General features: G+C 35.8%; 4 protein-coding genes across 10 annotated transcripts; 3 read left to right on the top strand and 1 right to left on the bottom strand.

Moving 5' to 3' along the window:
* Nucleotides 1–6,878: 6,878 nt before the first annotated feature.
* LOC124304980 (28S ribosomal protein S5, mitochondrial) lies at nucleotides 6,879–11,181 on the bottom strand. The gene is made up of 6 exons (XM_046763851.1): nucleotides 10,896–11,181; nucleotides 10,643–10,750; nucleotides 9,408–9,755; nucleotides 8,876–9,106; nucleotides 8,565–8,764; nucleotides 6,879–8,099 (listed from the first exon to the last, which is right to left on the bottom strand). The coding sequence occupies exons 1-6, from the start codon at nucleotides 10,966–10,968 to the stop codon at nucleotides 7,719–7,721; spliced, it is 1,341 nt and encodes a 446-aa protein (XP_046619807.1). The 5' UTR covers nucleotides 10,969–11,181; the 3' UTR covers nucleotides 6,879–7,718.
* A 2,264-nt stretch (nucleotides 11,182–13,445) lies between these two features.
* LOC124304943 (polyribonucleotide nucleotidyltransferase 1, mitochondrial) lies at nucleotides 13,446–19,729 on the top strand. The gene is made up of 7 exons (XM_046763754.1): nucleotides 13,446–13,707; nucleotides 14,090–15,004; nucleotides 17,126–17,299; nucleotides 17,783–17,976; nucleotides 18,291–18,448; nucleotides 18,625–18,936; nucleotides 19,076–19,729. Exons 1-7 carry the CDS (start codon nucleotides 13,553–13,555, stop codon nucleotides 19,460–19,462), a joined length of 2,295 nt encoding a protein of 764 aa, XP_046619710.1. The 5' UTR covers nucleotides 13,446–13,552; the 3' UTR covers nucleotides 19,463–19,729.
* Nucleotides 19,730–20,589: 860 nt separating this feature from the next.
* Nucleotides 20,590–23,630, top strand: LOC124304944 (probable DNA replication complex GINS protein PSF2). Of its 2 annotated transcripts, none has more exons than XM_046763755.1 (4): nucleotides 20,590–20,963; nucleotides 22,235–22,343; nucleotides 22,522–22,683; nucleotides 23,513–23,630. In XM_046763755.1, the coding sequence occupies exons 1-4, from the start codon at nucleotides 20,719–20,721 to the stop codon at nucleotides 23,555–23,557; spliced, it is 561 nt and encodes a 186-aa protein (XP_046619711.1). In that variant the 5' UTR covers nucleotides 20,590–20,718; the 3' UTR covers nucleotides 23,558–23,630. The 2 variants fall into 2 exon arrangements, with proteins under 2 accessions (XP_046619711.1, XP_046619712.1); XM_046763756.1 differs by having other exon boundaries at nucleotides 20,950–21,081.
* A 3,383-nt stretch (nucleotides 23,631–27,013) lies between these two features.
* Nucleotides 27,014–42,730, top strand: LOC124306080 (uncharacterized). Of its 6 annotated transcripts, none has more exons than XR_006908519.1 (10): nucleotides 27,015–27,240; nucleotides 28,837–28,979; nucleotides 29,128–29,193; nucleotides 29,908–30,079; nucleotides 31,633–31,865; nucleotides 34,106–34,434; nucleotides 35,656–35,700; nucleotides 35,787–35,849; nucleotides 37,016–37,130; nucleotides 41,043–41,204. XR_006908519.1 is itself a non-coding variant. In XM_046766235.1 (10 exons), the coding sequence occupies exons 1-10, from the start codon at nucleotides 27,151–27,153 to the stop codon at nucleotides 41,163–41,165; spliced, it is 1,410 nt and encodes a 469-aa protein (XP_046622191.1). In that variant the 5' UTR covers nucleotides 27,016–27,150; the 3' UTR covers nucleotides 41,166–42,730. The 6 variants fall into 6 exon arrangements, 4 of the variants coding, with proteins under 4 accessions (XP_046622193.1, XP_046622192.1, XP_046622191.1 ...); XM_046766235.1 differs by having other exon boundaries at nucleotides 27,016–27,240; nucleotides 34,106–34,465; nucleotides 41,043–42,730; XM_046766238.1 differs by lacking the exon at nucleotides 27,015–27,240 and adding an exon at nucleotides 27,334–27,428 and having other exon boundaries at nucleotides 34,106–34,465; nucleotides 41,043–42,730.
* The last annotated feature ends 24,197 nt before the right edge of the window (nucleotides 42,731–66,927 follow it).

Below are 66,927 nucleotides of genomic sequence, written 5' to 3'. Positions count from 1 at the left end.
TCAGCGACCCAAAGAACATGAATTTTTCAATTTTTATCAAACTCCGAATGTTTTAATTTTTTTCGAGCATATTTACTACGTGAAATCTTTATTTTGCAAATGTGATCAGCGACCCCAAACACCTTTGGATACCAATTTTCATGCAAATCCGTTCATCCGTTGCGAAGATAACACCATTTTTATTTTATTTTTGTGAATTTAGTTTTTTAAATTATTCAAAAACTGCTAAACCAATCACAGCCAAAATCTAATCAGGCCTAAGTCTGAAAGAGGTGCGTCGATTAAGACCAAGTTCATCAAAATCTAACTACTCCTTCTCGAGATATCGTCGGACAAAAAATTGATCACGCACGTACATACATACATGCATACATACATACATACATACATACACATACATAAAAGTCCATTTGAAAATGATTTCAGGTGATTCTCCAGACCTCAAAATGTGGAGATCTAGTGAGAACTCAACTTTTCATTTTCGGGGTGATTACAATAACTTCCTATTTTCTCTGAAATCAGAGAAACGGGAAGTTAATAAAAAAAAAATTGATGAAATGAATAAAATAAGAAAGTTTTGTCTTTTATTCCTTCCTCAAATTTTATAAATCTACGGAGTGATCGACCTACATGTCAGACACTATGGTGTGGTCAACTTGGATGCGGAAATCCACGGTCTAATCGACCTAGACGCTAAAAACTACAGACCGATCGACCTGGTTGGTTTATAGTGTGCATTCATGTAGATTATCAACTATTTTATATGCCTGTGTTGGAAAATTGATTTTACGGCAGCTTTCAATCCTGAGCTGAGTCGAAACTGAAAATTAAAGCAAATATATCCATTTTGTAGTATGCAATTTTGTCAATTCACTACCATGTGTGTCTACCTGAATATCGAACTTTCTTTTCCTTCCCTTTTTTATCGGTTTCACCGTAATTGTATTGCCCATGTACTACATACATTCCTCCGCATTCTAGAGTATCGGTATATGATACAAATCACTATTCATACATAAATACGGCACACATAGCTCATTACTAATTTGTTCAGCTCATTGTTTGATTCAGAAGGGCATCAGCCAGAAGAGTATTTCATGTCAAACTCAACGACTGTCATATGCGTTTTTGAGCATTACGATTTACTTACATTCCAGAGAACCTGAACTTTGATTAAATAACAGATGAATAAATACATCATTTTATTATTATTTTTATTTTTGTTTTTATTGCTAGTTTATTATTTTAGTATCGCCTACCCCTTTCTATGAATACATCAACGACGTGCGAAAAGTGGTGTACGCATTTTACGATCAACGTATTTAGACAAAAATGATTATCTGGAGGTTTTCCGAGTTGCCGAAAACGAACGTGAGGTGAGAATCGCGAGATTTATAGCAGGGAATCCTACTGGCAGAGAATCTCAAAGTATTTGACTTTCAATCAAAAATGTGAGCACCAGATTTTTCAGGTCACTGTCCACTTATTGAACGTTATATTGGAATGAAAAATTGTAATGATGAATGATATTTTTCTTTACTCATGCATGCGACATCCTCGTTTGCCCACCGTTTGAAGGCACCGGAAGATGGCTTTCGTTGCCCCCAAGCACTACACAAACCGGACTTCCATACAAGCGTGAAGAAAAACAGTGTTTGATACGCCAGGCCAAACTCGCTTCTTGCGCACTACTCGTCTGAAAGTGGCATGAAGCCGAGCTGGCTCTACCTCGGCTTCGTGCTGCCGTCAAACTCGCAGTGCGCAAAACGCTCGTTTGGCCTCTTGTATCGAAATATACTAGTTTCGAGCACAAATAACGGGAAGTTCAAGGGCTGGCTCACAGTCAGCCCAAATCCGCTTGTTTTTCCATTGGTAAGCCTTAAGTTACATTTTTCTGACGATATTATTCGTCCCACGAACTTTATAAGAACATGTGTGTTTATTTCAATTTATGATTTACGGAAATTTTTTACCGTACTATCAATAGTCTTATATAATCAAATTCCTTTATATCATCTGTATAATTTGGATATTTTTTTTTCACATGTTATTTCATATAATCTTCCACAAAGCCGATCCTGGCGAAGCATGCAATCGTAGGATAAATGTATGAACATTTCTTTTCAACACAAACGTGGCACGAAAATCTCATTTTCGCCTGCAACTCGAGGGGTTAAAGAACTAATCGAATCATAGCGTCAATTATCTTGAATCCATTTCCTACGAATACTACAACTTATAGGACGTATTCCAAAATGTGTGCCAGCACGTACGACATTTCGGAACGGTTGTTAATGAATATACGCGAAACACATACCGAAATTGATATCTTGTGTCCGATTCTCAAAAGCAGTTATCTAATCCTGCTTCTTGTTTTTTTTTCTTGCTACAATAGGTGCAAGAAGATGAAAGTCCAAAACACGCTAAAATTGCCAGGTTGAAAAATTTCCACAATCTCGATACTGATACCGGTGAAGCAATTCGATATACTGGGCTATTTCCCTGCTTGAAACGTCGGATAAATAAATCAGGTGTTGTCGAAATACTATACAAATCTTAGTTAGCACTTCGTCGCTTGCTTTCCTGAACCAATTGTCTCGCGCTAACACACCTCCAAGATATTACTCACTAATCAGAAACCTTACCCTCAAGTATTAATCAACCTTAGCCAATCACTTTATACCCGCCAGAAAACGCGACTCTTGAACTCCTCCTACATTTCCATTAATTCAACACTGATTCAGAACAGAAAGAAGAAGATATTGAAACGTCGAACAGTAGCCATCGAATAGTACAGATCAGAACAGATTAGAAGAGACTTAGTAACAGTTTATGACTGTGATAAGTGATACTCATCAGTTTGTACAACAATTGTAAACCAAACTGTTTAGAACTTGAATGGGATTATGTAAATAAATGTGCATCAAGCCCGAGTGTTGTCATTAATAATTATTTCAATCACGCACAGTGATGGTGAGTTGAACGAGAATACCTGAGGAGCTGGTACACAGATTTTCAAGATTCATATAGGTATATTAAACAATGTAAGTCAAGAAAATAACTAAATCACGCAGTGAATCAGAATCAACTCGCAACGTTCCCCTCAGAATGTAACACATAGTTACACACCGGCGATGTTTACAACGCACCGACCAAACGAACTTTGAATTTAGACTATTCTGAGCGATGAATCTATATCAAGATGAAATCAAAATCTACCGGCCTTTATAGAATTCAAAAACCATTTGATCAGTGTGCGCCTGTTTCCCGGCAACCAAAGGTACAGTAATATTCATTAACGCTTTCCCCTTCCGGCCAACTTTTTCTAAGTTTGAAAGTACGTAAGTACGTATATAAATCCTAGTTCGCTTTCATTCGAATTATATGACAATGACTGGTGATCCAGCCCTCAGATGTGCTGAAATCTCCGACGTGAGAAAATGGCAGTCATTGTCATATTATTCACATAAAATTGAACTCGCGTTGTGTCTCGGACCGAAAACAAGTTAGCTGGAAGATTAAAGGCATTATGAATATTAAGGTGGGATTGCATGGGCAGCAAAAAGCAACAGCAGTTTAGTAACTTATTAGATATTACGAACATCTGTCTACTAATTTGGCGTAGCAGCAGCACTGCTCATAAAATGTCTTGCGTTTGCTGCTCTGCTGTTCGGATAAATGAACTTGAAGCGTCAAAAACGTGCGCTGGAAGTGCTAGTAACCTACAATGAATTCCTGCTGCTATTACAATTTTTTCCTGCTTGTGAAATCCCAGGCTTACTGTACATACATACATACATTTTTTTGAGGACTGTCCGAATCTTCATTATTCTCCCATTCTGCTAAACGTAGCTATGGACGAGAGAGACGCGCGAATATTTGAATTACATATCGGGGTTATCATTGGAAAGAAATTGCAGCCGGAGTATATGACTAGGTGGCGAACTCTGAGAGTTCTTCGTCTAAAGACAGTGATGACGATTCAGTGCTCGAAGCAATATTCCATTCCGAACTCATCAATGACCGCCCTGCGAGAATTCGAAATTACCTAAATGATGTTATTCCGCAATACTCGCCTACGGATTTCAAAAGGCATTTTCACTTATCTCAAACAACGGTTGAATATTTACACCGAAGTATTGGACACCAATTGGGAAACAAAAACATAGGTAAGTTCGCAACAGCTATATTACGTCTAACATGCAAGCTCATTCACTGTGCAAGTGCAACACTAGAGCGTTCCCATACTCGACTACTATCGAATTCCAATCTTGGGGCGAAAACACCGAACCCAACTCTATCTAACCTTCCTCTAGCGGGGTTTATTTGAGTTAACTCGGAATCACCCGGAATTGACACCTTGCAAGTTTTTGAACGGTCAGCGTTCACGACCTATATTTAAATTTACGCTTTTGGAATGCGTAGAGTTGGACAGAGTTGACTAGAGTTGGGTTTTATATGGCACCCCTTATAAGTCGGGTTTCGAAAAAATATTGCAATATGGGATAGCGACGAGCACCAAATTTTTAACGGACAAGAGGAATCCCTCTGTAAACTCGAAGTATGATTGGTTAATGGCTAAGATTGAGTGTAGATTAGTTTCTTTCTGCGTGCTGAGAAAGGTGGTTAGAAGTATGGAGGGCAAGGTCATTTGAGTTTTTAACTGGAACAGTGTCCGCCACAAAACAGCAGATCGAGGTTCAATAAGTTACCGAAATGTGCTGATAAGCAATAAAGGTTCAACCGGAACTTGGCCGTTATAGATGAAGTGAAGTATATCTAATAACTGATCTACACGCCAGGTTTAACTCGGTAAATTCAGACAAATACAGGCTGAAGTTGTCGTGTAGCGTGCGCACTCATAGTTCAGCCGCGCGGAGGTTAAACTCGTTTCAGAGCCCGATAAAACCCCCGATATGCTTGGTAATATCGATAGATATCAATAGTATTGATCGATCATAATTATTTATCAAGGTAAGAAGGTGATAAAAAAAATTGTGTAAATTTCGGTTCGTAAAAAGATAAATGATAAAAGAAAAATTGCCATTCAGTTCAAATACATGATTCCATATATTTGTAATCGTATTATAAATTTATTTCATTTAGCTTTTATTCGGTCACTAATGATGTGTAAGAAATGGATGCATGGTGCTGTGTTATGTTTCTATGTATCACTTTAAATCATTTTTTAGATCTACAACATTGAACGACGGCAGAAAGAAAAGGAAGGTTTTCGATAATGATGAAACCCTTTTCTTCTCGGAGTCTATTATTCCGATATCTATCGATATTTAAGTACAGCGTGTAGACGCAACAAAGTATGCTTGTTGTTTAGTCGACCATGTTAAGCTTGGCGTGTAGACCAGGTAAAAGGGAAGTAGCAAAATATGCAAGTAGTAGTAGCGACTAGATTAGGGGGGGTTAAATGTGAAAAAGAGGCATATGTTCGTGATTTTTTGCGGCGATATGAGCAATATTATTTAATTCAATTTATCTACATATTGTGGTACAACTTCTGAAGTATGTTAGGAAAAATTTTCAATAAAAAATGTTGATAAATACGCCTGTGACGGCAAATCTCCGGAGGCGCCTTGAAAAAGAGTTGTTTTGCGGTGAACATTGTAACACGTTACCGGATCATCTGAAACAAAAAAATCGATATGCATTTCAAAGGTGATATGTTTTCCCAGGTAATTAGGAAGAGTTTTTTTTTTCTGTTTTTTGCAGCATTTGGAAGTGAAAAACGCGATTTTAGCTAAAAAAATGTCGGTTTATTTGTTATTAAAGAATAGAAAAAAAAACTCTTCCTAATTACCCAGGAAAACATATCACCTTTAAAATGCATATCGATTTTTTTGTTTCAGATGATCCGGTAACGAGTTATAATGTTCACCGCAAAACAACTCTTTTTCAAGGCGCCTCCGGAGATTCGCCGTCACAGGCGTATTTATCAACATTTTTTGTTGAAAATTTTTTCTAACATACTTCAGAAGTTGTACCACAATATGTAGATAAATTGAATTAAATAATATTGCTTATATCGCCGCAAAAAAAAAAACACGAAAATATGCCTCTTTTTCACTTTAAAAACCCAACCCAACCCAAACCCCCCCCCCCCCCCCTTAATGGATAAAAGTGCACTAAATGCACGTTCAACTGCTAACGTTGTGAAATGAGAATACGTTATTGATACCCAATCCAGAACTTCAAATTTTTCACCGACAGATTTAATAAATGGAATAAATAATTTTGTTTAATCGGGACTTGAAAATGTCATTTAACGAGTTTTTTTTAAAACAGTGTCTTCACAAGGGGATATCTATCTTTATCCGTTTAATTTAAACGTGTCCCTCTTGCTACAGCAACGCCATCTCATATGTACTCTACTTTACGGACACTTTTTATGCGCGGACATAGTCCTCCTATAGCTCTGAGTGAGACATGTTCTTTGAGATAGACAAAAAAATTTTTGCAGTTGGTCGGGTGTTTTATTAAAACTGCTAAAGATCCGTATAGTAGTATAGTTGTCGAGTTTTTTCTTCATAAATCTGAAATCAGGTAGATCTTTCGCATAGTAGTCGAAAAAACTTAAGGACGATGACAATTATCCAATTATGGCAAATTAGACGTTGAAAGAATGTGCAGTTAGATTATAAGATTTAAAGATAAAATAACCCGGCTACCGCCGATAGGGAATGGAGGAAATTCGAGTAATCGGTCCACATTCAAATTATTCAAATTATTCAAATACGCGAATATTTCATTTAATTTTTTAAATAAATTTCTAAATTTAATTTAATTCAACCACTGATAACAGACTGAGAATTTACATTCATTGGACAAAACGGATTATGAAATAATCTGGCTAATAGTGTTTCAAATTACAAGTACGGTCTATTTAATGATTCACCATTAATCTCCACCTGTTTTTTAAGAATATGAAATGAAAATGCTGGAAAAATGAAAGTATTCTCAGAGAACAGCTTTACTTTCACTTTCACTAATTAGTAAAACACTAACCTAGATTAGTTGAATAATTATAAATACGGTTTCCCAACGATATATTCCAATATTAACACACTTAGAATTGTCTGAGATTTCTACACGCTTGGAGATTTCAATTCCCAAGCGTTTGGAAACTCACTGTATCGAAAACCTGAAATCTAGAATCCGTCAATATCGAAATGATACGATAAATCATGTCGTTGTATTTTGAATTACTCATGTTGGTCGAATCAAGGTGAAGTGTCTTGTATGTATTACTTTGCTTACTGTATGGAATTATAACGGATAAATTTTGCTAGTCACAAAATATGTTCAAACTGAACCATGACCCAGGGGTTAGAAATTTTTTACATGTTTTTAACTTTTCGCTCATTAAGTTTATGCGATTTGGAAGGACAAAGCATGTGAAGAACTTTGAGCACTCAGATACGATTTAGATAACTAACATAGGCGACGAATATTATTTTTCTGTGTTATCGATTTAATTGTAGATACTAACACAAATAAACCGAATACGTTCAGTATGTAAAAACTATGAACAGTATCGATAATAAATGGATTCTGTACATATGAACATGTCATCATCGAATAATGAGCCTATGTCAATAACATATCTGTATACGATTATAAAATTGAAATTGACTATTTCACGTATTATTTTTCATTAGCTATCGATATATGAAGACTATCCAATGTGCTGATCACTGACGTTCTCAAGCATCAGCAACTGCAGGTTTTCGTTCTTTCCGAGGTGGTCTTGCTTCAGGATATTTGTCGGTTAAATAACTTCGTAATTCACCGTAGTTAGTCAGCAAACGAATTCTAACTTTGTCTTGATTTCTGTGATACTCTTGACGCCTTAAATAAATTTCCCACGATCTGTGTTTAGTGTAAAACGGAGGAAACTTTTTTTTCTGAAGAACCACCCGATTGTTCATCACATACTGGGTGTAATCCAGAATTTCATCTCGCTTAATTTCCTCACGCTTCCTGACGACTGGTGGAGAGGCAACGACTAGAGGAAATTCGCCAGTTTCCTTCTTGATTTCAACTAAATGCAACTTCTTTTCTTCTGCTATTTGAGAATGTGTTTTCTGTGGTAGTGGAACAAAAAATGATACTCTTTAGAATGAACTATTTGCATTAGAATAATATTATACTGTAAGAAACTAGTGAAAAGTTGAACATCGGACAGTTGAAGGATAGCGACAAGTGAATATAATCAAGGAGAAGGAACATCACCACTGAAATAGAATAATACTGGGACGATCATTGTAGTGGGTGGGATTCCAGAGAGTGAGAGAGCAATAGCATAGAAGGAGTGTTGTTTCCTTCCACTAACTACTGCAGATGCATGGGAGTCTAAGCAAAAATGTAACGTTACTGATTTACAAACAAAAAAAAAAAAAACACCCACTTGTACAAGCTTTTTGAAAAACTGTATCGGAGTGAGAGAGACAACATTTCCCTTTCATGCTACCTCTCTTCCCAGAAAGCCAGTTGTATATCTAACCGTACAAATGATCGTTCCAATATTACTATATTTCAGTGAACATCACCTGTTGCAACAATCCTATAAAAAATGCTTTAATGATGTGCTGCAGATTAGTGGAGCCTTCGATTCTCGAATACAAGTCTTTGATCCCAATCATTTCGCAACAACTTTTGATAGCTCTATGACATCGCAGTCCATAACCCTCTGGTTGTTTCTTCACAAATACTTTCGTTTTTCCAAATTGGGAGAAAAAGTCGTGATACACTGTAAGGAAATTATTAAAATGTATAAATGTGAAAGTTGTGATATTTAATCTCATAGATAAAATTTATCAGAGTCCATTCAATACGGAGAACAAAATCTTGAACCTCATACCTGTATGATTGTTGTAAATGTTCACATGTAAGAGTCGTTGACCAGCACGGTTTTTGGCATTTTTTACAGCTGCTTTGCCCTCGACAGCTTTGCCTAGTGCAAAACCAGCTAATCCATTTCTATTTCCCGTTACAACAAAAACACTCATTCTTCTCTTGCGTCCCATGTTTGCGCTCATATTAAATACAGGCTTCGATTCCAAGCATATTGTGTCAAATCCCTCGAAAGTTTCTGTAATATTTGGCGATAAAAACATAGTTTAGATCATTACGTATCGATTTCACCTCCATAAAATCTGTAGTAAATGAAGTTGGCCAATCTTTGTAGTAATGTGAAGACTTCTTTTTGGATTTCAAGTCATACTTGATGAAAATAAATCTGAACATATGTATTAGCACGAAGGAAAATCATAACCTATCAGTTTAATTCAGGATTATGTATTGAATAGTTTGAATTAATTTCAACACTCGGTTATTGGCAAAGTTTTTCACATTTTGATATACCCTGTATAATAAAGTTACAATGACTTTACCTTCGCCTCTGGGATCAGGAGGCCCTATACTTCTTCCCGGTAATTTAGATCCAGACCAGCCCCGATCAAGCGGATGAATTTTAAACGATTTACGGCTGCTGTTTTCATCACGCAATTTCGCTAGCTTTGCCATCCGTTCCGGGTCTTCGGGAAGTTTCTCTTGCTGAATGAGTTCTTTACCCCGTAATACAGGGGCTGTTAGACCTGGCCATACCATGTTAACTTTTCCAACTCCGATTATTTGACCTCTGTTCAAATTTCTGGTCAATTTCAGCCCTTTTCCTCTGCCTCTCCTCCTCCCCGCATTGCTAACACTGGTAACACCCTTCCATAGAGCCTCAGCAGGTACTTGACAAGAAACATGGCACATGTAGGTGAGCATAGATGTTTATTTGGGGTATTCAGGGAAAACACTCAATTTAGTTTAGAAAATTTCCTGATTATTTCCTCTTTTTCTAACTGAAACTATGGTTCCTTTCTGAATTTGACATATCGCATTTCGCAACATTTATTATAAATTTTAGGAAACGTTCAAATCGAATGTTGCATTAATAAAACATGAAAGTGCGTAGATACTAGCACATGTAAAGTTTATGTCCTAAGCACACATATTCACATTTTTATTAATGTAATCATCACCATATGTATAAATAAACAATGATAGTCGAGCGAACACAGAAAGTAAAATAAAATATTAAAAACCAAAACTAATAATTATGAATAACTAGATGAAATTATGACTAGCTGTATAACTTTGTGATTACAGTGAACACTACAGTTCGTGGATCTTCAAAAATGATTAATAATAAAAATAAAATCTTATACAGTGCTGTAGATAATTATGTTAAAAATATGTGGTAAATTTTAAATCAATCAAAATACCTGTGGCTAAGTTACAATTCCCAGATTAAGAAAACCTAGTACGCACAGAGGCTTGTATCTCGACCAATTGTTATCATTTTTGTATTTAATTAAATGCATTTACAAAGCTGGAAACGTGAACTGGAAGTGTTTAAACAGACATAAAAAACATACACAAGTTTAGCTACAGATAATTCATGAACGCCGACTTCTATTTTAGCCTTTCAGGATGGTCACACCCGTTAAAATGTGGATATCATTTATAATTTGACAACGTACTCCAATGATAAACTTGATTGTATTTTTTTCGTCTGTTCCTACTTCAAGCTTACTTCAAGAAAAGTTGATAAACGGTACAAAATTACTCAACTCACATTTATTAAAGAAATTCGTGTACCGAACCGTGGAGATTAAGGGAACTTTTGCTGTCAGTAGATTCTCATTCACTGTACTGACGAAATTTCGTTTCGGTAATTCCAATCCTAAAACAATTTTCAGATTAGAGGTTATGTTCCGCCGGCAAATGAAGTTCCATTAGGTTCAGCTAGATTCATATTGTTTTGTGCTTGCGTTTAATTAAAGTCTGTAAGATACAGCGGAAACCAATGCTTCTAATCGTTATCATACCGTGATTGGATGCGTGAAAACGTTGTGCAGCTTTCGCAACTGATTTGCAAGAACGGATAATGCGGTAAGCCATTTTTCTGTTCAACGTTAAACAACTACGATAACGACGGGAAGTTTAATTAATCAAGCATCCATTGAAGGAATATTTATAGTTATAAAAGGCCACTGTTCAAGTTATTGCAACGCATTTTACAATGTCAATAACAGAAATTATTTAAAAAGTGTATAAGACCATGCTTGAAAACAAGTATCTTCATGGACCGCGATGGTCCATGTTTCGGGCTGGGTGTAAAAAGCCTGAGAGGTCTTCCCGTAGTTCCCGTCAGTCGCAGTGTTGGCAACCTAGAAGATGGCGCTGATTGTACTAGGGGCGTAAGATTATCGTACCTGACGAAAAATTATCGTACATTTTGAAATAACGTAAAAAAGCGTTGGTTATTAATAAAATAATAAAATTAATATTATCGTGATCTTATATTGTGCCCGACACGTACTTTTTCAAATTTTATCATTTTTACATGTGTTTACCGGGTAGTAGATGCTGGTAGATGAGGCTAAAATTTGTGCGATTCAAAAATTTTACGAGAATCAAATAGCTCCAAATTTAATCATTTAATTATTCATTTTATTCTTATACATATAAAAATGACAAAATATATAATATTTAACATTATATCTTAATATATATAAATCTCGTGTCACGATGTTTGTCCTCAATGGACTCCTAAACCACTTAACCGATTATAATAAAATACGCACACCATGTGCAGTTCGATCCAACTTGAGAGATAGGATAGTTTAAATCTCAAATTATAGTCGCAATTAATTTATTGCTAATTATTTGTCTGTTATTATTCGACAGTCACAATTATCTGTTAACTCCAAATGATTCTAACAGATGTCGATACCTTTAGACTGGGTTGAGTAAGTAATCAATAGATGGCGCTGCTATGGTAAATCTACGAACGTGTCATATAAGCTACACTAGCAACCCATCCCAGCTTCGCACGGGCATATAATAATATAATAAAAGAAAATACACAATGTTTACAGTGAGTTTCTAGAAAAATAACATTTATATTATTACTTAATATTATTATATGCCCGTGCGAAGCCGGGATGGGCTGCTAGTATATTTATATATTGTAACGGGACGCCTCACCGGCGTGCCGCCGCCTGACGGTCAACCCGAACTCCAAATAGACAACAGTATACAAATTTCAAAGAAAGTCTCTACGTACACTCGGTGATCCCACCGCGTACCGAAAGACCAATTAAATCACGCGATTTACCGTGCTCCCTCTTCAAGGGACACGGCCAATTTTATTTCCCCAAATCTGCGAAACCATATGCCAACGCGTGTATAAAAGTCGAGCACAAATGTGTCTCGACATCTATCGTCTATCGTCACAGAACAAGCAGTAGATCAGGTATTCTGTCCGAATACGGACATGTTCAAATATCCGATTGCCGGATCACCACTTCCCAACGAGGAACTTGTAGTCGACACGAGTTACCGACCACGAGGCAGGGACGCGTTACTCCAAGCAGCCTCGACTACCACTCTCAACTGAAGGAGGCTATTCAACGTAGATAACAAATTCCGTTTTTTCAATAAAGTTTTCAGGTATTAGGGAGCCGTGTTGGGTGAAGCCCAACATTGCGTCTGATGTTGAAACGCAGAGACAGTGTTCGTCACCTAGAATCCTTTAACCCTTAGGTAGGGCCCCTGAACCTGCAAAGAGCTACCTGCATTGCGTCAGGCCGTCTTGATGCAGGTAATGGTATAATTGCGCATATTTGCCGTCCTTCGGACAACCACGCCTTCACGTATTTCATATCCCGTCTGGCTTTTCGTGAGACGAGATATTATAACCACGAAACAATAACTCGCGAACGACGATCCTTAATCGTCAGAGTTCACCAAATATCTGCCCGTGTGATAATTTAATAATTAAGTTTAGACACAATCGGTGAATTATTTCACATCACGTGCAGACAAATCGTGATATTCAGTGCTCGAGAAAACTCGAAACGTTTTAATATATATATAAGAGTAAACGATTATCCATCGAAATTTTTGTCCATTACAAACTAATGACTTTATTCGTTCATTTAGGAAAAAATTCTAGGTATTTGAATATTATCGTACATTTGCGTACGATAATGAATCGCTATCGTATATCGTACGTTGGTATGAAATTGTCGTACATGTACGATAATTATCGTACGGTTGCCAACACTGGCAGATGATACAGAACAATAGCAGAACCTAATAGACGATTTTGATTGCGTTCACAAATAATCTATCCGAAGTTACTAGATTTTTAGTGATAATATCTGCGACGTTGTCAAATTAGCTGAAAATCTATCGACATTTATCGATGGGCCTGTGACTAGTTTGCATCGATGAATATCGTTACGTCGAAGTTACAGAATCACCCTACGTCGCTAGCATCGTCGATGCAAGCGACAACTGTCGCTAGCTAGCGACAACGATAATTGTCGGTAGAGAGTTACGGAATCCCGCTACAGATCACTGCAGACCACTTATGCGTGATACCATGTATCTCTAGTCCATACTCTTTGCCTCTAGTCTCCATGCGTGATATCTCCTCTGGTGATACCGTCATGGGAAGTAGCCGGTATGATCAAAAATGGCGTCGATTATGTTTTTTAGGTTATTGACAAAACGTAAATTGCTATCTAAATATAAAAGAAGTCTGTGTATCCCTCGTACATCAAGTTGTAAATACAGTACCCAGAATCGACAGCTCGAGAAATCAGAAGTCCGCGTTAATCTTAGTAATGGGTAAGCAAATCACTCAAACATTTCGTCCAAACATAACCTTAAACTCATGCAGCTTAACCAACAAATACAAAAATGTTTTTTGATCTCTAATTTTAACGAATAGATGCTTAAAAACGTGACTTGGGCTTATCTTTTGCTCTATGTAAATTAAAACGCAATCCTAAATCATCTAACACAATAGCCAACTTTATACCTTGAACAAATGTGTTCAATTGATGTTTTCCTAATTCCATTGCACGATTGAGGGGTTGTAATTAATTGAACACCTACACACTTCTAACCGATGTTGTTTTAATCCCTATTTCTGCATTTGAGGGTAATTCTTTGCAATTCCAAGATCACACAGGTAGCGCAATCAGTTATATGATTTGATAATTTTTAGGAATGAACTCACATTCTCGACGGGTCAATACGCCAAACTGGCAGATGGATGTGCGGTAGCATCGATCGGTGACACCGCCGTTATGGTCACAACGGTCAGTAAAGTGAGAGCTTCAAATAACTCATTTTTACCGCTTGTCGTCGACTACAGGCAAAAGGCAGCAGCCGCCGGTCGAATACCTACAAATTTTTTCCGCAAGGAACTGGGTCCCACCGAACATGAGATCCTGACCAGTCGCCTAATCGACCGTTCCCTGCGTCCGCTATTCCCAGACAAATACTGCTATGACACTCAAGTGATGTGCAACATTTTGGCTGTCGATGGAGTCAATGACCCAGATATAATTTCGATAAACGCGGCATCGGCAGCTTTGTCTTTATCGGATATTCCTTGGAATGGACCGGTCGGTGCTGTCAGAGTGGGATTAGTGGATCAAGAAATCCTTATAAACCCGACGAGAAGGCAGATGCAAAAAAGTGATCTGAATCTAATAGTCAGCGCAATGGCGAACAGTCTTATTGTCATGCTCGAAGGCTCTGCAAACGATATACTTCAGCCTGATTTTTTCAAGGCGTTAAAAGTTGGTGTCAAAGAATGTCAGAACATTGTACAGAGCATATTACAGTTGCAAAAGCAATATGGCAAAGCTAAAAGACAAATCCAGGCAATTCCTGAGACACAGGAAGAGATCAAAGAGTCCATAAAAATTCTCTCAGAAATGAGGCTGCGGGAAATATTCAGAGATCACAAACATGATAAAATATCACGAGACAATGCAGTGAATAACATAAGAACTGATGTCATTGAGAAAATTAAACAGGAACATCCCAATATCGATTCTACTGTTGTATCGGAAGAATTTTCAGCGCTAAGCAAAGAGATATTCCGGTCGCTCATCTTTGAAGACAATGTAAGGTATTTGATGTTCCTAATTTTTTTCACTTATGTTTATTTTTTGTCATTTGTACCACAGTGGGTAAAAGTGGATGAATTTTGAGAATTTATATCTCAACAACCTGTTGTTTAATTCGATTGAGGTTTGTTTTACGGTCCGCTCTCATAATAGTGCCAGTGATGGGGGGGAGTATTTATCTTGGAACTCAGGTACTACCTCCACTGACGCACGTTCAAACTGTCGGAATTATCGGCGCGCTCTCGTAATAGTGCCGCCGCGCCGGGTAAACTGTGACTACTCGTGTATATTTACATATATTCGTTTTCCTTATCATATAAAAATGGATTATTTCGATTTTCTAATTTCAACTTTTTTTTCTAAATTTCATTATTTTAAGAAAACTTTTCACACCTATCCCCATTTATTCCACAAAATGTGTTAAATATACACATTGATATAGTAAAATCATCAAATGTACACTACCGGCGGAAAGTTTCCGGATAAGAGTTGGAAAAAGTGCCGGAACGGTTTTTTATGCTATTTCGCCGGTAGTTGGCCTAGGCCAATTTGACTAACGGCATTTTAAAGACGGGGGATTTACCTACATTTTGGCTTTTCAAACAAATTTTTACGATTTTTTTGACACTTATCACCCAGTTTTGAAAACGAACATATATTGTCGTTTTTTTCTTTTGTGAGTGGACCCCGTTTGCACTAAAAATCTTTTTTATGTATTTCTCCGACTCAAATCATAAAGGAGGAAGCCTAAGCTTCAATTTCATTTTGTAGAAAAATTTTTGCGATTTTTTTTCCCCAGAAATATTTCGTTTTTTGATAAAAAATAGACAATTTGAATATTGCTCCGGAGTACGAAAACGATGAGGTTTACAACAAAACCTCAGGACCGTAAAAAGTTGCATTACTTCTTGTTGAGTTCATGAGAATTTTTTTAGATTTTTTTTGCGAAATTTCTTTTAATCTATTTTTGGTCGGCACACGATTGATCTCAACACCATGATAGTAATATAATTAAATTTTTTACCTACATATTATACTTTGGTCTTGTTGAAGAAACGGCCTCTCATTATTATTTTAATAATGATAATCGAAATTTATGACATTTTTTTGAAAATAATATTATTACTATATTATGAATTTTGTGATGAAATAACATTATTAAAAAAATAATAACAATAAATTGAATTTAAAGCAGAGAATTATACGCTATTTCATTGAGCCAGTATTTGGCTCTATTCAGGGAGACGAATATGAAACCTGATGTGAGCCCGTGGTGGGGGTCACGTTCGATCGAGAATAAGGGAAAGCAACACTATTGGGAGTAGCACTATTACGGGAGCGGACTGTATTTAAATTTATTAGATTCAGCTTCATTGACATATTTTATTCACAACAATTAATTAACATGAAGCATTGGTATTGACTATAATGTCTATCGTTCTGTTCAGTGGGATATTTTACTGTGTCCATGGAATCTCAGAAATGACTAGACCAATCTACGATAAATTTGGAGACAATATTCATGAATAGATTGTCTTTATCAAAATCCTAATTTTTTCAAAATTGTATATATTATTAATTAATACAACATATTTAAATTTTGGTCGGAAAATCAAATTTCAACTTCAAACGGTCGTTATTTTGTTTACATACCTGATTAAAAAATTTCCGTTTAATGGCAAAACGGGTAGGCTATCGAAGATACTGGCTCCAAATTTGAACTAGATCGGTAGAATTATTTTTGAGATACTGTGGGTATCACAAAACATGTCACAGAGTGCAACAGTTGACGTCAATGAAAATACTTCCTGTAAATTGATTCCATTCAAAAAAAATACGGATACACAGCTTGATCTACATACTTTTGGACAAAAAAATCCATATCGAATTGAATTATTTGATGTGTAGATATAAATTCCCATAATTCACCCACTTTTCAGTCATCTACTCGCATAAACCCTCTTGCATTTAAGCCATATGGTTTCATTATATTACATATTGGAAGAAATGCGAAAATGAATCAATTTCTTACTAACTTACAACTGCCATATTGATGCTTAATGTTTTAGTTTGATGATGATGCTAAAGTTTAATGCTTAATCTACTATCTCTTGATTGATAAGGTGTGACGGGCGAGAGCTTCATGAATTGCGCGACATATCGTGCCAAGTCAATCTTCACAACCCCCTCCATGGGTCTGCAGTATTCCAGAGAGGACAAACGCAAGTGTTCTGTACAGTAACTCTAGATTCACCGGAAAGTGCTCTGAAACTGGATACCATTTCTATGCTGACAAGGTAATTAGTTGAATAATTATCATTGCAAAAATTATGATGACTTTCTATTCTTTGTAAAAAAAGTTAAATGCAGGTTTGAATTCTAGTCACTTACAGGGTTGTTCAAAAAAGAGACCAGAATATTCAGATTCAAGGAATCTCGGAGCGATCTGACAACTTTCTGTTTTCAAAAAAATGAAATAAGTCGTGTTTTACGTTTGTTTGCTCTCTTAAGTGATGTAATTCCTTCAAACTTTGGGAAATAGTAGAACATGCAATAATATTAGTGTGTATTAGAGTAACTATAATTATGGGAGTTACAGATGGAGAGAGAGAATAACTTCTACTGATGATGCAAAATATTAGGAGTGAAATTATCGAGAGTGTATAAACTACTGTATTGAGAAATTTTATCTGAATGTTATGAAAGCTAGTTGCTGTTTTCTCTGTTTTATTTCAATACACTTTGCACTCAAATGGGTTGTTTATGTTTTCCATTTCCAGTGGAATAAAGGAAAAAAATTTTTTCTTGCACTACGAGTTTCCACCATTTGCAACAAATGAAACTGGACGTTCAGGACCGAGTGGACGAAGAGAGATTGGTCACGGTGCTCTTGCCGAGCGAGGATTACGTGCTGTTCTTCCCAAAGACTATCCCTTTACTATAAGGCTTACCAGCGAGGTATTAGAGTCCAATGGTATGTAGTTATATAAATCGATCCGACGTTCTAAAATGTCTAGTATTTCACAGAAACAAATGTAAAAAAATTATTTCTAGCCTTTCACATACACAGGTTGAAAATGTTGGAAAAACGTGTTTTTCTGACAATTCCTGATGAGAATTCTTAAAGCAGATTTCATATTCGAGAAGATTGGATTTTTTTTTTACAAAGGAAATACATTAGGTTACATTTTTTCCAATAAGAGGAAAAGCTAAAAATTTTGCATCAAATGGAAGTCTAAACATTTGCGACATGAAGCAGTAAAATATACTGCAATTTGCTTTTTAAAGGCTCTTCGTCAATGGCATCTGTTTGCGGTGGAAGTTTAGCCCTGATGGATGCTGGTGTTCCAATAACCACAGCAGCTGCGGGGGTAGCGATGGGTTTGATTACAAAGTATGATGAAACTAAGCAGATCAACGACTACAAAGTCCTCACAGATTTATTGGTATATTATACGTGCTAAGTATTCTATTGTGGCTTTTTGTTTTTTCTTTCTGGAATTAGTGTGCGTTTCCATTTTCTTTCCACTATCGTTGAGTAAAATCACTCGTAGTCCATTTTTGTGCTATTATTTTCAACCAAAGCTTGTATGCTAAGCATGTAACGTTGATATACCACCAGGGTATCGAAGACTACATGGGCGACATGGACTTCAAACTAGCAGGTACAAAGAAAGGGATCACGGCCGTACAAGCGGACATCAAAATTCCCGGGATTCCGTTAAAAATTGTATTTGAAGCATTGCAGCAAGGCCATAACGCGAAATCCAAGATTATTGAGATCATGAATTGTGTGATCGCCAAGCCGAGAGAAGTGAAAAAACCAAATATGCCTGTGTCGGAAATGCTTGAAGTACCCATTCATATGCGAGCCAAGTTTGTTGGAATTTCAGGCTCAAATCTTAAAAAAATACTCGTCGAAACTGGAGTTCAGGTTCGAGTTACTTCAATTTTGATCATATTTAATTTTTACTGTGAGAATTTCCATCGTTGCATGATATTTAGAGTAATGCACTGTTTTTTTTTTTTATTCCTTAATTATGGAAACAAATGTATCACACGGCTTATTGCAGGTGAATCAAGTCGATGACACGATCTTCTCACTGTTTGCTCCTAATCAAACTGCAATGGACGAAGCAAAAGAAATAATTGATCGGGTTCTTACTGCGGAACGTGAGCCAGTTTTAGAGTTTGGGGCAATTTATAATGCCAAGATTGTGGAGATCCGTGACTTAGGAGTGATGGTCACATTGTATCCGAGTATGAATCCGGCATTGTTGCATAATTCGCAGTTGGATCAACGGAAAGTAAATCATCCAAGTGCTCTGAATTTCGAAGTTGGTCAAGTGATACATGTTAAATATTTTGGCCGAGATCCTGTATCAGGAGCGATGAGGTTATCGAGAAAAGTTCTACAAAGTGGTGCTGTCGCGCCTGTGAAAAACTTTACAAATTCGTGAATAAGCGATATCTAGAACAATAACAAAACGAATTGCAAGCCATGATTTTTTACTTATGAGCAGGTCGTTCAGGGTGTGTACGATATGTACTATAAAGCTAATAAAAAATCATTGTTCGCAGCAAAATCGCTCGCGGCAAGTGGATTTAACCAATCAAGAAATCGCATTCCGATTTTAGAACATAACTACTTATTACATATTGTATCGAGTAATTAGATGTTTGTTCGAAATACCATAGGTTGTAAATATATCTTGAATTTAATTACATTTCGTCATGTCTGTTTAAATGAGGTACAATTTGTGTTCCATTCTATTTAGTTTACTCGCACTTTTCACAAGGGTTCTTAATAAATTTGAAATTATTAATTTCGTGCTAAAAACATCAGGTTTGACTCTTGAGACACTCTTAATGATTTGTAGCAAATCCAATGTTTTAGCTGCGAATTTAGTTTCTTCACTCCCTTTAATTCTGTCACAGAGGTTACACTTTTAAAAGCGGTCAATTTTTACTTTTTATCCGATTCCGGAAATCGACGTTTCGAGTAATAGTTTCGATTAATAGTTTCGATTTTGAATAATCAATGAATAATCGATATGTTCTGCACATTTTTATGCCAATATCTCTACGATCTCTACCAATATGAACATACGTCAATCAAACAGTGTGCTTGTTACTGGACTGGAATATTTCGAGGAGCTTTACTAAGTATAATAAGATATCTGTTCATAACGATAAACTCGGTTCTAGTACAGCAATAAAAAAATTACGTATTTTAAATGGTGTACGTAACATTGAATTGGCGAGATGACATTTTTCGAGTAGCGTATTCTTGAGGTATTCTACAGTTAACGCTCGATGCCTTGACCAAAGCTTAGAGCATGTAATCTAAGGACCAAAGCGTTGACGATTTATCGGGTAATATATGCTTGGCTTATTTGATTTTTGCTCAAATTCTAGTAATTTAATCGCTTCTCCAACCGACTGCACTGAGTGCGATTTCCCCATTTTTTAACCAATGAGAAGAGCGAAACCCTGGAGAAAACGCACTCAGTGCAGCCAATCAAGAATGGTATAATATTTTATCGATATCGTGGTAATCGAAAGTTTGATGAATCGCATTAGTCGATTAATTGCACCTCACGACGTCGGTTTTTCAGACTTGAAATGTCGAAAAATTTCGCAACGATTACTTAGCAGAAACAAGTTATAAAATCATACACATGTCGTTGATAGAAAAACAATTCTGTTATAAGACATGGATCCAAATGAAGTGGAGTTCTTGGGGGAGAAACAATTGGTGACAATTATACCAAGTTTCACTTTCAATCAGATTCATTTGATATCTGGATCAATTGGACCGTTTCGAGCCGGCTTACCTACTCAAGTTCCGATTTGGTTGGCAGTTAATTTAAAACAACAACAAAAGTGTCGCATTGTCGGTCAAGAATGGATGGACGCCAAGCTATTGATAGACGTGAAGGACGAAGAAAAAACATCCAAGTTACTATTAATATTTGCCCCACGCGATTCCAAATTCACGGAATCCCATAATCTGCTTACTGTCAACCTAACCTAACCCAACCTTTCTTGACATTTCTTAACAAATCATGAAGTTGAAGTTCGTAACTTGAACATAACTATACATTTTTATAAAAAATCATTATTTCTTAACAATGAAACCGCCTGATAATTAGTAAGCCGTAATTCAGCATTAACAAACTCCAATTACACAAATACTAATTCCAAATTATTTCTGAAGCTGCAAAGTAATGATTTACTTTTATTCCAACGTTTCGTTACGTTAATGTTACTAATTATAGCTCCATGACAAATTACGCATTATTCTAGATGGCAACACAGATTGATGCATTTTTTGAAACTTTTATTTTTTCAAATATCAATCATGTCGTTACATAAGTTACGTATGAATGTGGTTTGCTGTACCGTTCCTTGTTTTAATGACTTTTCTCTAGTGGGGTTGAGGTTGGAATAACGAAGTTGAAGGTAGCGACAAGCTATAGAAATAAAGTTCACAAATTATTAAAACATTCGTGCAAAGTGTAAGAGAATGATAAAAGATACACATTTACAGTCTTGATAGATAGAACTCTATGCATAACTGAATTCGAAGTGTAATGCAATAGTGCCATTTATGAAAAATAAATTATTATGCAACTTTAGGACTATTCATGTTATTGCTATTTACGTAAACATGCATCAAAAATATGAATATAAACAAGGTATGAAGTCTCATTGATCATGTAGGGTTCTTAGAGAACTGATTCGTAGGTGATGAACTTGACTAAGTTTTTCAATTATACACATTATTGTAAGCTACCATTATCAAAATTATGTGCTTTCAACACTACAACATAGCCAAGTTGAACTTCCATAAATAGTCGATATTTTCATTAATTACATAGTTAATTGCACATTTTTTGTATAGATTTATATTGACGAAGAGAGTTTTGTCAAATTGACCCTGAATTATAGTTTCCAGAACACTTCAATAATCTTTATCATAAAGTTCATTAGCTGTGCAATGAATTTTTAAATATAACAATTTTCAATTATTAATTAATATTTGACTCGCAATTCTAGTGTTACCTAAGAAGTGGTGTTTAATAACATAAGCATTGTATTTGTGGAGCATACAGAATGAATACGAAAGATGAAAACATGAAAACTGTGATAGCTCAGCCTCGATTATAACATGTTTTTTTCAATAATTAATCTACATATTAAGTAATTGACTAAACTTTGTATTTCAGATTTTTCACAAAAATGCCTAGTGATCACTACATGGACGAAACTCTCATGCTTTTGGGTGTAGCTCCAGAAGACATTCCACAGGCTGAAGAGATCAGAACAATTGTTAAGGTGATTAAATTTGTGCAAATCGCACATTTTATGCATTGCGAATAATCGTTCAAAAATTTTCTGACTCACAGCCCTTGAATTTAAGATCAGATAATCGAAATTCAACATGGTGGATACAAAAATTTTTTTATTAAAATTGTTATTTTTGTAGACTCAAGAGGGCTAAAATTTGTTCTAGGATCTGTGGGATATTCGTATGTCTAAATTACGTACTTCAGTCGATGCCTTCATGAAAAGTGACAGCGCATTTGCTAAACTAGACCATTTGACACCGATGGAAATAAATTGCATACGGCCTTCGCTACCTCATGCTCTTGACCAGCGAGATCGCATTCAAACGGTATGCATTTTGAGTAAGAATTTCTTCTCTGCATGCACGATGTAAGGAGACTGTAGTGTGTAGATGTTATGTTTACCCTTTCAATACCCGGTATGCATTTTGTTTACACCAAGCCATGTATGATTTTACAGATAATGTTCAGCTATATACTTCCCGTTTTCTATCCTTTCTGTTCTTGCAGAAAAATTACTAGGAATTTTTAGAATGTTTTTTTCCAAACCAGCCCATAATTTCGTAACAACTTGACATAGATGTAAAGTTGCAATCAATACTCAGTCAATTATTCAAGAAATGGGTGTAGAGACTTGTTTCCCAAAGTTTCAAACGTATCAAAAACCTGATTGCATGCGAAAATTTTGTAAAACGAACACAGTATTGCTGAAATGAGGGGATCAGAAGTTACAAAGTTTATTCAAACTTTCAACCTTCTGTATTTTGACCTGTGTAAATGATAACTAGTAATCCTGAACTACTTCATTGTAATGATTATTGTGAGTTTCAGTCGAGAGTGAAGTTTGTAATGTTAACGTTATTAAACATTATAAGAGAATATTTCCCGGGTTTTTAGTTCGAAAAGAAGTACATTTTGATTTGTGCCTTGCGGTTTACTGCAACTGTGGCACATTTCAAATTGCCAAATTGCAATTTAAAAAGACAGCCTCATTGCATTAAACCTGAACACTTCAATTTCCTTCTTATTCCTGTGTGACTGTTATTGAAATCCGACCTGGATTTCAAGATTGTGTAATTTTCATCTTCGTATTCATATACCTACATATCTTTGGAATCGAAAAACAGGTTAGAAATAACGAAATTCTTCATCTTTCAGTGTGGAAGCAGGCCAAGAGATTCCCAGGACACACAGCGTTCATAGAATACCTGTAATATAGTGTAGAAAATCGTTCATACTTGTAACAGCCAATAAGATAATTATTTTACGCTCCAAAGTTACTTGTTTTTGACAGTATATTATGCATCTAATATTGTTATATCTGGCGTTGACTGAAGACTATAAAGACAGTTACCCTTACGGGCTTTAGTGTGACAACCGAAATTCGCCGCGCGCTTACGCCCTCTGCGGTGTTCCAGCGGCGGAGTTGGGAACTTATTGCAAAGCATCAGACGGTTACCGATCACGACATGATGTTGGTTGCAATAACCTTTCGAGTAACACAGTCGTCGTAATGGTAAGCCCAAGTCAATATTTAGCTTGTGCGTACTTACCGACTTATAACGTTACCGAATCGTCAGCGATTCAAGAAATTAATAATGAGAATCAATTTCTTCCAAAATTCCTAGCAAAAACGTGATTTAATTAAAATATAGGTACCCGGGAAAAGTATGTATACATGGATGATAAATAATGATAGATCAGATGTCATAATGATGCAGAGACCAAAAAGTATATAGGTATGTGTATGCGGTCCACGTACGATATTAATATATATGATCCATATGTGATGCATACTATAAATTTTATAATTTTCCAAGAGACAAACTAGATTATCTACAATAATACGTTTATAATATGAAATTATAACAATTATCCATTTCGAAATGGGATTCTTTTCGACACGCGCTCGATCTATTCCATAACATTAATATTCGTAATTATTCCAACAACTTTTCTTTTGCTCTCTCGATCTTGACTTTTCGTAGGCATAGAATCGAAATACTGTTTCAGCTAGTCGCAATTGAAGTATCTACGTTGGATAGAGAAGCAATGTTGTTTTTCGAAAAGTGTTCGTATGGAAAAAAATTCAGAGTAACTGTAACACATCACGGATGCGCTAATTTTGATGGAGATGTAATGAGATGCTCCGTATATGAGACAGTATTGAACGCAGTGTTCTGATTTAGAGGCGTAGAAAGGTGATTGTCGGCGATTATTTTTTTTTTTTTGATAGGGAGAGAAAGAACGCAGGTTCTTATAGTTAGGGAGCTGGGTGCCAAAATGATATATGATTTGATCATGTTTCACATTGATAGGGATGAAAGTTCAGATCAATACGAATCGAATTGGTCCAGTCACCGAAGGTCATATGTCGCTGACTTTTTGAGTTACAGCGCTTCAAAACTGTTTAAAAAAAAGGGTGTGGTAAATTATTTAATCATGTCTGCCGTTCGGACTGCTGGTCAAAATCATCCCAAAAACGAAGAAAATCGAAGAGGCAGACATCCAGACCGCCGCATTATCGCGGGATGAGGTCGTAAAAATGTAAAAAAAAAAGCTCTACAAAATCATTTGATCATGGTTCTAGTTGTGCCCATTCGATTCATTAAGACTCCCGGAAGGCAAAAAACAAAAGGCAGACATTTTGGTGACTGACTTTGAGGTGTACAATGTTTTTAAGTGCGCGCAGAATCAAGGGAAAGCGGGTATTACGGCTGATTATTGTTATTATTAATAGTTTTATGATTATTAAATTTTTTGTTTTTTTATTCAATAAAGTTCAGGGTTAGTGAATTGAAGTCGTAATAAAAAAAAAACAGTTTATTAGTACAAAGTAAAAGAACGTAAAAAAAAGAAAAGTAAAAGAAGTTCTGATAATCAAGTTCGTTTAAAATAATATATACTTAAATGGTCTGCCTTTGGAAATGCAGCGGTCTGGATGTCTGCCTGTTCGATTTTCTTCGTTTTTGGGATGATTTTGACCATCAGTCCAAAGGGCAGACATGATCAAATAATTTACCACACCCTTTTTTTTACATTTTGGAAGCGATGCAACTCAAAAAGTCAGCCTTACCATGGTGGCAGACTATTTTTTTGGGGTTTCTCACATTGTCTTTAATCGAACAATTAAGGTCTGCCAAGTGTTCATTTCATATACACTTTTTTAATATTCATATTCATATTCATTTTTATCAATGGATGCTTTTGTACTAGGGGCTTACAATCAGTTTATCACAGTTATAAGACAGTATTATATCTAATTTTTAATCTTAGATCACCACATCTCCTCTAGCACCTTCGCGGGTTGCATAAGCCCTTAGAGAGCTTGTTCGCGATCTCGATCCTTATAGCTAGCTTAAAACTACTTAAACCCTAACATACAATCCTTATTTATTATATTGTGGTCTTTTCCTTATTGCAATGAAAACAGAGAATATCTTTATCAATTTATAAAATTTTAGAGACAGTCACATATATATACATATAATAATTGGATATAATGGTGTTAGTTAATTATGGTGTTAATATGATAGTGATATATAATAACGTATTATAAATGATAGGTCTTTGTAGTGCGAAGATCTCGTAACATGGTTTTTAAGCTTTGGTTGGTGAATTTCATAGTTATTTCTATCTAGGGATATTCCAAATAGTTAGACAGTTGTTTTAATGCCTTATGGTTACAAGATTCTCGTACTTCGAGTTTGGTTAGTTGATAAAAGTGACATGCAATAATAATAGTCGATAAAACATACGGACGTTCCGGTCGGATATTATATCTCCATGGGTGAGCCACTCACTTTTGTCATTTTCACTCGATTCGAGACCGTAATAAGCCCCCTGTGTGTAAAACTGTGATCGGGCCTCAGGGGCGGTCGCGGCGTCACCTAGCGGATGTCTTTAAAAATTCTACCTAAAAATCATGCTGGTTGTAATAAGTCTATGGCACGGTCTTACATACAGGTCTGGTAACTCCGGCACTTTTGAGTGGTAGGGGGTGTCACCGTTAGTGAGGCACACGGTCATGTTTCATATCTATCCGCTAGGGGCGCCATTGGCCCGGGGTATGATAGATACAGATATATACCGATAAGATAACCTGCTCATTGAAGTTTTTGACAGTTCATAACTCAGTGTAAAGTGTGTAAACGGTGTAAAAAAACGATTCATTCGCGTTGAGAAATGCCAAAAGCCTGCATCGTCCCGAACTGCTGGAAAACGTTCAAGAACGGCAGTGGAAAGTGTTCCGTGTTTCAAGTTCCACAGGATGAAGAATTGCGTCAAAAATGGGACACAAAAATCTACACAAGATCTCAAACTGTCTCAAAAGTTGTGAGCCCTCGCTTGATGTTTATGGATTTTATTGACTTAAATATTTGAGCATTCCGTTAAAATAAAACAATTATCACGCCCGCCATGGAATGCTAGTAAACATCTCAATCATTTTTTATTCGCATCTTTCTTCATTTTTGAGTGTTATTCAGGATTGTTGATTCCGAAAAATCAGCTGTTCGGATCTGATTTATGATTGGCTCACCCCGAGGGGGCAGCGCTGCAGACGGTGAAGACGAGAACCATGGTTTTGCCTCATTATCTGAGTCATTCCCTACCCTACTAGTTTCCGGACCTGTATGTAAGACCATGGTCTATGGTATGGGGCAAACTATGTGCTTGTTCACTTGTTCTTCTTTGGATCTTACTTACATCATGGTCCTATTTCAAATTTCTGCAAATTCCGTTTCCATGCGTTTGTAAAGTGTAAAGCGGGATTGACTATTGTTGGAATAATCAATATGCTGTTCCAATTCATGGGGCAATCCATTCAGTTTAGATTGGTGGAAGTAAGCGAAAAAGAAAAATCTGAATTAAGCCAACTTATAAAAGTGAGTGTATTTTATGTAATACAAAATTCAATGATGAATTCAAATATTTATTAACAATTGAGCATCATGTTGCAGTTTCCAAGTAACCTTTCCCCTTACTGCATCGTAGCTCGATATTTGACGTTTGCCAAAAAAAAAAAAAAACATACGACTCGCAGCAAAAATCTCAAATGCGCAACTCTCAGATTGTATAACCTTATCACAACAGCAATTATCTCACAAAAAGCACGCCTTGCGTATAAGGAATTACTTTTGAATTTTCTGAGGTTCACAAGTTTCTTCTGCAACTGTCATATAAACCTAACCTTCTCAAAGACATCCAACAAACAGTTTCCAGTTAACGATTACGTTCATCAATTATTGGTCGTTTGCAATTTTAGTCGGAAACTTGAATTAGTTCTAAGATATGCCAGAAGACTCTTTGGAACTCACCACATCAAAAAAATTATCAAAACTCTTGGGCACTGGTAGTAGCAAACCATATTCTTCCGTCAAGGAGTATTGCCTGAATCTTAACAAGCTATTTGTAGATGACAGACACCGATTTCTGGATCATCGTGAGATCTGTTGTGTATCATTTCATTGTTAAGAATAATCAGAGTTACAATCTATTTGGAATTCTAAATGTCAAATATGTGATAGATTTTATTGAGGGTACATTGCAAATCTCGTCTAGACCGTGATTCTTTAACTTGATCGTAAGTTAATTGACAGGTGCAATTTTTGCAAAAGAAATGAATGCCACTTGCACATTCAAAATTCACTAGATTAGATTCGTATATTGAACACCAGCTCTCGAATAAACCAAAGTGAATCTGTAAAATGAGATTTAGAAATATTCATTACATTAAATTTTTACTTCTGATATCCGGAAGATTTGACCTAGTTTCTATTATCTGAAATTGCAAATGTTTCATATTGGAATAGTTCCGTTTGTTGGAATAGTTAATGTTTCAAACTAATGTTATACTACGTTGTAATTACATGTAATTGGAATTCGAAAAAGACTTGTTGAGACTAGGTGATTGATGACATATTCTGTCGAATAATGGGAGTTGTGCATGGCTGTACGAACAACCCAAGTCAACTTACATTATTTTAGATATCACTTTCTACCATACAAGTTTAAAGTTGACGATATGTTTTGCTTGGCTTGAAAATGTAGTATTTCTACATTTCATATGTATAGATTGATGGATAAATTATGCTGGAAAACGTTAGAATTAGATCAAAGTCACCAGTGTTCAATCATTTAGAACATTCCAATCATAAAATATTTTCTTAATTTGGTGATATGTTAGCTTATGTTACACGAAGTGCCGTAACTAATGTTGCTGGAGATATTTCAACGAGTCTCTTTTCTTTCCCTATCTTTTGATTCGGTTCATTCAGCCAATTTATTCTCAACAATGCATTGTTGGATCTGTTTGCAGAGTCCTTGTACTTTTATTATGACCCTCAAAGATCTTTCAAAAACGGATTTTTTTGTTCCAGTTTTTATGAGTTATAACAAAATTCAAAAAACAGTGAATACAGTTCTAGATCATTTACCGTGCACTTTTCTTAAATCATACTTCAAACATAACAATGTTTCAGGCCAACGGAGGAGTCGTATCGGAAAACACTTTGATAAAATTTACTAGCAGAAATGCTCACATAGAAGACGGAGATCTATATCTTGTGGATTTCATATACGATTGCGTAAAGCAGAACAAGATCTTAGACATAACAAAATATAAGTAAGTTCACTGATACTCAATAATTTGTTTTTTCCAAATTCGAGTTGCGTATTTGTCCTTCCTAAGTATAGACAATCCATACAAACTGTATTTTTGATACAGTTTCCACATACAACTTGAAAATTTTTTGTTATGTTGCACAATCTAGGTATGGAACTAAGGGGATTGGATGTCCGATGAGCCAGTTCTTGACAGGAAGCGCATCCTGCATGGCGTAAGTTGTTATAGATCATTGTTTTAACATAGTTAGTCAACGATTTTTTGGCACAATGGTAAAGTACAGTGCCAATTGTAGTTGTTACACTGTAAAACATTGCTTTTGGTTACTGCACAGCAAATGATTAAATTTTTTAATAATTAATTTACATAACGTAAATTCCAAAGAAATAGTTGGATAGATTTTGACTAAATTTTTGTGATGAATCAAGTATTTGGTAGAGATGTGTTGGAAACTTTTGAAACTTATATAAAGTCTGGTTACATATATCTTGAATTTTAAACTAATGACCAAACACAATTAAATGAAATTTTTGGAAACACCATGTTATTCGATATATTTTGTCTTCTGGTTACAAAATAACCTGGTTTACCTGATAGCCCGACTAATCAGACATCTCGAAATTTAAGGATTGACCACTCATTTTCAGTATACGAAAATTCGCTGTTACTTATCCTTCATTATCCTGTGTTACAATATATTGCATGTTGTTGTTGTAGTCACGTTACCAATTTCTTTCCACACCCATAGACTCACTAAACAACAATGTGAATAAAAATACATTCATATCCTTTTCTTCCTCGGTAGCATTCAACACTTCAAAAGCTAAGCCTTTTTGTCCATCTGACTAGTTAATTAACTAGTAAATTTTATTTTTGCTCGTATCCCTAGAAAGAGTTTTTAAGTGGTAAATATCTTTGTTATCTTTAGGTTCACCAACATGGATGCTACTTTTTGTCCTTTACATCAATCCACATTATTGGATAACAGCGTCAGAATACTAAGACTTGTTGACGATCAAGTCAGAATACAAAATGAGCATGATTATGGTGATAATATTATGAGAGAGATACGTCCCTCTTACATCCAATATGAAGAAATAGTAAGTTTGAATTCTCATTTTTACTGGTATCTTGAAGGTTAAGGAATATGTTGATTATTACGTGATACAAAGATTAATCCACGAAGTAGTACTATTATAATAATTAATCCAAGTTGATCGTTTCATTATTTTGACTCAGTATCCACGGGACTTTGCTTCTTTCGAGTTTTTTATGTTTCAATCATAAGGCAACTACAATACGATTTAGTCTGTACCACATAATTATGTCTCTATCAATTTCTATTCAACTCTTTTTTACGACATTTAAATTCACCGGGAATGAAATTCAATACGCCTTGAACAATTTAATGTCCATGCGTTTGCTTCTATTCCTGCAAGTTTTGAATTCGTGAGAATCCATGCCCAGAATTAGTTCGTCATTGTTTTCTACTGAATTCTTTTTGCGCCTAGTGATTGAAATCGTTATAAATTTCGAGAAAATCCTGGTTAAATATTCAGAATGTTTTCTTGAATCAGAATATAATTTCCTTAAACGTTTTATAATCAGACTCTCGTTACAATCACTCACTTCTAAATACTATAAAGACACCTATCAATTCATTGCAATTGATAGCCATTTGCTAGTTTAGAAACATGTTCCATTAGTCATGTAAGCTATTGTTTGCTATCGTAATTTTGGAATAAAAAAAAACGAATTCGACTTGACTAAAATTTCTTATTGTTTTTAACCGTTTTCAGTCTACACTCGTTTACTGGTTTACTAGTTAATATTTATATTTCTCAACTTAAAAAACATAACACTGCTATGTATTTACTCCAAAATTATCGATAACGCGGTTTTTTTTACTTGAAATTAGTGGGGACACACTTACCAACGACTCGTATTACAAACTTACGCCGGGTGTAAAAATATGTACTTCGTCTCCTTGGTATGCAATATGCAATTTATTGTTTTTGAATTAAAAAATTAATTTTGTCATTGCATTAACAATCTTCCGTTTTTATCCTCATCTTTTCATCCTCATCTTCAAACAAATGAAGATTGGTGACATTGAACATCGTGTTGGTGTTCTCAGTTCTGAAATAGTCTTACTATGGCTATAAATATGTCTGCTATAGGAAAGTTGCTATTACTTGGCGATTATAATGTTCGTTGATATAATTGGCTTAGGTTGGAAGATAAGTCAACTGCAATCATAATAATGTCAATATGTGCATTATCATATTTTTGTCATCTTGCTTTTATTAGCGCAAATTATTCTTGCATATTTTATTTTGGGTTTGTCGCGTTTGAATTTCGAATAAATAAACAAACTTTCATCGGGATAATGATACTCACTACTTTGTACAGCAGTGTGAGACTGTATCACAGACTAGTAAATGTTTTCCCATGCAGAATAAAGCACTGTGGAAGTTTGATGAAGCAAATCTCTCCACATAGCACTCAAAATAACTTTTTACCTTTGGCTAGGTGTTGGGAGTCGATCTCGATAAGCAGTTTGTAGTACCTGCTTCATCAAACGTTTACGGTAGTTACTTATGCAACGATAAAATTTTCATTTCCAAACTAAACTTTATGTCTTACGCCAAAGGTGCTGCCGACGACAGATACCGAAGGCTCCATACCAGACTCAATGTATTATCCTGACGAATCTCATTCACAAAACAGTTGTCTGCGGGCAGATAGTAATGTTGAAAATCAAGAAACGTTAGGGGGCGAACTGGTTACTGATGTTCCATCACCGGCGAGATTCGAAGAGAAAAGTTACGACGACGCTTCAAATGAGGTGAATCCTGAAAATGGAAGAGATATCGAAAATATTCAGTAAGTTTCATTCCAAGATAGAATGCAAAGACTGAATACATAGTCGACCCACGAGGTTGGAGTTTGTAATATTAGCGTGCCATTGCATGGAAAAAAAATCGCGATTTTGCAATTTCAGAATTTCTTTATATGGGTTGGGCTTATAAAATAGTACGTCTTCGCCAGAATCGCGCCGTGAGTAAAACTTTTATTGCAATTTCGGGAGGGGTATTCGGAAAATAATTTTTCAACGATTTTCGGGTTTTGATATTTTATTATTCTACATTGTTTTAGCTTTATTTTAAGCCATTGCAGACCTCGAAATTGGCAAAGTTAAAAAAGTCATAGCTAAATATGTGTGGCACTCAGTTGCTCGAATCTGCAGCGTGGTATGTTATTACTTGTTTCGTAGGAGATTGCGAAGGGTTGCTGGTTCCGTGTTTCGTCACCGTGCTCCAGTTTAATGGAAACCTTTTGCATATCAGTTAGTCTGTTATTCAGTAACTTGCAGTGATCTATATTTAACTAGACAGCTGATGGCTTGAATTGCCGTGTGATTTTTGGAGCGCCTCAAAACAACCTCGTTATCATCCAGGGAACTGACGTAGTATGGTATGTGCATGCCTGAACTGCGGGTGGAGTATAAACACTTACATATATGTGGGATCGTCCCAATAAGTATCGTGTGCGTAGCTGTAGGGATAATCACGAATAGCGCGTGCGCGTAACTATAATAGAAGCGGGGCGAATAAGATCATGCGAGAGAATCGAGAGAGTCGAGAAGTTGTCAAGCGAGAAGCAACTAGTGTAAAGCCGATCCATTACTATCATAATTAAAACTTATATTTCATTATTAAAAGGTTGAATTTTTCTTTTTCCAAAATCCCACATATATGTGTATATATATGTATATTAAGTGGGTCCTTAACAGGGTTGTTTCTGAATTTTTATGCTTCAGGGGCTTAAACAGTTTCGAATTGATGAGATAAAAATCCCTGAAAATTTGAGCTCTCTATATCAACTCTAAGATAGTTCGCTTTTGTTATCGAAGTATCTTACGGAAATAATATGGGAAAAACTTTTTTTGCTTTTTGTAATGTTATATGTCGTTGACCAATACACGGTCTGTCTGGAAAGTAGTCGGACTGAATTTTTCCTGCCCAGACAGAGCGAAAGAGGGGGACCTGTTCGCATGGGTCAGGTTGCGGGGAGTCTTAGCTAACCAGCGCAATGGTCCCCAATCGCCTTCCAGCCTTTCCGGAGTATAGGTCGATTTTAACGTGGTACACTCCGAAGAAAATTCAGTCCGACTACTTTCCAGACAGACCCTGTATACCGACAGTAATGAAAAATACATATTTTAATAGTGGTTCACTTTAAAATCGACCTACACTCCGGAAAGGCTCGAAGGCGATTGGGGACCATTGCGCTGGTTACCTAAGACTCCCCACAACCTGACCCATGCGAACAGGTCCCCCTCTTTCGCTCTGTCTGGGCGGAGAAAATTCAGTCCGACTACTTTCCAGACAGACCCTGTATACCGACAATAATGAAAAATACATATTTTAATATAGAATACTCTATAAAGAAGCTCTGTTGCATAAAATTTGTAAATTCAAGCGTTTTGTATGTTAATTAACGTTCAAAGTTTGATTGATATGAAATTATCATTGTGTCAAGTATAGCTACGAAATAAACAACTGTATCGTAAAATATATTACGTAACTCTTGTGGATCATAAAATTGAAAATGTTTTAATGCTTATGAAACCCAATCCGGGTCCATTTACAAGTTTTTGAACACTAAAGTAGAAATATCCTCTTAAAGTTTTAGCGAAAAAAAGTAAATCGATTTTGAAAAATCTTGAAAACTAATGTTTTTTGAGTTTTTAAAAATTTCAAGTGGCCTCAATAACTTTTTTTATATAACCAATATTTTTAGAGTTATACTTAATTGAATTTCGGACATTTTCGGTTTCCGTATGTATTATATCAAATGATAACCAATTATTCAAACCGATCGGGGTTTGTTTCATGTATAAAAAAAATTTATAATAATATCTACATACTACTGAATGAAACGAACGCCATCCGAATTGAATTGTTAATTGTTATATAAAATCCCAAAATTCACCTACTTTCTTAACCATTTAATTGCATACACCTAGAATTTCCTTCATCATTCACCAAGCACAAGAAATGTACTACAAGTAGTGTCACACACGACTCAATGATTGATGCCAGTTTCGAAATTTCCAACAGTTCCCAGGATGATTCCGACCCGATCAGGATACTTGGCCGAACAAAAATAGAAGATATTCTCAGAAGGGATAATTTTCGATTGACTTCTTCCGACAGTGACGAAACAATTGAGAATGCCTCATCATGGATTGAATGCAGGCGAAAAAAATCGTACAAGCCGAGTAGTAATGATGATACGGCATGGTCATCGTCACAAGACGAAAAAGCAACTAATGTCAAAAGTCGGAAAAAAGATATCAGACAACAGCCAAGCTGCTCCAACTGGATAGGAACTAAAAAATTTGCATCCAAGAATAAACCTTCAATACAAGAAAGACTGACAAGAAAAAGTGAGAATGAAATAATTATCGCAACTGACAGGTATGTTGAATTGTTCATGACTCTGAACAGAGAATTGAAGAACAGAATCCGTTTCTGGCGTGGGGAACACTGCAGAAACATGCATCCGCAGGGTGGAGAGGGGCAAAAGCAAAATGTAGTTGAACATATTCGTCGTCTTTCGATCAGCTTTTTAAAATAAAAATTTTGAGAAAGCTCAAGATAGCTGCAATTTACCGTTTACAGCAAACACGTTAATTAATTTTATCACATTATTGAATTGAACCTCTGTCTTTAAATGTAGATATTTATCACTTTCTGCCGATGGAAAACAAATTTGACTTGGCGTGGATTTCTGTAAAAAAAAATTCAATCCTTCCGAATACGAATTGTACTTTAAAGTAGATTTTCAAGAAATTTTATTTATTTGTTTATCTACAGGGAATTCTTTTACAGTATAAACAGTAATACATGTAACGTAATACAACAATCTCTATTTCACAATTTTCATTTCTTTTTCATACATATCTATGAAGAAGCAAACTCCAAATGCGCCAATATTAAAACAAGTGAACAATCGCGATATCAGCCAAAAATTTGTGCTTACAATTAATTTTAAAGAAAGATTCTTTGCAAAACTACGAATGACAGGGTTCGTAAATCGTGGTTATTTTAAGATGATTTTAACGCAGGAGCCAGTTTTTTTGGAGATGCTTTAGGTTGTCAAATCGAATTTAACCGATTAAAATAAATATAAATTCAAGTTTCGCAAAACTACTAAATAGGCTACTAGCATCTACCCTCATCGAGAATTCCGCAGCTCATCAAATTAATTTGAACTAATCTAATAATTATGACTAATTCGTATATTTTTACGTAATTATGACTATGAAACACATGACAATCATTTTCATCCATTATATCATACAAATTGAATCAGTGGCAAAAAAAATTTCCATTACAATGTGACTATAGACAGTTATCTTCTTTATATTGTATTGAAATAGTTCTTTTTTCGAAATTTATAAATTTATGCTGAAATTCATACTACTGACACCATTCGTAGAAAAATCTATAAGGAACAACAATTTTTTATCTTTCATGTTTTGTGAATGTGAATACTTTTTGAATACTGTAGAAGTTATTTTACCAGGGGAATTACAGTTCAACAGCAAAAGAAAAGAACAAACCAGACAATATTTGCTAAAGAATTTATGTTTCTTTGCTTGCAGTGATTCTGATGTGTCAGAGGTGGGTCCCAATCGTCTTCCAAATCCGTAAGCAATACTCGTCTGACATAATAATGCATCATTTATTCGCCTGTGATTGTTGTTGATGCTGTATTTTTAAAATTTCATTTTAGTACCAATAAAGTCCGTCAAAGTAATAGAATATTACAATCGACAGCAAGACGACGTCGTCCTATGTAAGTTGATACTTGACATTTTGTAATTGTGTGGGTTTGCTCGAAATTAAAATTTGGCCCTTGTTCGCCTCTCTTTATTTCACGTTAGTAGAGACCAGAATGATCATATCCTGCTTTGAAAGCTGAGAATTTGGAGTACATCCCTGAAGTATTATGTTTTTGAATTGGGTGGCTGGGCATCATTTCGTATAGATTCATTCTTGTAAACTCCTGATTGACCTATTTACTAATAATTACACCATTTTCATTTCTACGTAAAACACAGATGATATGAAACGGAAATGAAGAATAACACTGGTGAATATGATCTTGTGCCTGAATAATGCATAATTTCACCTCATTCCTTCCACCTTAAATGTGAAGAAAATTATCATTATTTCGCATTTTCATTCTGTACCCAGAACTACGTTTTTTAGTTTTCCTAAGAAATGAAAATAGGTGCGGACTGTTTGGTAGCTACAACCACAAATTTTTTACAGCATATCACTTATCCACTTCTGAATCAACATAATTGATAGGCCAAGGAAAAATTCAAAATTCTAAGGGTAGTACTTTTTAGGTATGAGTCCGGAAACTTGATCTAAGGGTAATTCGATGACATTGAATTGAATGGTAATAATAATTTTGCAATGAACTGTTGAGATCATTATAAAAAAACGGTTAAACGGTTTAATTCGAAATCTAATAACTTTATCAAAAAATGTGGACAAAAAAATACGTAAAAAAGTATCTAATGTTTATCTTCGTATCTTCGAAAATTAGGGAGAAAAAGGTGAACGAAAATTTATTCTTAAACGTAATTTCTTTTCAATCGAATCAACACTGGTAAGGTAGGGATGCAAGATATGTCTGTCCTAAATATACGAATTTAATATTTTTTTAATTATTTGATTTTTTTTCACTTGAATAACTTTTGTTTTACTTATTTTTCAAATTAAACGGTTGATTGCAAAATTACTATCACCATTCCATTCAGCGGCATCTAATTACCCTTAGATCAAGTTTCCAGATTCATTCCAAAAAGCACTACCTTTGATGCTTATTTACTGGTCTACGATCGAAGTATGTTGCATATAAAGATACATCATGATGTTTATGCGATACAAATCCTTCAATTTGACAAAGTTTATTTTGTAACATGCTTTTTCTTTTTATGTTGTGGACAGACACAGAAATTTTGATAACTGGGAACAGCAAGAGATGGTAAATTACTTAATCAAAAACAGCTGTATCAGTGAAGCACGTGGAAATAGAGTATGGAAGCAGATGATCGATGAAGGGGTAAGCATGGAATATATTGTTCGTTAAAAGTAACAATCTATATGGTCAAAAGAAAAGCTTGTTGATTAATTTCAATACGAACAAGTTGATTTTAAAGTTTCATGAATTTTGGGAGTTTGTTTGCAAATTAATTCAAAGCTCATTGTGTTGCATTCGCAAAAACTCCTCCACCATAAGAATACACACAGTATTTTTATAGTCTCATAACTTTAACACAAATTCCTTAAATTTTTGGAAATTTTTGCAGCGGTTTTATAACACCTGTTATACTTGCTGTGATTCCTTGAAAAACTTAATCACTATTTATTAGATTCAGACGCTGTGAACTGGCAATATGTGTTAACTTCTTGCGCTTCTGTGGATGTCGCTGTTGAAACTCTTTCTAAAACTCTTTTTCGAAATTATAATTTGCGAGACCATGATCTGTAAAACTTACTCCTCAAACTTCCCAAATTGGTTCAGTCCTAGTCTAAAGCAGTTGGTTACTCAAAAAAAGCACTGCATAAACGATTCAAAGAACAAAGAGCTGAGTCTGATTATTTATTTTTTAAAACATCAAGGAGTAACTGCAAAGACCTGATGAGTCACGTCTACCCGGTGTTCATCGATAAAACTGAATCCTTAATTAAAGCTGATATTGAGGCTCTATAGTCTTATTTAAATACTTGTAAAAGTATTAGTGAAACGCCTAGCTGAATGTACCTTGGTGATTAGGAGTCTGCAAGCTTGGGGGCGGCATTGCCGATTTATTTAGCGACCACTTTGCAAGTGTATATGATGCTGAAACTCTGGCTACAGTGTCCTCTTCCGCTGCTAGATGTCTGTTCCTCTAGCCTGGTGTCAAGCGGTGTGGATGTAAAGCGTTGCCTGAATTTGTTAAAGGATAATGGTAGTTCAGGACCAGATGGTCTGCATCATCTGTTCCTAAGACTTGCTTTGACTGTCTTGTGTTACCTCTTATGCTAATTTTTAATAGGTTCATGAGGGACGGATAATTTTCAAAAGTTTCGAGAAAGAGTTTCGTGACTGTTATTTAAGACCGAGGCTTAGAGTTGTGTTAAAAATCGCAGGACGATCTCTAAATTGAACTCTATAGCCAAAGTTTTCGATATGATGGTTAAGCGTAAACTCGTTTATTATTCCAGAGCAGCATGGTTTTATGCCTTCTAAATTTACTGTCATTAACCTCGCGGTATACACAGATATCATTAAGGTAGTACCGTGATAAATCACTTTTCTTACAATATCTTTCAATTTTTGAATACACATAATTTGAAGTGTCCTTTATACGTAGGAATTTTTTTTAATAGTCCTTGCGGTACTAAATTTTGCAATATTAGCGATCAAAAGTCGTACAATTTACATGTATTCCCTATCCCGACCGTAGTTAGAGTGAGCATTTTATTTAATAACAGCCATATTTTTCTTAGAATTTTTTTTAAAAACTGAGAATTATTAATTGAGGATATAACAAGTAATTTTTTTCAAAAAAAACATAAACAAGCAGTATTCATTTTTTTGTAAATAATTCTTAAAGTTTGTTGCTTTTAATGATTTTCAAACTTTCTCTCATAACCTGACCTGTGAGAAATAGTGACTTGGCAACGTTGCCCTACGCGGAAAGTTTAAAATGCCATAAAGGCCCAACCACGGTCTTACATACAGGTCTTGCGACTCTGAGTTTCGACGTGGGCCTCTTAACGTGTCAAGCCGCTAGCGTCGCTGCGATCGAGGGATGCCCGGTGCGACAAGGATGACGATAGTCGCGCTCGCGCGTCACATGGGCGTGGAATCCTAACCCATAAATTTTATTTACATATTATCAAACATTGTAGGTTATGTTGATGCATCCCTCGATCGCAGCTCCATCTGGATTTTTCTTCAACAGAGGAGCCACTCTCTACCATTGGAATTCTATTGAGTCGCAAGACCTGTATGTAAAACCGTGGGCCCAACGAATTGAAATAAATGTCAGAACTTTGCGGGTATAGGTTACGGTACGGTTCAGTCTCCAATTATAACTAACCTCAAATTGATTTCATAACAATACATTTCTCTACAACACATGCTTGAGGGGCAAGAGATACTGAGTTAGAATGCAACGTTGCCAAGTCAGACAAAAGACACAATGGGAAAATTTTTATACTTCTGCGCATGTGAGAGGAGGCGCAAAGGTGTACTGTATCTCAACTACTTTTTACTTTAGTTATAATGTTTTATACAGGGGATATTTCTCTGGAAGTTGAGGACTGCTGCTATCACGGTACTACCTTAAGAGGGGATTTAATCACAAGTTTCAGATTGACTCGATATACACAGATATAGTCAAGGCATTCCATAAAGTTAACCACTCACTGTTGCCGGGTAACAAATATTTCAGGACGATTATACACTTAAGAACGCACCTCTGCTGTGTGCTACCAAGAACAGAGACTTAGGGGTCATTTTGATAAAAGAGTTGACTTCACGATTCATGTAAGCTTTGTTTACGGTCCAACACTCAAGAAAATATATTTTGTCACGAGGATAGCTTAAGACTTTAAAAGGCTGAACGCTTTCAGGACGCTTTACCCTGCACTAGTGAGATCCACTCTTACTTATGTTACGATCATTTGAAGCCTGTATCATACAAACTGCGACAAGTTGCTCAAGGCTGTGCGGTACAAGTTCTTGTGCTCTTTGGCTTTTATATTTGTGAGACCCATCTGTCTACGACCATGCTCACTCGAGTTTGGCAAGGGATGTTAGTTTTCGCACCCTTAAATTCTTCAACACCTATTTAGACATGATTTTTCTATTGAAAATCTTTAATAACTACGTTGACTATCCTACCATCTTGAATAATTTCACGCTATACACGCTGGGTAGGCTTCTGAGGGCAAGTTTCCAATTGTTTGTGGTACCCGTGGATGCGGATAAAAGACAGCACCGTGTCATTACGGACAGGCTAGGGAACCTGTTCAATGATCACTTTAAATGGCTCGATTTATTTGAATTTTCGATCTCCAGGTTTGAAATACTCTGCAGGTGCAGGGTCTTGCCTTTCGAGTAGGGTTTGGCTTACTGTTATTCTAATTTATGATATTCGTTCTGTTACACTTGCTTTTTCCTTTATCTTTAATTTTTTCTATATATATAAGTGGCCTACGTTACTTGTTTCTCTTTTTTGTATTGTCTTTGTAAGTGCGAGAAATATCATGAAAAGTAAATGAATAAATAAATAAAGCAATCATTTTTTCTATAAATGATACTTTTTTGCTAGTCCATTAGTTAAACTGATTTTCCTAACTGAAAAATCTTCTGGTATGCTTAGATTGAAGTTTTCTTTGGAACGGAGGGAATTATATGAGAAAATATATTTCGCAGGTATTGCACCTCCTTAACTGGTAAATAATGCATTTTACGTCGAAAATGCAAGTTATATAATGTTTTAAGAATTTTTATTCTCACTAAAACAGTTCATGTAAACTTTTTTCACAAAAGCTGCTATAATAATCAAGTGAATAGCGCCGAACTAAAATTAAATCAATCAATTTATTGAACCAACTTTATATTTTAGAATTATTTCCTTAACGCTATTCCTGATGAAAAATTGACAAATAATACAATTTGTCACTGAAATTAAATACTCAAGAATATTGAAATGCCAACTAGTGGCCATTGCTACATATTCTATATTTTTCGATAAGCTGTACAAGATATTTCTTTGACATTGTGAGCGTCCTAAATTTGTGATATGTCAAACCTTATAGATATCTAGAATATACAACACGTTGACCATTTTTGGCTTCATTTGTGTTGAATGAAAGGTCAGTGAATGGAAATTGAAACAATGAGAAATTGTTGTTGCTTGCTTCAATATCTGTGCTGCACAACCATTACAGTGAATGATAAAGTGCATTTTGGTTTCAGCTGCTGAAGCACAGAACTGTTCACTCCCTCAACAATCACTTTCGGAGATACATCCTGCCAAATATTCATCTATATAGAATGAGTAAAGATAGTCGAGAAGAGTTCGACCTTCTTAAACAATAGGTTTCATCGTATCAAATAAAAAGAGCTATTATTTTTCTATGTTTGAAATATATTTCTGCGAATATTTGTTCATCCTTTCTAAGAAATTCCTCAATAACAGAGGCTGCGTTCCTCTTGTCTGCATTTGAATCGCCATCTCAGGCAAGGCACAATTTAAATTTTCACCATAGATTTCTTACGTTTTGATTTGATTCTGGAGCCAAACATGAATTATTATGGCGCTAGATTACACCTGCCATATATTTCATTGTGAAAATTGCATTTCATTTAGTTAGTTGCATAAAAAATATTTATTCAGTGAATGTCATTGATTGACAATTTGCAAACTTAATTTTTTGCAATTTTGCTCGGTTTCGGCTGGTTCCAGTCGACCATCATCGGGCCGTTTATTTACAAAACCAAGAAAATTGACTATCCTAATCGTTTTGGATGTGAATTACATCGCGATCCAGGAGGTAGTGTGCAATAATTCGAAAAACAAAAAATTCGAAATTTTTATTTTCAACTATTTTATACAGACATACTGTAACGAAGGTGTGTTGTTTACACCCCATTATACATCCTGGCACGATAATGTTCAGTTACTCGGCCCATTAATATTATTGTAATAACAGTCAGTCTCCAGACTTAAATAGAAGTGCTTTGTGCCCAAATATATACGGTTTTCGCATATCATTCTTTTCTGTGAGACTTCTTTGACTCACCGTTCGCTTAAAAGGCACGGAGAATCCATTCATTCTTTTAGACGCAATTCGTAGATTGCCCTTTATGTGTTTAGAAAAAGCATGAGATTATCAGCACGAGATTATCAGAACGAGTGGGAATGGGTGAGATTTGATGTGCAGCTACCTTCATGCGGTGAAACTTGGATATTTTCCGACATCCGCGGAAATAAACTAAAGGATGCATAAGCGCATACGCAAAGACTTGCGCAATTTCAGTATTTTTTATTCTCATTTTTAAAAAGAAAATTTCGTTCTGATAAACTTAGGATTTTTTTTAAACACATGTCTGTATTAAATAGTTGAAAATGAAGTATCATTATTCATCAAAAAATATTGAAGCGACTAAACCGATTGTGGTATCATTCGATTGGAATTATGCGAAAAATGAGTTTAGAACTTCCAAAACCTCCTAAAAAAAAAAAAAAAAAAAAAAAAAATAATACGTACGGTGTTTCTGGTTATGAGATAACACAATTTTGCGCCCTATTAAAATTTGAAATTCGAAAAAAGTTTATTTCCGATCCACCGTTCTGTACCTAACTTGGCTTAATTACGTTTTCATGGTGAGAAAAATGTGCCATTTAGCGGTTATTCAAGAATATTATTTCACACTTTCTCGTGTTGATGTTTTTCCGCAAAATTTTTACGAATAGCACATTATGTAACTTGTGCGTAAAATGTACACACGTTTTTCATCATACGATATTTTTTACAATGTCGTGTGGAAAATCCAAATCGCAGGTCAATAATGAAAATATCAAATTCAAAACATTATACTGTCAGTATATGGGTGTAGGTTCGTGGGAGTGGATTCAGGGGCGAATTTTACGCGCAGTATTGCAAAAAAAAAAAAACTTATTTCGTTTCCAAGTTCTAGATTTTCTCGATGACAGTAAGAACTCGTCATTTTCTACGATATTTTCTACGTAAGACTGTAGCTGTTTCTATTCAATTTTAGATATTCGTATGAATCTTCACAATTCTCCAAGAGTCCAAAGTTTATTTTCATTTTTATGGCCTCAGGATTTTTTTAAATTCTATCGTAGAAAACTGTCGACTGTCACTTTATATACGTACTTTCATTTCAGTTTTTGGAGTAGGTAGTTGATTTTTTATACAGTTGTAGATAGATGTCATGTACTTCATCTACATTACAATTTAATGCAATTTCTACATTGTACGTGTAATTCCTCGTTACATTTCATCGTTTTCTACGAATAATCTAAAAATACATGACGTTTTCATACGAAAGACAATAAAATTCCATTATTTTTTCTGTTTCCGTGTTTTCGTCGAATATTGTAGAAATAAAGGGTCTAGCCGGATAAGAATGGTCAACCTATCCCCATCGAAGTTTGCGGCGCCGATTTTTTCTAAAGTTCCTGACCTAAAAAAAAAAATACCTTGTGCAAAATTACAGCATTCTACATCGATTCCAAGGAGTCTGTCTGTTGAAAAAACGTGTTTTTTCAATTTCTGTAATTTTTAAAACCAAGAGACAGCTGAAAAATTTGAAAAAATTCTGAAAATCAGAAACATGTCAACATTCATGGAAAAAAATTTTGCGCATTTTTTTATGCTAAACTCTATTATTAATCAACGAATCTGCCTTTGAAAAAAATATTTTGTAGTGTATAGATTTTGCTACTATTATGACGAAAATTGACATGATTCTCTTCATTTCCTGCAAATTTTTTCAGATTTTTCGGCCGTTTCTTGGATTCACCAACTACAGAAATCGAAAAAACACGTTTATTCAGCATAAAGACCCCTCAGAATCGACGTAGAATGCTGTAATTTTGAAGGTCTTTTTTGAGGTCATAAACTTTACAAAAAATCGGCACTACAAACTTCGGTGGGGGCAAATTCACCATTCTTATCCGGTTCGACCCCTTCACTAGAGTAAATATTCTTATTCCAATTATCATAAGTGTCCCAAATTAGCTCATTGCCAAGTAGCCCCCAATTATATGGGGTACATTGACCCCGAGAAGTTGGGGATTTACGAAAAAATAAACTGTCTCTATCTTATTGGAGATTGAGAAAATGGAATAACCGATGTTAGTGAAGAAACTCTTAGTCTTCGAAATAGATTTGTGGCTAAAATATCCAGAGAAGCAGAAAAATATTGGAAACCAGGGTAAAGTGAGGTAGGTAAAACAATTCTGAAAGAAATGTTTTCTTTCTATATTTTGTGTGTAGGGGAATTTGTATCTCAACAGTCAATTTCGGTAGAACATTGTCGTTCCGGGGGTAATTCTATTGCTCTGCACGTACCGACCCGTTTTATGGGATCCCAATGTAAAATTGAGTTGGTATTGCAAAATACTACGATCTCACTTTCAGCTCCCCTTCCAGACGAACCAAACTCTATAAGGTTAGCAGTATTTTTTGCCGGAAACTTTTACGCAATCATTTTTATGCGGCAAATATATAGCAATAGTTGTTTGTTATTTCGATGTACAACAAGACTTGCATTTAGCAGATATTTCCTTAGAATGCTGACAGCTTTTGTTTAGAATGATTGGCTTGAATTTTGATAGCAATTGAGGATACACCTTGTTTCAATATTGCTGACAATGCTTTGCAACCATTGCCGTATTTGTCCTCCAAAGGGTATAGCCGGGTTAATATGGGAAATCTGCCCCCGCGGCTTTTATGACTCGCACTTAGAGGATCGATTTGGTGTCGAACAAAAATAATTCACCTAAATTGTTAGCTCTTTAACCCAAACAGTTTTCGAGATTTTCAAAAAACCTGTTTTTTAGATTTTATTTTTATTTTTATAGTAAAACTCAGAACTAATCAATGATGATTTTTTTCCTAATTCTTAGGAGTCTAAGACATGAAAAAAAAATGTAATCATGATTCTTAAACGAAAAACTAATTTTTAGCGAAGAAAAGAAAATTACATTTTTTTTTTTTTTTTAGCCTTCTTGAAAGGTGTCACTCACTGAATTTTGTCAGAAAATGTCTTTTATACTCCTCCATACTCAGGAATTTTTTCGAATTTTTTGAAGTGGTGCAACAATATCAAAAAAATTAAAAACTCATTTTGTTTGAGAAAAAATCGGCTGTTCTTCGATACTCACTTGTTCTGCAGATGAATCTTCAGTAGTCTTGACTTTAGTTGGTCTTGATAGAATTATTCGACACTTACTACAGGTGGTATCTAAACACTCTCTTTCCAATTTTTTCTGTCGCATTATTAGCCTCATCAACTGTCATAATAACTTAAAATTTAATTTTCTTTTCTTAGCTAAAAACTGGTTTTTCGTTTAAGAATCATGATCACATTTTTTTTCATGTCTTAGACTCCTAAGAATTAGGAAAAAAATCATCATTGATTAATTTTGAATTTTACTATAAAAATAAAAATAAAATCTAAAAAACAGGTTTTTTGGAAAATCTCGAAAACCGTTTGGGTTAAAGAGCTAAATATTTCGGTGAATTATTTTTATTCCACACCAAATCGATCCTCCAAGTGCGAGTCAAAAAAGCCGCGGGGGCAGATTTCCCATATTAACCCGGCTATACCCTTTGCACGCATGTTAATGTTATCTGGGTATATTCAGTAAATATGATGAATAAGAATTCTCGACCTCGTATGTAATATATTATAGTCTTGGTGATCGGTCAATTAAGAAAACGTAATTTTAGTTAACGTTTCGACCCGGATATGGGCCCTCCTCAGAACGATTTATTTAAAAAACTGTCAAAAAACAAAAAAGAAAAGAAAAATAGGATTTTATAATATAAATAATGGTACTAGTAGTAATCGGACATAAATATTGTAGATGTAATATTCTTAGAGCTATTAAATATTGTTGATAGTAAGAACCTTATGAATAATTGTGATAAGGATGTTTTTTGGTGTTATTTACCTTTTGAGTTAAGTAAGTGTAATAAGATGTAGTCGAATTCACAATTACAATTGGCGGAAACAGTGTTCTTTTTAGTGACGGTAGACAATGTCACTCTTCCAGTTGTTTTTTGTAGGAGTTAAAGGTTGGTAGTCATTTATTTAAAAAAAATTAAAGAACTATGTTTTTTCACAGTCAATATGTCATAGTGTTAAAAGGTTATTAAAGAAGGTCAATTAGCAATGAAATTAATTCACAGGTGTCAATTAGGTGGAGGTAAGCTCTTTATAATTAAGTTCTACATGTCTAACGAAATATTGTTGGTTGAACCACTTGGGTCAACAGGTGAATAACGACTGATGGGGGAAAACAAAATAATCCAGAGTGAAGGTGAACATGTTATAAACATTATACAGAAAAAACAATAAATATTTGGTACGAAAGGTTATGTAGAAAGAACTGTAAATGGAGACTAAATAATTTTTTTTTTTTTTTAAAAATTAAAAAAATTAGTTTAGGTTAAACAATATTTGTTGTGTGGGCAGAGATTAGAGGTTTGTAAATATTGCTTAAATGTTCAACGTCTTGTCTGAGATTAACATCTTATTACACTTACTTAACTCAAAAGGTAAATAACACCAAAAAACATCCTTATCACAATTATTCATAAGGTTCTTACTATCAACAATATTTAATAGCTCTAAGAATATTACATCTACAATATTTATGTCCGATTACTACTAGTACCATTATTTATATTATAAAATCCTATTTTTCTTTTCTTTTTTGTTTTTTGACAGTTTTTTAAATAAATCGTTCTGAGGAGGGCCCATATCCGGGTCGAAACGTTAACTAAAATTACGTTTTCTTAATTGACCGATCACCAAGACTATAATATATATTCAGTAAAAGTCATTTACAGGCTCGGAATAACCGTAAGACTAAAAATACTATAGCCTTAGACCCTCGAAATTTTCGGCCTTAAAATTTTTCAAAATAATACCTAAAGTTTCAGTAATTCGGGTATTTGAACTCTTAATCTTTACCAATAAGACTTTCCTGCAGAAGGTGCGAGAAGTTTGTCCACACGTATACAAAATATCGCAAACCGCTAATTTTTTCCCTATAGTATCACAGAAAAATCTAAATGATTTGTCTCTGTTGAGCATAGAGAGTGAAAATTTGGGCCTTTTTTTCCTCAGTCAACGCCTTAGGTATCGTGCCCCCTTAATTCGGGCCTGGTCATGTAGCAGTCCGACATTTACTTACAAGTTTTTTCTTCCTATATTAAATAAACAAATGAACGGAAAGGGTTCAAATTTCGACGGTGCATCACTCTTTCGTAGTGGACTACAGGATAGTTAAAACATAAGGCAATAATGTGTAAAGAAAGAATGATCCAGGCCTGATGCTGTGACAACTACAACAACAAAAAAACATTGTATTTGAAGCAGTACGAAATTTGTATGACTGCAAGAGTTGTGATAAAGCAATCGTTATGAACATCTAATTTCTAAAGTAAAAGTAAATTAATCACTCCCAAATTGTTACAATTGGCCGGTATGATGATCTGAAACGAAATTTCGACCTAGGTGCGTTAGAAATTGCAGATTTCCTCGATTATTTCCATACCGGAAATATTAAACAGAGAGATTCCAAAGCTGTGATGTCGATTATTTCGGCAAAAATCTTTATATTCAATATAAATTACCTTCGACTATAGGTAATATTCAACCAACTTTCAGAATTTTTGATGCAACACATCGATAGAGGAAAAAATGAATGGCAAGTGCCAAAAATTGTATTTGTCGCGCAAGTGATGAAATTCGGAAGCTTCGGAACAGAATTTGGAATTTGGATAAGAACATAGGGTTGTGGGTAATTTAAAAAAAAATTACTTCTAGATATTTCAGCCCAATGAATTCATTAAATTTAACATTAACCATATTAAGGACCACCATAATAATCACATATAATGGTACTAAGATGCAGCCAAAAATAGTGCATCTAATACATACACATGCATGTACGCACTAATGGATTGATCCTGATATAATCAGGGGGGAGTACAAAAGTTGGTCGGATTTACTCGTAATCCCACACACATATTAGGTTTTTTCGATCAGAAGCAACTTTATTTTCTCTCTTATCTGAAAAACTTATTGCACACGGCAAAAAAGAAATCATTCCAAAAAGATGTCTCTTAACTCTAATTTCAAAAGGTCGACTTCAGATTGAGTAACGTAGAGGTCCAGAAATAATTTTTTTCCCATTCTTACCACTTGACCGTTTAAATGACCCGGGGCGGACTTGATTTTGGAAACAATTGGCGAAGAATGAAATTCTCTACAAAAACTATTCAAAATATTGAAGTACTCGCTCAAGAATCAATGTTTTTATAAAAATTCACGTTTAAACATCTTTAGTGGCTAAACTACAGACTTTAAAACAAAAATTCAATTAATTCCCTGCAAAATGCTACCTGCAGATCCAAATCTGTGTCGTAGTTGACTGATAACAATTTCGAAAACAAGTGACACCTCCCCCATGCATTTGAACGGGAAAATTTACAATTCTGAGAATGCAATCTTTTGAAATTGGATTCAAGAGGATATCTTTCGCCGAGGAATTCTTCTTTGCTGTATGTAGGTAGGTACTTAATATTAGTTTTCTCATTTAAATGTGAAGGGTAAGATTCACCAATATATTAGTTTTCTCAGCAGGGAGGGAAAAAAAAATAATCCTTCCAAACGAAACACTCCGATACAACCCATAGGTATACGACGTGTGTGACGTGTATCCGTCGATTTATCTCCTCCCCTCTCCGTCCGCCCGCGGCGTCGTGTTTGCTCCACGTGATTCGCCCCCTGCACGATTGGCGCGTGGCGCTCGCGTGTGAGAGGCGTAAGCAGAACTGATTCCCACGCGCTTGACACTATACGACGGATTAACAGCCCCGTTGGCTTGGTCACTGCTGTTTTTACATGTGGGTTATATGCGCGTATTTATTATGATCGGTACGTACGGTCTCACGCACGGTAAACGCATTATCAAGGAAAGGTTCTAACCTTCCTAATCAGCATTTCGGTGACACGTTACTTTTTTTTTAAACACAAGTGGAGATTAGAACACTGAAATTCTTGTATGCAAAACCTCTACAAATTTGAAGTCTTCCAAAGTCGTAGACTCTTGACGTCGTTGATTTTATCACTTTCGGTCAACCGCTTTATATGAGGGACGGTTACACGATTCAAAAATATCAAAAGCGGGATGTTATTTATAATATACTGACAATTCTTGAAGAAAAGTAAAAATAAAATTTTGCTCAATCTTGGCGTGACGGACTTTTGGCCTGGAAAATTTTTAACTTTAAATGACTTCGATCTGGAATTTTTGAAACTCTTTATGGTAAATGTATGCTAAAACTGTGAAGCGAAAAAAGTTGATAAAAAAACGGTTCGATAATTGACTTCGATGACTTTTTGTGAGCACAGATATCATTTTAACGGCCGGATTACACGGCGCGTGGTTCGGCGAACTTGCTCGTGACTCGGCGCACAACGCGTCATGCGAATGGGCTTGTGCGCTAAGGCGCGACCACGGTCTTATAGACAGGTCTGGGCACTCCAGCTGTAAAACCGTGGTCGAAAATGAAGCCGATGTTGTGAATTTTCGCCACTAGCGCTAGTGAGGGAGAGGCCTACTTACGTACGCATACACCGGCCTCGGAGATTGCAGCGCTCCGTCCTTTGGTGCACAAATTGAGAAACACAGGCTTCAAGACGGTCACGTTGCGTTATATAGGAACCGGCTTGGAGTGCCCAGACCTTTCTATAAGACCGTGGGCGCGACTTTTCCCGTCGACTGTCATTAAATTTAACACAAGTCAAAGGAAACGCGCCGCGTGTTGAGTATCGGCCCGTGAACGCGTTCACACATGCTGCTGCACGACTAGCGATACGTTCTCGTAGGTTAGGTATTTTTGACTACGAGGGATTTTTGGACTCGGACAAGCCTGCACAAGTCGTGCCACTCGCCAATCTGCGCGGGTGTGAGGATGCTCGAGACTTGGGTTCTCGCAGTAGACAAGCCTCAACGAGTCGAACCAAGCTCGTCGAACCACGCGCCGTATAACCAGGCCTGAAAAATTACCGAATTATTTGTGCCTCTTCCCCGGTTCGAACCCTGTTCGTTCTCAATGTTTCGGATTACTAGTGGGACACCCTACCTACTACGCCAAACCACCTCATGGAAAATGACTTCATTTGTTTCATAATACAATGGACGGTCCTCACGGGCATGACAAATAATTCACACAATGATAGCTTACGAATGAGATATTTGCGACATTTCTACTAGCCCGGTCAATCTAGACATAAAAATAGTGGTCAAATAGCCAAAATTGGGGGAAAGCTGAATTTTTGTGGAGAGCTTGGGTTCACCATGAGAAAGAAAGTTTCAAAAGTCCTCATTAATCCCATGTGCGCTACAAAAGTTATTCGGGGTCAAAGGTCAAAATTTGAGGTTTTTTGGATTTTTTTCGAAAACGGTGAGTTTTATCGAAAAAGTACCTTAGACCAAAGTTGTAGATCCTCAAATTATCTACAAAAATGGTCCTTATAATTTTTTTTCCAAGAGTCAACATTTCTGAGATATCGCGACTGTAAGAGTCACGTTATACATGATATGCACACATTTCCACGCCACCTGTGAGGTAGTGTACTCGACGCGATTTTTTTTTACGTAGTTTCCCCAGCAGGCCTATTCCACGAACTATTATAATGTAATTTTCAGAGGTAATACTTTTTTAAATGCATAATGAATATTCATATTGATATTGGATATTGACTTTAATTGTAGTTTTGATTTTTTTCATATTTTAATCTGATTCATATTCTTCAACGTCTACTTCAACAGTCATGTCTTGTTCGATTTCTTCTTCTTCTTCCCCTTCCTCTTGCTGGATGTTCATCAATTCTTCAAATGCAGATGAACCAGTTGTCTCTTCATCAAAATCACATGAATCTTCCTCTGTCGTATTTAATTGGACATTTGAACAAGACTGACCTTGGCAATTGGTACATGCTGGAGAACACAGTAATCCTACTTTTTTGCAGCCACATTTTCCACTGCAACCTTTTTTGCAGTTGCAAAAAATAGAATTAAGGAGTTTTTCTGGAGCGGGTGGCAGTAAACTTGAAATCGGTTCGAAAGTATTATCTATGAATTTCCACCCCCAGTCTTCTGGGTTAAGTTGATTGCCTAGCCATGTCTGAACTTGATAGAATACTCGAGACAAGTGTTGAATAGCAGATGCCGATGTTGGAGGGAGATATGATAATTGTACTTGCTTCTTGCGCCGAGTATTTTTGACAAAGGTTCAATATCGGTATTTATCTAGACAATAAATTTTTTTTGGAGCTCCATAAACAGCAAGGAGAAAGCGAATTCCTACTGTGATTATTGTTTGCGGAGAAGAATCGGTTTCTTTAAATACTTTTGCGCAGTGAATCAAATCTTTTTTTTCGAATAATTTTACTATTGAAGTTTTGCCCTTTCTATACATTGCTGAGGTACTTTATCGATAAAACTCACCGTTTTCCAAAAAAATCCAAAAAACCTCAAATTTTGACCTTTGACCCCGAATAACTTTTGTAGCGCACATGGGATTAATGGGGACTTTTGAAACTTTCTTTCTCATGGTGAACCCAAGCTCTCCACAAAAATTCAGCTTTCCCCCAATTTTGGCTATTTCAAATGTCTAGATTGACCGAGCTAGACTCACAATACGATTTTGAATGAATTTACGAACCCAGTTACTAACCAATTTCAGTCAATTTTCAGAACGTGACAGTAAATTAACGGTGTAATTGTCACAAATTTAAAATCTGATTACTGATTCCGAAATTTACATGGTAAGTTTTTTTTGGGCATTGCTCAAATCTGATGCTTTTAACGATTTCGTATAAAGTTTATACGTACGCATGTTGAGTAGATTCAGAAAAAAATTCCGTAATTTCCAAACAATTGTAAAATTATGGTGATATTATTTAATGAAGCTAAAGTGGAACAGGTTTATATTACATGAACAATAAAGTCAAAGATAAAATGATTGATACTCACACGTTACTGCACATTGTACACAATATTTCATTGAACAAAAGCCTCAAAATATTCATTCGTCAATTAAGATCAAGTATGATACTAGAAAGAATAGCGACATGGGCAAGAAAGAACAACAAAGTATACATTCATCCATACACCATTCATACATCCATAATAAATGTTATAAGCAATATGATGCCTTGTATAATGAATGCATTTGTGTGAGTGTGTCATAGGGCTGCAAGAATGAGCTGAGGAATTAGGAGGTCAGTCGTGACATGAGTGTCGTCAGAGTAACTACTCTTGTACCACACAAATCTGTGTATAGTTTTGATTTCTATGGCACCTTGAATATATCCAAATTAAATTCAGTCTATGTAAGAATTTCCTACTCCTCCACCCTTGTTCATAGCGGCATTAGTTGCAACATTAAAATATGCCGTTTAATAAAAAAAATGATCAAGTAACTGAAAGATCCACTAGATAATTAATACGGTATATCAGTAGACAAAAATTGCAATTACAAAGTTCGTTTGTGACATTACTTATTTGTAACTATATTGGAGCAAATTGATAATACGGTATGGAGAACTCATCCAAATCCAACGTGAGGCGCGACAGCTTTCGAAGAGAAAACAATTCAAGATGATGTGGATAGAGATCAAAATGGATGCCACGTGTGATGTTGGAAAATTCTATAACCCAGGGGCGACGTATCAACCACGTGATTTGGTGCTCGGTTAATGTGGAATTTGTTTGGTCTACTGTGTGACACTGATGATGTTCCTTTTATCTATTGCATTTTATTGACGTTGATATACTACGTGAGAACAAAAGGTCGTAGAAAATTATTTGAGTCACAGCAAAAGTAAAGAAAAATCACTGCTACGATGTATTATGAACATTTCGTCCCTTTAAGTTAAGTTTTGCTGACACATATTTAAATTTGATTTTATCGTCACAAACTGTTAAGAAACTTTCCAAATACAGACGGTCAACATTTTAGAATTCAGTTTTAGTGTCTGATAATTTCAGCAGCATGTTTAGCAAACTCCAGATGCCGTACAGTAAAAGTATAGTAAAATTACGAACATAACAAATTTACCACAACAATGTATAAATTCAAAATACGCTTTTGCGTTTTTCTAAGCAAGAAGCTAAATTAAAAAAAATTGATTGCAAATATAATGAGAATGCTGAGAATGCACTTTCAAATACTAAATTTTTATTTTTGCCAGACTTTTGTGTAGTAAATGGGTGGCAAATTTACGAACATTTTTAACACTGCAGACTTCGTTCAGGGCAGATTACCGAAGGCTGCACATGTTATATTATAGTACAGGTATTTTGCTAAACATTTTACCGCATATCTCTGTCGTTTGAAGCACGTTAATTTATGGATAATATTTGTAATAATTGCAAACAAATTTGCAATGAAACACATATAACAGGCTGAATAGAATCGAGGCAAGCTAGCGAACTTCTCGCTCAGATTCGTGTCGAGTTCATAATCTGTGCGAGTGACAAAATCTTCAACTGTTATAATTACTAAAAAATTTTGGTAAAACTAGTATCGTTACAATAACGGATCAAATACTGTTGAAATATGAGAAAATTTGGCACAATAACTATTTTGTGTGACTTTAGTTGTCAGTATTACATTTTCGGATTATTGCAACATTAAATTTTGTTTTTTTAGTTTATACTATAGCTTGCGAATTGATGTTCCATTCGTTTAATCGAACAATCGGGATAGTGATTGATTGAAATGTCGATGAATGGATTAATCGAAAAAAAAAACAATCGAATTATCGCACAGCCCTACAAGAAACCAAGTTTTTTATAATACGTTATAACGGATGTGTTTTATTTGCCACATTCTGAAACCAAAAGTTTCAGTATTGGTCAGTATTAAAAAATTGTGAATATTAGTTTTTTTTTTATATACAGGGTGGGGCATTTAAAGTGTGACAGAGCAATAGTACTCAAACTATTGATGATACTCAAAAAAGTCTCAGTTGAAAGTTGCGTTGTTCGAGAAGGTCGTCAGACTGGACCATCTTATTTCTTTTTCCTGCAGTCGCGGAAACTACGTTAGGGCAACGCCACTTTTACTATAAATGTAACAATGTGTTTTTTTTCTACGAAATTATTACCGACTTTGAGGCAAATTCAGTGATTTACAACACAAGGTCGTTCTAGGCACGCGAAGTATGAAAATAGTCGAAAAATCGACTTAAATCAAAATAATTATTTTCAAAGGATTTACTAACCTTGGTCATCATCAGCTAACATTATGGATCAAGTTTAGGCCGCACTTTTAAAATTACGTATTATTGTCACAAAATTAGCTAATCGGCAGCTTTATTTAAACCTTTCCTTTCCCAAAGTTAGAAATAAAACGCGTCAAAAATAACGGTATATTATACAATTTTTGAGACACTTGAGGTAATTATAATTTCTCGTGTGGATATAGAGACACGCTTGCTGGCTTCCGTATACCGGGTGTCTCTGGTGAAACTGCCGACTCCGATTATTGCTTATCTGCTATGGAACTGAGAGGCGAGATTCTCCGAATCTTCCCTCTACGACTCTTTCAATCTACTCGCATTTTCTCTTCCATATTCTTGGAACTGACAAAAAAACGACCTGCACCCCTCTTTGTCGGCTCACCTAACATAAGCTGATTGCAAGTCTAGCATTGCGCGCTGATAATTTTCAAGCGAAACAATTATCGGCCGTGATGACGTAACCAGAGGCGCGTGCCGCCGCGTGGCATAAATGCGTTTGAACACGAGCTTTTTTCTTCACCCTCGACGGCTCCGGCAGTATAAGGTATAAGGGCTGCGCGGATATTCAAACAATATGCAAGAGTACATAAGGCCGCCTAATTGCAGCTACCGTTCCATTAGAGATTAAACTTCAAAAGAGTATGAATTCGATTCGGTCGCTCGGTTAATTAACGTACATACTTGATACTTCGATCCTCAATCTTCGGTCTATCTGCCGGGTAATATCGCATTTATTCTTATACACTGAGAGGAATTTCATTTCTTACAGTTGGGTACTAAATAAAATTCTGCAAACGACGTATCCTTACAATAACTGTTTAAATATTCTTAGAATTATACCTATATGTACAAGGAAATGTGTAAAATAAGTGACTGTATCGAGGGGCTGCTCACTTGAGAAATCATTGAACCATTTCATCCAAAATCAGACACGCAATCGCTAAAAGTCGCTGGAAATCAGTCGAATCGCACGATTCCTGATTTCCTCATGATTTCTTAAAGTATAGATATATTCATAGGCATAGATACATTCTCGATGTCATCCCCTACTACAAATGAAAAAATTTTAAACGTTTACCAGAGAATAAAAAAATTATTCTAATTTCTTTAATAATCTCTGTTATTGATTGAGTATCCACGTATCCCCGATCGTAAATTAATTATTGTCAATCTATAACAATTAATCAATATTCATTTCTCGAGAGTCTAAAAATCAATGATTTCCAAAACCTAGAAATCACTTTTAATCGTTGGAATAGGTAATCTCATTGATTCGGAAATCACGGGAATCACAGTCTAAATCACAAGAAATCGATTCCTTTCGGAAATCGTCGTGTCACCGAATCCGCGAGTGAGCAGCCCCTCGGACTGTGTTGTGTAACTATCGTTGCCAGTAATACTTTTTCTGGTTATTGCAGAATTCAAAATTTTTTCAGTATATTAAAACCTTATCATAAATTTATTTTTTCACCCGCATCAAATTATCACAACAGTTACAAGAAAACATAGTACGAGTGAGTATAATCAAGAAGCATCGTAACACATACTAGATTATATGGTTAAAGCTGCAAAATTCATATTTATTTTGTACCCAGGGCTACATAATTAATTTTTCGAACATCTCGAAGTGATCAATGCTGTTATTGGTCAAAGTATTTTCCGTGAGAAGAATTCATCTACTTCCGCGTTCATGATTTTTATAGTACTCCACTTCACCTGATATATGAAATAAATCTGCTGCACTGATGAAATGCCCTCTGTAATTTAACGTTTGTGACATGCATAGTATTACAAGCCGAAGTTTGTAATTGTTTAACCCTCCGCCGGCTATCCCTTTTTTTGACTACGCCACCGGCTATCCATGACGATATCGTCATCGGCTATTTTTAACCCACTTAGGAGTATCCGAAAATTCTCAAAAAATTCAGGGAACTAGTTTTGGGTATCATCTCAATATTCCAGAAGTTTTCATTCCAAAATGTTTAACCAATTAACAAATAGAAATTTATAAACAATGTAAAACGGGTAAATTCGACCATTTCACTAAAAAAACGATATCTTGAACTCAAATTTCTATTAAGAAAAAATGTTCTACGGATTTATTCTTGATACTATGGTCTTTCAAAAAAACCTACTCACATTGGGCTCGGTTCAAAAAAACCTATTTATTTCACCACCTGAAAATGGGCTAATGCGAAAGAAGAAATTTCGCATAAAATTGAAGTATTCATGAAAAAACAATGTTTTTATCGCAAAAATATGTAATTTATTAGTGAAAAAATGAATGTTGACGTGTTATATGACATTTCAGACTCGCTTTGCTCATGCGAACAACTTCGAGCAAGGTAAAAAAAACCAGTTCCCACAACAGTGTCATAACATACTATTTAGGTAAACTTGATAAATAGGGTCAGAAACTTTGATTATCAAAGAGAAAATGTGGATTTTATACGTACCTCAAAAGTTGAAAAAACTGATGCCGCCGGCTATCGGTGACGAATTCGTTCACTTTCAATCTTCGAACCGTCGTAACTTTGCAAGGTCCTGACGCATACCAACGTGCTTGTGCGTGTAAGCGTATGCCACCGTGAAGTTTTTTTTAGGTGCGGGTCCCAAGCCGCATCCACTTCCCCCTCCCGAGATACCAGGACGTGCCAAAGTTAGATATGACGATATCGTCATGGATAGCTGGCGGAGGGTTAAACGTTATATATAATCATCACTGTAAGGAAATACATCGAAAGTAAGATATGAAATTTGAACCTTTCTTAAAATATAACTAGCCATTTTTTTTAAATGAAAATTCATGAAAAAATTGTGTAGTACCTGCGATCTTCGATCATTATTTCTACATGCTCTAGCACTTCTGAAAAGACAAGGATCTGCGCCTGTTGCGACGAGTAACGTGTAATTTTGATGCCCAAGGGCTACTTTTCAACTTTTCAATAGTTTTTCCTAGAACGCTTCGATTCTGATTGAAAGGTGAAAGCTTAATTTTCAAAACGGTAAGTCCCGTACAGCGGACTTCAAGCAAGAAGTAAAATTATTCAATTAGGGGAGAGTAGGCTATATCGTACCACCAGGCAAATCGTACCACTTCGAGATCTCTAATACCCCTCGAAATAGCCGCTGTCTGGTGGCAGAATATCGAAGTGTGACGGCTGACAAGCGCGAAAACGAAATTAGACGCCGCTGGACGCAATCGTCGAAAAGGTAAACATAATTATTCATTTCACTAGTATTCGATAAGGTTTCCGACAGTCAGCCCTAAGGCTAATTTGTTTTTAAGGAACCACGTGATGCTTTTCAGTATTAATGCATTAAAAGTGCGATCTTTCGTGGTTATTCTACCGCGCCGACGTTCAGGTTTTGGTTGCTATGAAACAAATGAGAAATGTTTTCGTAAAACAACAGATAGTCGGCTAATTCGTACAGATGCTGTTCGAGTATAACTTGTACCGGGGCACGTACCGAGGTACGATTTACTCGAACCAACCTGACATCGATAAGATGGTACGCCATTTTTTTTACTTTTTTTTTTTGTAAACGTTGTGTACCATAACAAGTGTATATTATTTTTCTATAGTGCATTTTTCGAAATGGCCGTCAAAAGAAAATATAGGTTGTGGTCTCAGGATGACATATACAGCATACAGAAACGGAGACTACGGCCTCAATGAGGTGTGTAGACGACATGGTGTCCCGAAATCTACATTGAAGCGTCATCTCGACGAAAAAAATGCATTTGCAAACAACGACTCCAGCTTTTCTGGCCTACCACCAATTTTCTCTGACGGCATCGAGAAAGAACTAGTGGACCACATTTTACGTTTGCATACGCAGATGTGAAACGAGAGGTGAAACCGAAGGGTAAAAAAATCAAGAAATTGAAATTGTTTTCACCAGAAACTGCCAAGTCCGATGGATTGCAGATAAAAAAAGAAAACCAAACAGAAGAAGTCACACCAAAGGGTAAAAAATAGTTCAAAAAATGAATTTCTTGTCAAAGACTGCCGAGCCCGTTGCATCTACATCAACAAATAACATCACGATTGGCATTGATGAGGAAGAATGGTACTGCGGAATTTGTGATAGGGCTCAGATTAAAGATATGATTCGGTGCTGTGCCTGCAACGACTGGTACCATAAAGCCTGCTCTCGGTGTAAACCTGGAACTAAGACGTATTTGTGCTTTTCCTGCAAGTAAAGGCAGTTGCAGTAAGCAATATTGATACTTTGTTTTGCCAAAGATGAAAGAGAGAATATTTTAGTTAGGTATACGAAATACCTGTTTTCCCAAAGATTGAACGAATATATTAGCTACGTGCAAGTTGTTTTTATCTTTAAATAATAATAATTTAGTAATATTACATAACATAAATGTATGAAAAAATGTTATCGTACTAATATAGCATATTATATTATTAAATATCTCAAAGTTTTAATAAATAAAACCATATGTGTTACCAGTAATATGTCAGATATTCCTTTCTTTTGGGGTGGTACGATTTACGCTGCTGGTCGGCTATATCGTACCGTTTGCAGAGGTAGAGAAAAAAATTGTTTTCTTACCTTTACCGTCAAATTGAAAGGTCAATGATTTTTGTGGTGATTCCTAAATGAATGTAGAGTACGAAAAAAAATATGTCCATGACATCTGAATTAAGAATAAAATTTAAAAAATTCCAAAGGCCAAAGTGGTACGATATAACCTACTCTCCCCTACTGTATTAAAATAAAACTTCTGGTGGCTGAGATTTTTTCGAGTCGCTCATTTCGGATTCTAGCAAACGGCTTATTATTTCAACATACTTATTTAGAAATAGTCCTACTTCTTTATAAGAGAGTGCTAGGACGATTAGAGAAACAAGACTTCAAGAAATTCGTGGAATACTGCCTGGAGAGCTCGAGAATCGTGAATGTGTCGATGATCATCACCAATCCTCTAATCCTTATAAGAGAATCACAGTTATACATATACGAATTCGGAGTCTAAACACGTATCATTCAACGCAATCGCTCGTTCACTAATATAACGAGGAGTCTGTACCAAAGTTGGGAGACCTCATGTACACAGGTACAATGGGGGAAGCTATGAAATACGCTCAAGCGAAACGAAGGGGAAATTCTCTCACAACAAGAACTCTTACGACGTATTACTTATTATACTGGGTGCTGGGACGATGGCGGCAAATGGTTCATTACCTAACGGCTCGTGTAAATAATGAAAGATAGCCGTATAACAAGATTCGTTTGAATCCAGTGATTGATTGTTTCTGCCCTCCTTAAAGCCCGCCATATTGGATACGCCATGATGAAAATCACTTTTTGGGCTTTGACCTCAAACCAAGGGTCTGAAAAAGCCCTCACAGACCAAGTTTCGTAAGAAACCATCGCAAAGTTTCAATTGAAGCTTTGTGGAGCTGGTTTATACGGTACTTTTCGCGCAATGAATCCTCGTTTTCTCGGAACCATCTGGAACACGAAGAGTAATCGATCGAGGGTCTTTATCAATTTTCTCATATACTTGAGTGGCAAATTTCATATACTTTAGGCCCATGTCCTTTGAACAACACAATGTATTTATGTCAATTTATATTTTAGGTTATCTAAATTTACGGACGTTTTGCAATATCCACCGAATTAAAATCCGCCTCGCTTCAACCGCAACTCGTGAGACTCGTAGAGGCAAGTATGACTCTGTTCTGTGAATAAAATGCACTTTCGAACAATGCGGCACGGTGCTTGGATGTTATGACGATTATGAATTTTTGTTCGTGTCCCGCAAGGCACGTGCGTAAGTACGCGAGGGTGAGCGGCCGATAGGGCGCGTGGCACCACGCGTGAGAACGTTACTGCTCACACATGATCCACCCCATTATCCCCCGCCGCCGCTGGCAGTGGATGGTAGCTCATTATGTGGAGTATTTTCTTACATACATACATATATATATATATATATATATATATATATATATATATATATATATATATATATATCGAGTTATCGAACTCAAAGCTGCTCATTCAACATATGTATTATAGAAGACACAAAATGAAAGTGATTCTCAAGTTGATTGACGTCGGTTCATATTTAGGGGTCGCGAAATTCAAAAACGTGTGTTTTTTTTTGGATGTTCTGTGTGATTTCCAACATATTTTTGAGTTTAGCGGCCCGTAAATATGAACCGATTTCAATCAAACCTTGGAATCCCTTTAATTTTGTGTCTTCTATGAAATATTGTATGAGTAGCTTCAAATTCGACTACTCGATTTTTTTTGGCACATGCTAATATACATATATATATAATATATCGTAATAAAAGGTGATCTAGGGTTGCGTCTAAGGGAATGAATGAATTGAGTCAAACAAATCTTACGGCAAAGAATAGTGTGTGAAAAAGCGGAAATATTTTGAATCGGACCGTAAAACAGGTGATTTCACCCTTTGTAACAATATATGTATATGTGTACCGGGACAACTCTTGAAACTTGAAAATCAACTGCGCATGCGCCAAATAATTCAATCTTATTGGTCGGCGAAATCTTCCCGTCGCGATATTTTTGTCTGCGATGCAGCGGGCCAACGTACACAAAATGTGTACGTTTGAATTTTCAAAGAGCTTAAAGCATTAAATTCTCACCCTTCTTTGAAGAATCAACTTTCCGAGCCAATAACAAATGCTTCCCAAACCTTTCCGATTGACTACCTCAATTATTTGAGATTCTAACCTCGAAAATTCGGATGAACTACATCGCCGCCAGAAAAAGTTTGACAGCTGAAACGGGATGGCCAGCCTGCACGAACAGCCGATAAAACTCGCGCATGCGCAGTTAATTTTCAAGTTTCAAGATATTGTCCTGGTATATTCGCGTGATTGTTATACATGCACGACATTTTTATTCCCAACATTCACGAGAAAAAATGCTCTTACAGTCCCACAGCTCTATTTTACTATGATCTTGGAATGAATATACCTATAGATGGCATCACTTTTAAGGAGACAAGTGAGCAAAAACTTAAACTTTGTTGATTGATATGAAGTTTTGGCTATTAATAAAATTCCATTAAACTAGTATTTCCCTATCTGTTTGAAACGATTGTATTCAGTAAAGTTCTACTTAGATATTCATTCAAATAACTATAGACAATTTGTGCTCTTGAAAAACTCCTCACATTATACTGTTTTTCCTAACAATTTGAAGCGATTATACAGCTATCCTGATAGCATATAGAATAAAAATTAACATCCAACCTGCAATCTGATGATTAGCCATCTAAATATGCCATGTATTTGCAATTGTCGATATTCAAAGAAAGTTTCAGTTAGCAAAAAGTCTTATGACGCAGAAAAATTTCATCTCAGATATGATTTGAATATTGAACTTTAACGAGTTTATTCTATGTTTCTTTATGATTTCAACCTTCTTCTACAAATATAAGTGGCATAACTTAACGGCCAATCGTCAGATTTCAAATGAAATGTCAATTTTTTATATATACTTTGCTAGAATTCCTGTGAAATCATACATAGTATTACAGTTCGAAACCAAATTTTGAATGTTCGGATGTTCAGAAAGTGACAATCACCCAAAATTTTTTCTCTCTTGACATCCTCGATCTATAGTAATCATCGGCGACGAAAATCAGCTAGCCGAATGCCTCAGTCCGGAAACAACCGCTCAATAGAGAGGACGTATGAGAATCGCGCTCCGCAGATTTCGAGTATCAGGTTCTCTACCTCCTGGATCATGCGCTCCAGGTCCGCCACCTGCTGAAACTCGACTTCCAGGACAAGCTCTCCGTAGTTCTGGCTGTCCAGGTCCTTGACCTGGTGACTTTTGACCTTCAGGACTAATTTTCCGTAGTTCTGGCTGTCCAGGTCCTCCACTTGGTGGATCTCGACTTCCAGATCAAGCGCTCCGTTGTTTTGGCTGTCCAGGTCCTTTACCTTGTGGATTTCGACCTCCAGGACTAGCGCTCCACAGTTACTGCACTCGAGGTCCGCTACCTGGTGAAACTCGACTTCACGGACTAGCGGACCAACATTTATTACCCATTGAATAATCCTCAAGCAGCGAGTGAGGTATCTGGTAAAGCTCGTATCATCTGATAAAACACTGACATCGAGTAAGCGAGCGCAGCGAGCACACGAGCACAAAAACCAGCTGCACTATAGGCATCCGACCCTGAGCGAGCTTCAGCGAGCGAGGGTTTTAAAGCTAGTTAACTTGAATTTGTCAGACCAAAAATGTGACCCAATAGACGCTTATTTGCAGAACGCCAATTGTCAACGTTCTTTGAACCAATATCTAGGAACTTATTGAATTCGATCGTTTTAAATCGACAGAAAAATACTGATTTCGTGATATTTCAAGGATAATTAAAAGTTCATCGAGAAAGTTTGAGGTTTTACTGGCATATCCCCTCAATACACCCCTTGACTGGAGGATGTATTTACTACCAATCACCGCACTGGTTTTCAGGGTGCGTCAATCAGACGTAGGAGATTGGATGTAAACGCCCTGCACTATAATAAGAGGCGTGCCCATGGCATGCCCTGTAGAGTAGCAAGGACTGTCGTACCTTGACCAGAATATACCTTGAAACACGCCCTTCTATTTTAGGGTGTAGTAGGATCTGTTGATCTATAGAGAGAAGCGGTAGCTTGTCATCAGAAATCGTGTACAATGTACTGCTAACTTAAATTTGGTTTATTTACTCCGTGCAATAAACTTGTATCGTAACTTTAAGATTTCAGCATTCCAAAAAAACTGTTGGAGGATTTCGCTCTCAATCTTTGACTGGTTAATGTACAGTTTTTCCTCAAATTTATTTATGAAATTAGATACATACACCCCTAGTAAGTGTACTGCAAAATTTGTGTTAAGTATAAACTGTGACATGTCGGAATTCGTTCACTCAAATCCATCAATTTAATCCATTGTGTCAAAATTTTTTTTTAATCGGAAATGCAGGGTAAAACAATACTTTGCATTAAACGCAGGCAATGCTTCTCTCATCTTGCCGCGTTGCTGTCCCCTAACCAAATTACAAGCATTTTTTTATAAATATGTAGGGCTCGTATGTCGAAATCGTGTGAATTTGCCTTTAACATCAGAATAGTATATTGTGTGACAAGAGACGAAAGTCTTGGCCCGCGTTGCACGCCATAGTTTTTATAACAAGTAAATGAAAAGTGGTTTGGCCTTGCATGGCAGTTTTGCGGAAAGCGAGTGGCCAATTTCATGGCGGACCAGGAACGAATATGAAAAAAACCTCCCAAGAGACAAAAGTGAAGCAATTGTGGACTGTGCTTACGTGAATCTATCTTTACAACACTGTGCCATGTGTTATATACAACATTGGCTAGTTTCCATCCCGCAAAACTGATATGCGAAGCCCTACTTTTCATGCACATGTTATGAAAATTATATTAAATAACTCTTCTAAATATAAAAGCATCTTAGATCGTACTTCGGTCCTTCTGCCTGTCGAATCCTTTGACATTTCGAGTTCAATACACATAAATTTTTAAAGAATATTTTCATTATTTTCAAACTTCGGTTTTTGACAATTTGTAAAGGCTGCAGTATTTACGAAACTGTTCGTTCAACGCCCTGGAAACTTTTTAATTGTAATGTACAACGTTTTTACGAAAACGTATCCAAAATGCAAGATTTTTCCTTCATCTTTGAATATATAAAATTTTCGAAACCAGCAATTTCAAAACAATGACAAAAATTCTTTAAAAATTCATGTGAATTCAGAAGAAGGAAAAAAAGAATTCCCTGTACATTTCTTAACAATATTTTGTTTCAACCATTTATTGATAACTTTTGCGCATTGTTATTATTCAAATTTAATTTTCTTATCGTCTTCATTGTGGTCGATTTTTTTCCGATCCTCATCTTATCACAAAGTATTCAATATTGTCGACGAGACTCACTTTTCGTTAATGTATAGCCAATACATCCTCAAACTGATGCCCATTTAAACACACAATGTTTCAAGTAAAACATTTAAATGAATATGTATGTATTTAAAAAAAGGATGCGTTAGTAAAATGTGGACACACAAGTGTTTTTCCAGGCTAATTTTTTGTAACCAAATTCACATTTCCCTTGCAAAACAAACATACTGCTCGAATAAATGAATGCTGTTGCGCTTTAGCATGGAAAGGCGTCTCTTTGAGATGACACCAAATTCCATGTTAAAACGTTAAAACCTTTACATTTTACACCCTCGTGAAGCATCTGCAGGTCTGATTCAATATTTCAATCTTGGAACTCGGTTGTTTAATACTAGTTCAGTACTTCCTTACTTGAAAAACTGTGATAGCTAATCGTTGTTGCAACAAATAATAGCTTGTATTGAGTTTTACCTAAAAGTTTCCAAGTTTCGCGAGAAACCTCGCACCGACAATGCAGAGCTCTCTCGTACGATTTATTACAATCATTGCTTGGAAGATGTATAAATGTATTTGTTTATGAAACCCCCTTAATCGTTGGCAGAGTCAGGTTGATCGTCCGAGACGTTCGAGCATAATTTAATTGGTCTTCCATTTTTGTGACCACGACCTTATAGGTAGGTACCCGTCGCTTCGTGTCAAAAAGTGTCCCCAAAGTTAAACCAATATATATTGCGGTACCGGCAGTCACGATCTATTGAATTGTTGTAGTGATTGTGGCTGACCCTTAACTGACGATCATCATATGCGCATGTGTCGTGTGTGTAGACTCCCGGCACCGCCATATTGAATTTCTGGCTTCACATGTGAGACATCATGGTAGGGAAGGGTGAGCAAGGCAAATTAGTCTAGCAATCAAATATTTTGAGAACTAATTAATAATTTTACAATAAGATTTATGAAAATATTCTATGAATGACCCTAAAATTTCGGTAAAATGATATGCCAAACAATTGTTCTTTTTGAAATTGAATTAGATCGAAATTTGCAGCTGAAAAACTAGAGCAATTTGATTTTTGATCGAGTTGGCAGGAATATAAATATATAGAAAGAATCTATCCAATTCTCTGAATATTATATGAAATAAAATTATACTTAATTTAAATTTATGGCGTAATTTAAATAAGCACGGTGGCTCCTGCGCGAACTACAATCCGGCGCTATAAGCTAGCTGGGAAAGTTCTAACCTCACAAGTCACAAGTACAGGAGAGCCAGCGTTATTAAGTTTTTTTAATTTCAAGTAGGACCTATTATTCGAAAATTTCAATTCATATAGAATGATGACTATTGTAGGGATGATAGAGGCATTCGAAACGTATACATCTCCAAATATCGAACTCGATCATGTTTTCTGAGGACTTTGTATCTCTATAATTCTTTTCTATAACTGCAGACCTTGCCTTTACTTTATGACGATATATCTAGCTATTGATATTCTTTTCTTTTTTCCAGTTTCAGCAAATGGGTTTTCTTCTCTGCTGCATGTTTACTTATTTTACTTGTTTATATTCCTTATTTTTTTTCATTTATATTTGAACTCGTAGTCGTACGTTCTGATGAACTTATTTTTTTAGGCTCCGGTTCAGCGATCATTTCAAGATTATTCGATCTGTTTCTGTTGATTGATTGAACACTATGATTTTCGTTTTTATTTATAGATGCACCCATTGGCGTTAAATCGTATCGATTACCGAAATTTTAATTACTTGCAGAATACTGATATTTGATTATAAATACAATGATGTACAATGATCGTATAGATTCAACGAATGCAAAAGAAACTTCTACGTCATAACACGGGTTCACAAAATTATACCCCAAGTATACCCCAAGTAAGAATCGTAAATGAATTTACTAAAGCGTTTTCCAAATTGAGTACGCTAGTTTCGACATTATCGTCGAAGCGCTAGCAAAATATCATATCTCCAAATTCTAACTCATCTCTCGTCGAATAATTCACAATATTTCTGGGCTGCAGCGCGCATGCAGCCAAATAGTCTTGATTAATTGTAAAAGGGTAAGCTTCGTCGCGTGCAATTCTGCTGGTAGTATACAATTTGCCCTCAATTTTAAGAAAATCGTTAAAAAATATCACGTGTCCAAAATAGTGATGCGTTACAGTATAAATTACCACAGCTGCAGCACCATTGGCTGAGCATTGATTTTCCCTGAAGAGGTCATAAAATACTTTGTTATCCTGACGAATAATTACGAAAAATGTTGTAATTTAGAATAAGAACGTTTTGACGCGACACACGCAAGGCAGAGATCGAACAGGGATTGCGATTATGCACACGCAAGGAATTCTCGTCTTAGGTTCACTTAGAGAAATAAACTCAAAATTCAGGTCTAGAAGTATGTAACCTTTCAAACGTGACGTGACCAAACAGTCTCTATCAAAAAACACAACAAATACTCTTTCAACATCAAGAAACCGCGGCGATCCGAGGTATGCTTACTCAAGTAAACGAACAAAATGTCAACAATAAAATCTGCCGTGAAGTGGGCAGCAGGAGTAAAAAAAAATCCTCATCTACTTTTCAACATAGGATCATTTTATATTTCACACGAATTTAGCATCTCATTATAGGTATGTATATTGGATCTTGAGATGATGCTCGCAAAAGTTCAGTAAATTGTTTCACTTTTGGATCGTTAATCCGAATGAATAAAAAATCTTGCAAATCGAAGGTTATATGTTACACTCCAGTAGTTTCGATAATTGTGGCTTTGTTAGGATACAGCCTAGAAAAGTTCGTAGGATCCATGATCGAGGACGGTAAATAGTTTTAGTTGCAAGGAATAT

The sequence above is a fragment of the Neodiprion virginianus genome, chromosome 5 (assembly GCF_021901495.1).
Source record: "Neodiprion virginianus isolate iyNeoVirg1 chromosome 5, iyNeoVirg1.1, whole genome shotgun sequence".
NCBI classification, from domain to species: domain Eukaryota; kingdom Metazoa; phylum Arthropoda; class Insecta; order Hymenoptera; family Diprionidae; genus Neodiprion; species Neodiprion virginianus.
This window is presented reverse-complemented; position numbering and strand designations above follow the sequence as displayed.

What these genes read in the sequence shown, in the direction of transcription:
- LOC124306080 (XM_046766235.1), top strand. Translation starts at nt 27,151, where the DNA reads ATGCTGTTCCAATTCATGGGGCAATCCATTCAGTTTAGATTGGTGGAA. An exon ending in GGAAGCGCATCCTGCATGGC is followed by an intron (nt 29,194 to 29,907) that starts GTAAGTTGTTAT and finishes TGTTATCTTTAG; the next exon opens with GTTCACCAACATGGATGCTA. An exon ending in ACATCCAATATGAAGAAATA is followed by an intron (nt 30,080 to 31,632) that starts GTAAGTTTGAAT and finishes CTTACGCCAAAG; the next exon opens with GTGCTGCCGACGACAGATAC.
- LOC124304943 (XM_046763754.1), top strand. Translation starts at nt 13,553, where the DNA reads ATGGCGTCGATTATGTTTTTTAGGTTATTGACAAAACGTAAATTGCTA. An exon ending in ATCTTTGAAGACAATGTAAG is followed by an intron (nt 15,005 to 17,125) that starts GTATTTGATGTT and finishes TTGATTGATAAG; the next exon opens with GTGTGACGGGCGAGAGCTTC. An exon ending in TCGTCGAAACTGGAGTTCAG is followed by an intron (nt 18,937 to 19,075) that starts GTTCGAGTTACT and finishes GGCTTATTGCAG; the next exon opens with GTGAATCAAGTCGATGACAC.
- LOC124304944 (XM_046763755.1), top strand. Translation starts at nt 20,719, where the DNA reads ATGGATCCAAATGAAGTGGAGTTCTTGGGGGAGAAACAATTGGTGACA. An exon ending in AGATCAGAACAATTGTTAAG is followed by an intron (nt 22,344 to 22,521) that starts GTGATTAAATTT and finishes AATTTGTTCTAG; the next exon opens with GATCTGTGGGATATTCGTAT. An exon ending in AGCGAGATCGCATTCAAACG is followed by an intron (nt 22,684 to 23,512) that starts GTATGCATTTTG and finishes TTCATCTTTCAG; the next exon opens with TGTGGAAGCAGGCCAAGAGA.
- LOC124304980 (XM_046763851.1), bottom strand. Translation starts at nt 10,968, where the DNA reads ATGGCTTACCGCATTATCCGTTCTTGCAAATCAGTTGCGAAAGCTGCA. An exon ending in TCCTGATCCCAGAGGCGAAG is followed by an intron (nt 9,107 to 9,407) that starts GTAAAGTCATTG and finishes CAAATATTACAG; the next exon opens with AAACTTTCGAGGGATTTGAC. An exon ending in CATTTACAACAATCATACAG is followed by an intron (nt 8,765 to 8,875) that starts GTATGAGGTTCA and finishes ATTTCCTTACAG; the next exon opens with TGTATCACGACTTTTTCTCC.